Genomic DNA, 72089 nt, shown 5'->3' with positions numbered 1-72089 from the left:
CTTGGCAACCATGTATTTAATATTTTAGATCAGTTTTGACAAACACATGTAATGAAATTAATATCTCTCTTCAAACTGCACTTAATTTAAATGTAGAAAGAAACAAATGAACTCAGGGGGGTCAAATTCCCAGCTCAAGTACCCCATAATTGAGCTGAAATTTCTATATGTTTCTTTAAGTAAATCCTGTATTTCCAGAGCTTAGCTTTTTGAAAACTTCATGCAGAGTCTCATCTATGCCCCTGAATAAAATACAACACACATTGAATTCCCATCACATATCAGTGAATGAAATTACATTGCCTTAGATGGGATGGGGATCAGAAAATCAGTATGGGGACATGAGGACAGCTTTTGATTGAGCTGGTATATTCAGCTCCACAATTGTGCAGAGTCTGCTCTGTCAGTAGAGGAATCCCTCCAACCCCTGTCTGAGGAGGTTAACTCTGATTTCCTGAGGATCCTGTAATGGTCTCCCCTGAGATAGCTGCCTTGCAAGACACTGCTGATCTTGATCGGACAAGTACCCACCAGCCTTGTTGGCTTCTATACCAAAACTCACCTGAGGCAGACTCAACTACCAGCAAGTCCAAAACCATGAGATAATCAGTGTAACCCATGAAGAATTGTGCTACACGCCAAAATAACTGCATTCTTTTTCCAGTTCATAAAGAGAAGTCTAGAAAAACTCTGAAGAAATGGACATTAAGGGTTTGGGATGACTGTGGAAGTAACATGCAGCTGAATTAGGTGGAATGTATTGAGTTGGACCTATTTAACAGAAATTCTCTACTCAGTGATGCATCTCCAGAGGGTACAAAGAGACCCTTGGATCAGTTGGACTAGTTGCATCAGTTGGTTGTCTCTAAGGTGGACCAAAAGGTGGAGTACACAAAATGAAACTGAACTGCTCTGGTACTCTTTAAAAGGAGCAAAATAATCATTCAGAAGCAGCTCACAAAACTACAAATGAACACAGGTTAACAATTTAAGAAAACGGGGAAGAAAGTGAAAAAATAAAATGAAAAGTTCAACAATGAGCAAACAAAAAAACATAACTGAAACTTTTGGAGTAGAAGAATGCCAAAACAGAACAAAACAGTTTGAGTGATATGTGACCCTTGCTGCAAACATGGGTCTTTTCTGGGTGACTCTCACTGTAATTTTGCCCAGGGGATGCCCAAACATGCAATAAAGTGTTCCTTCTCTGCCATATAAGAAGTTAAGGATTTGTTAAATGTTACTACACATTTGATCAGGTCTCAGGAGCCTCACAGTCCTGCAGGAGTATGCCTTGAGACACCAGTGCCTTCCTCTTGGCCTTCTAGTAGCCCTGAGATCTGGCACTTCTCTTTCTCTTTGAAGGAGACATACTGGCTTACTAACTTTCCTTCATCAGTCACTTTTGTGAATGATTTTGCTATATCAGGAAGGACCTGTGCTGCTAAGAACCAGGATTTATACTCAGTTGCTGGCTATTCTGAAAAAGTCTCCTTCACAAAATCTAGCCTTCTGTGAGTCTTGATGACACTTGCAGCCATTACAAAGGAAAGGATAAATCATAAATTCCAAACAATTTACCTGTCACTTGCTCTCGCAGTGTGTTTCTCGGAGGATGATGTTCAAAATGCCAGCTGGTAATTCTTTAGCTTCTAATCATGGGTTGAGTACTGAGGGTGAGCTCAGAGCAGTGTTGTTTACCATCCACAATGAAGAGTACTGTCAGTTACTCCCCAAGCACAGACCACATACCATTCCACTGTGTCTTGTGGAGACATTAGGTCATCTTTCTAAGTTGAAAGAGCAGTCCCTTTTTAGTTGGTCCTATGTTTCGTCATCCCAGTTTGAAGATGGGAAGATGCACTCATATCTAGAGAGGGCCGTGGAGGCATCACATCTAATACACGATGGTCATGACTGCCTATGATGTATATTGTGGCTGACTTTCAGACTAGAATTGGACTGACTTTCAGACTAGAAATGGAGTCTGCTCCATTTATTGAATTGTTTGAATGTCTGTGGAAGTGCCTGCATGTAGTAGCTGTTTTATATATATTATGTAAAAAATGAGCCCAAACCACAACATTCCTAGATATCTCAGTGGGCTGGCATTCCTTTTCCTATTCCCAGAGATGCCTAATCTGACCACACAAGGTCAAGATCCAGTACTAGCTGGATGGAATCTAAAAACTTCTTTGCAAATGGGAAAACAGGTGTCTCTCCATGTACTTTTCTGATTTCAGAAAAGCCACAGGACACCAAGGGGTGAAACAGAGCTTCTTCATTGGGGAGAAATAAATAATAAACATGAAGAAGACCCTTCCGCATATCCAGGAGCCAGGTAAGGACCCCTTATGACTTATCCCATGATTTCCTACACTAACCCTATGATGTTCATTCTCTTCCCACCTCACTTTTCAAAAGAAGGAAGTGAAACTCAGAGAGGTGCAGTGACATTTCCCAGAACCACAGTAAGCAGAAGACTCACTGTAATTCTATCTCAGAACCACACACTCACCTGTTAAATAGATGGTCCAGGATATGTTAGATGGTGTTGGAGTAATGACAGGGGTCCAGGAATGTGGTGATGTAGGAGATGTTTCTGCATGGTTAAACTGGAACCAGGTATTCAAACACCACTGTGCCTGCCTGTAATGTCCACATCATGCCTCATTTAGGCACAGGGTTGACTCCTTTTCACAACAGGTAGACATGAGGAAAATATGGTCAGTGGTTTCACCAAGAGCCACTGGAAAGATCTTTGGAGCTCAGACCATAAACTCCCATCACCTCATGAACTTGTGCAAGAGGAGGGATCTGAGTGCCTATGCCAGGAAAGGTTCTAGGCTCTGAAACTACATTTTTATTTTGGGGGAATGATAAAAAATTGGTACCTTCAAGGCATTTTTTGCTGAAAACCATAGCACCTCCCTGTATTAAGTGAAGTATTCCAGTGAGTTATCAACAAACTTCACCTTAGAAATTGAGAAACAGAGGCGTAGGGATTTCAAATGGCTGCTCAAGATAATGCAGGTCAGAACTGAGACATTTCCAAAGAATAAGCTGCATGATATTCCTACTAAGTGACTGCATCTTTATCAACTCCTGAAATGGATTGGAATGATACACAGAATCCACATTCCTCGAAGGCCCTACAATTTCTTAGTTTTGAGTTTTCATTCTGGGTCCATCTCAGTAATCTTGGGGCCCTGGGTGTGGGGACCACTCTGTGTTGAGTTACCCATACCACTGTTGGCCATTGTTGGTGTCCTGATGCAAGTGCCTCTTGTCTAGGGAGATGGAGTAGTTAAACACATTGTCTAGCTCCTTGACAGTGTCCTGAGTGGAGCTCTGCAAAAAACATAGCCTAGAATCTAGCCAGCAGGCATCAGAGGCCTTCCACTCAATCTGTGGTTTTAAGTTAGCAAACTAATACAGTCTGTTAGGACACTGTGAAGATGGACCCTGCAGCACTGCTGAAATGGCAGCAGAACTGAATTGTGTCAAGGTCCAAGAACACTGAAATGCTGAATCACTGGCAAATGAACTCCCTTGAAGGATATTATGAAAATGAGTAAGACCATAGCTCCTGACCTGGTGGGCCGACAATGATTTGATTTGTTCTGTGAGATGATGAGTTGTAGAGAAATGTATAAAATACAATTATCCTAATCTTCTATTTTATATAAAATATCATATCATGTGTGAGAATTTGTAAGACTTGGACAAAGCCTGCAAGGACATTTGATGGCCTGGATACTTTGGTGGGCAATTAAAACAATGGAAACAGTAACAAAACACAAAGATAACATATTTTTTTCCTACTTTTGCAATAAATATGTGAAGAATGTATTTCTACTCTACCACACAGCTGGTGGTTTACTTGGGGAGGTCCAGATTGCTTTGGCAGTGGGCGTGTGAGATGCTCAGTGGGAAAGCCCTGGGAGAGTCCCAGGAAAGTCTCCAGATTTGAATCTGAGCTCTGATCCTGCCCCAATCATCTTGGAATCCTGTGTGTCAAAGCCATTCTGCTTTTTTTTTCACCACAGACCAGCTCTGATAGTGTTGTTGACCTATCTCTAAGGAGATATACTAGTGGAACCTATCAGGTAGCACCTCAGTGCTCTCCTAGTGAAGTCTGCAAAGACGGTGCATGGTAGCTGGGCCAGGAATCAAAGACATGTCTGGACTATACCACTGTGGGGATACCCCCAAGAGAAAATCTGTTCCCCAGTTCAGGCACAATCATGCATCCACAAAAATCTCTAGTCAGGGAGGGAACAAGATGAAACCTCTAGGGTTCACGATTAATGTATGGGTAGAGGAACTCACCTTCTCATGCACCAGCTATGACTATGAATGACAAATGCAGCAGGTTTCCAATACCTAACCGCTTCCTCCTGTCCAGGAAGTTCCCTCCTCTCATCGCCTGCCTTCTCTCTCCTCAACAGACATATGTGATGTGGGGAAAGGGGTGTGGGGAAGCTCAGATGAGATCACAATTCTGTTCTGGCCTGAGATCACAATTCTGTCTTGGGCTAATATTCTGTGTTACCTTTTGGCGCTTCCTTCCAAATGCCTAGAGGCATCAGCGATGATGGCTGAACCAAGGTCTACAGTGAAAAAAAGATTCTCCCTCAGGGCTTCCCTGAGCCCAGATCCTCTGAAACTAGGGATAAGACATTGCAGTGTCTTGCTTTTCTCAGTGTTTCCACTCAAGTAAGGTGGATAGGGGGTTGTCTGTAGATTGTGGGTGTTTGGTTACCACAATTCTAACTTCTGTTCAGGTCTATGGAAGGTAGTAGGGTCACTTTTTAAAGATGCCATTACCAATGCCCCTTCCTTCAATCACCTTCCTTCAAATTCACCTGTGGGCTGTTGATGACTCACCCTCCTCCCTCATGTTAACACCTTGACCATTCAAAATTATCCTAATCATCCCTTTCACAGCTTTCTGAAAATGTAATCAGGATCCTAGCTTTGAGGAGACAGAGCTGCATTCAGACCTTTTTCTTACCAGTTCTGTTTCCTGGGAAAATCTCTGTGTTTCTTAGGTCCTTTCTAAGTGTCCAAGCTTGCACAGTGGCGATCAGGCTAGAGTTTACTTTCTAGGGACCTCATCAGGTGTATCTGAAGTAATATCTAGAACACCTATGGGATGGTGCCACGTGTCTTAAGGCACAAACTGAGCCATTGAAGAATTACAAGAAAGGTTTGTACTATTACTCAAAACAGTCCTTGGTTATAGCAATGTGACATTGGAATAAATTCCCACCTGCCTCATTTTTCAAATGAGCACCATGAGGGGTTTTAAATAATGCAAATTCAGATATTGTCATCCTCTGGCATAAACCTGTTGAATTGTTTCCTGTTATACTTAGGATGAGACCCACGCATATCATCTTAGCCTATGAGGTGAGCTGCCTCCACAATGGCTTTCAGTGATCCCCACCCATGGTATACACATCCCTTGAGTGTTTAGAAATAGGCTTCTGATTAACAAAATACAGCCAGAGTGATGGGAGGTCATTCTAAATTTTAATTACAAAAAATTATCTCACTTCCTTCTTACTCCCTCCCATGTGTTCTTCCTCTTCATCTCTATCTATGTTTTTATCACTATCTCTCTGTCATTTCCCTCAAGTTGGGGAATCAAACCCAATGTTTGGAGCTGCTCTGTGTAGAGACCCACATAGGAGGGAACCAACAGAGTGCCAAGGCCAACAGACAGAAAGGAACTTGGACTGTCTGTCCAAACTGCATCCTATATCCTTTGAGTGATACTGAGAACAAATCCTCCACCAGTGGAGCCTCAGCTGAGGCTGAAGCACCAGCCTGTGAGCTACATCGAGGCAGAGACACTGAGCTAAGCCATACCGAGATCACTGGTCCACACAAATTGTGAGTTATTAAAATATATGTAGTCTTAAAATGCAATGTTTTGGGGCAATGTAGTCAGAAAGGAGACTATAACAGCCTACTAGGCCCAGAATGAGGTCCTGCCATGCTTTCCTTTCCCTCCTCTCTCCTGCCAGGTTCTCTCCAGCCTCTCTGGCCAACTTTCTACACTCCTTTGGTCAAACCAACTTCTGGCTCTGAGCTTCAGCACCCATTGTGGCTTCTCTCTGACACACTGCTCCTAGACTTCTTCAGGGTGGCTCCCTCTTGTCATTCTGGTTCTAGCAGGATTCTCCTAGTGACACTTTAAGACTGCCCTCCCCAACCCTCCTTCATTGCACCCTGCAGTGTTTGCACTACACCACTTTCTCTTTTCCTTCACATATCTTTGCTTTTGTGCTCTTATCTATCTCCACTTCAGACTGTGACCTCCTGGCAAGCAGGGACAACTGGGTTACTTTCAACCCCTCACTTAGGCCCACTAGGATTCCTGGCACAGGGTGAGGGTTTGGCACAGAGTTGTTGAATGAACATATGGGAAGATCTTGTGCCCCTCTTTCTACTTTTAACAAACTCAAATAGTGGAGGTGAACACTGCTGATAAAGGGAGATGCAAGTTGTTTCTGAGGCAGGGGGTGGGGAGAGACAGCCAAAAAGACCTCTGCCTAAAGGCACAGTGGGCTCTAGAAGTTTAAGGTGTATAACATAATGACTTGGCATATACATATTGTGTAATGGCTACCACAATAACTTTAGTTAACATTCACCACCAAAAATAAATATATACATTTTCCTTTGTTATATTTTAGGGTTTACTACCTTAGCACCTTTGAAATATATCACATAGCATTAATAACTTATAGAATGTTGTATGTTATATATCTCCACAAAACTGAACAAAAAAAAAAAAACCCAGAAAACAATAAAGGAAAAAACTGCCCCAAAACTCAGTGGACATAAAAGACATGAGCCTGCCTTTCTCCTGGAGGTCAGCACCAGCACTGCATCCCAGGCAGAAACACAACCAAAAACAGGCCTCTTTATTTGAGTGTCTGCATAACAGAGACTCTTCAGACCCCTAGGGTAAAGGAGCAGGACCTGAAAACTTCCAAGGCTGTGAGAGGGACATCAAGAACCTCCCTTGCTCTCTGATTCCTATCCACCCCCACAATGCCCTCTTTACTTGTGAGACATCCTAACTTACTTCCAGATGAGAACTCTCAGGGTACAACAAGCACTGATCTTGTCCTTAGACAGTGGTATGAGTGCACAGTACTCTGGCATATTCTTCTTTATCCCAAGCTCTTATCCACACAATCCCTGAAGCCTCTGTCAGTTCTAAAGGATCTCCAGGGAGTGTAAATCATTTTCTCAGGTTCTCAGTGCACAGTGGGTCATCACTGGAGATCCAAGGCCATTAGGAACTTTATGAGCATATGAAATTCTTACAGTCACCAACAGGAAGGAAGTTACTTTATATAGGAGGACACTGAACTTTTTATCATATACCCAGTCTACCCAAGGCAAGATGGTCTTATCTTAGCTCCAGGTATCCACAGATGTGGAAGACAAGACCCCAGTCCTGACTTCTTCAGGCTGGGCCAGGGATAGCCCTGAACTAGGTAGAAATCTAGAAGTGTAGGGATCCCCTCCCCATTTTTGAGCTCCCAAGCATGAAGCCAGGAGAATGGATACCCCTGTTCCATGGAAGAGCTGCTTTCATGCTCTTTATCCTCTGCCTCATGTCACTTACCTGGTTTCTACTCTTCCTTGATTGTACCTTCATGGTCCTCACTTGAGAAGTCAATATGAGCTCTTGTGCCTGTGTACATGTGAGGATGCAGGGATGAAAATAACCCCATATGGGGAGGAAGTGGGCAGGGTTCCTAGGATCTTAGGGTCTCTCATTTCTAAAATAAACCTGAAGGGAAGGGTTGAGACTTGACCAAGGAAGCTGGAGCTTGGCCTAATCTTCAGATAACCTCCTGTGGGATGAGTCAGTACCTACTTCTTTCTGGGCCACAATTTCCCAATTGTACATCAGGATTTAAGATGTGGAACAGCATAAGCAAGTGATCAGCCAGGGTAAGTTTTCATGCTCAATTAGTACTGAATGGGGTGTCAGTGTGGGACGCTGCTCAGGTAAGCATAGGTACAGAATGCTTATTATCACAGGGGTGCATTAGGGGACAAGCCACTAGTCAACAAGGCCTCATTTCAAGACTGGTAGACAACAAAAGCCAGATGCCCTACTGAGGAGAGATTAGGCATGTTGTGCATGCATAGACAGCATATCCATCCCTTTGGTCATGAAGTAAGTCTCAGTGCCCTTGCCCCCTCCTCGTCCAATGACATTCCTTCTCTTTCTATTAGAAAATAACATAGATGTTGGCCATGTAAAAGCATCAGATATGAGAATTATCCAATCTGCCTTCACTCTTATCTCTGCCACTATGCACAGGGGAATATGTCCCAGAGAAGTGACCTCTCTTGTCCAAGGTCACACAGGAGAGAGATACTCCTTTTTCATTAGGAAACAACAACAACAACAAAATCCTAAAGGAAGGTTATGCAACTTAATCTTGAAATTCCCACTATGGCAGTTCTTACATTATCTGTCTTTTTGCTCCAACATCTTAGCATGTGGTCCCTATCATCAGGGCTGTCCATGGACCAGGATGGCAGTTGGAGCTTCAGGCTAGACCAACCACCCTGTCTTCATTTCAGACATCAGGCAGGAGAGCAGAAGGAGAGCAAAGCAGGCCCTCCCAGCTGTGTCATTTCTGTTTGAGCAGCCTCCCCAAAGTCCCACAGCATGCTTCTGACCACAAAAAATTGACCTGAATTTCATCTTGTCACTCCTGGCTTCAGTAGACATTGGGAACATTGCCTTGTAATTTTCTGAATGGCTGCCTGAAAAGAAATCTTTCTCTGTATAGATTAAGAGATAATGGAAAGGTGGAAACTACCAGAAGTTGAAGAGGAGAAGAGGATGTTATTGTCACACAAACTGGGCTTTTGTTCACTTTCCATAGCCTCTCTTTTCTATTTCTTTATTCAGCCACAGAAATAACAAAAGTCTTGCTTTGAAAGCAGAAATTTGAGTGGAATCCCTGATTTCTGTTCCCACCTGAATGACCAGAGGCACTAGATGGCTTCCATCTGACTGTTACTTGTAAGTAGTTCTAAGCAAATCCTTTCTATTTCATACAAGGAGTGGGATGATTCTAAGGTTGTAGCGCCTGTTAGGTAGACACCGTGTTCCTAAAGAGCTGAATCAAATTAGGTTTCTATAATTCAAAATAATACAATGTTTTGACACTTTTTATTTTCCAATAATATATACTTAGAACCTACCTGGTGCATATTATTAGTTATGATAATCTTCACAAAACAGAATAATCAAATGGTAAATAGTCAAATGTTATAATTAACTAAACATTGATGGAATTAAAAATGTATCTGGATGTGTTTTAATAGGAATTATAAAAGTCAGAGAGGTTGACTTGGTAGAAATAACAACACCTAAACAAAACTTAAAATAGGAGAATCTGTAGACCTGTAGTCAGTACATGATCATGTGTATTAAAAAATCAATCCAGTGGTGCCTGGATGGCTCAGTTGAGCATACAACTTTAGCTCAGGTCATGATCTCATGGTTCATGAGTTAGAGCCCTGCATTGGGCTTGTTGCTGTCAGTGAGGAAACCACTTTAGAACCTCTGTACGCCCCGTCCAACTCTCTCTGCCCTTATCCCACTCATGTTCTCTCACTCAAAAATAAATTTAAAAAAATCAATCCATTTGCGTAACCTATATTAACAGGGCGGTAAAAGATTCAATCAATTAAAAATAATGAGTAAACTAAGATTGTTTTAGTGTGATATTCACTATACATTGTGGTATAATGAGCATACAGGTTTCAGGTTCAACAAGTCTGTATAATTATATACTTGGTGATCACCACGATAAGTGTAGTCACCATCTGTCACCAAACAACGTTACAACTATCTTATTGACTATCTTGCCTGTGCTATACTTTTCATGTCTGTGATTTAATTATTTTGTAACTGGAAATCTGGACCTCTTGATCCCTTTATCAACTTCACCCATCCTCCCACCAACCTCCCCTCTGTTGTTTTTTGTATTTAAAAATCTGTTTTTTGTGGGTTTCTTTCTGCTTTGCTCGTTTTGTTTATTTTTTAATATAATTTATTGTCAAATTGGTTTCCATACAACACCCAGTGCTCATCCCAAGAAGTGCTCTCTTCAATGCCATCACCCACTTTCCCCTACCCCCCACCCACCATCAACCCTCAGTTTGTTCTCAGTATTTAAGAGTTTCTTATGGTTTTCCTCCCTCCCTCTCTGTAACGTTTTCCCCTTTCCCCTCCCCCATGGTTTTCTGATAAGTTTCTCAATACCCACATATGAGTGAAATTATATGGTATCCGTCTTAGACTGACTTATTTCACTTAGTATAATACCCTCCAGTTCCATCTATGTTGCTGCAAGTGGCCAGATTTCATTCTTTTTCATTGTCAAGTAGTATTCCACTGTATACAAAAACTACATCTTCTTTATCCATTCATCAGTTGATGGGCATTTAGGCTCTTCCCATAATTTAGTTATTGTTGAAAGTTCTGTTATAAACATTGAGGCACATGTGTCCCTATGCACCAGCACTCCTGTATCCCTTGGGTAAATTCCTAGCAGTGCTATTGCTGGGTCATAGGGTAAGTCTATTTTTAATTTTTTGAGGAACCTCCACGCTGTTTTCCAGGGCAGCTGCACCAGTTGGCATTCCAATCAACAGTGCAAGAGGGTTCCCGTTTCTCTACATCTTCACCAGCATCTATAGCCTCCTGATTTGGTCATTTTAGCCACTCTGACCAGCATGAGGTGGTATCTCAGTGTGGTTTTTAATTTGTATTTCCCTGATGAGGAGTGATGTCGAGCATCATTTCATGTGTCTATTGGACATTGGGATGCTTTCTTTGGAAAAATGTCTATCCATGTCTTCTGTTCATTTCTTCACTGGATTATTTGTTTTTCAGGTGTGGAGTTTGGTGAGTTGTTTATAGATTTTGGACACTAGCCCTTTATCCGATATGTCATTTGCAAATATCTTCTCCCACTCCATCAGTTGCCCTTTAGTTTTGTTGATTGTTTCCTTTGTAATGCAGAAGCTTTTTATCTTCATGAAGTCCCAATAGTTCATTTTTGCTTTTAGTTCCTTTGCTTCTGGAGATGTGCCTAGTAAGAAATTGCTGCGGCTGAGGTCAGAGAGGTTTTTTCCTGCTTTCTCCTCTAGGGTTTTGATGGTTTCCTGTCTCACATTCAGGTCCTTTATCTATTTTGAGTTTATTTTTGTGAATGGTGTAAGAAAGTGGTCTAGTTTCATGTTTCTGCATGTTGCTGTCCAGTTCTCCCAGCACCATTTGTTAAAGAGACTGTCTTTTTTCAATTGGATATTCTTTCTTGCTTTGTCAAAGATTAGTTGGCCATACTTTTGTGGGTCCAGTTCTGGAGTCTCCATTCTATTCCATTGGTCTATGTGTCTGTTTTTGTGCCAATACCATGCTGTCTTGATGATTACAGCTTTGTAGTAAAGGCTAAAGTCTGGGATTGTGATGCCTCCCATTTTGGTTTTCTTCTTCAATATTACTTTGGCTATTTGGAGTCTTTGGTGGTTCCATACAAATTTTGGGATTGTTTGTTCTAGCTTCGAGAAGAATGCTGGTGCAATTTTGATTGGGATTGCATTGAATGTGTAGATCGCTTTGGGTAGTATTGACATTTTAACAATATTTATTCTTCCAGTTCATGAGCACGGGATGTTTTTCTGTTTGTGTCTTCTTCACTTTCCTTCATAAGCTTTCTATAGTTTTCAGCATACATCTGAAAACATCTTTTACATCTTTGGTTAGGTTTATTCCTAGGTATTTTATGCTTCCTGGTGCAGTTGTGAATGGGATCAGTTTCTTTATTTGTCTTTCTGTTGCTTCATTATTAGTGTATAAGAATGCAACTGATTTCTGTACATTAATTTTGTATCCTGCGACTTTGCTGAATTCATATATCAATTTTGCAGAGTTTTGGTGGAGCCTATCAGGTTTTCCGTGTAAAATATCATGTCATCTGCAAAAAGTGAAAGTTTGACTTCATCTTTGCCAATTTTGATGCCTTTGATTTCCTTTTGTTGTCTGAATGCTGATGCTAGGACTTCCAACACTATGTTAAACAACAGTGGTGAGAGTGAATATCCCTGGCGTGTTCCTGGTCTCAGGGGGAATACTCTATTTCCCCATTGAAGATGATATTAGCCGTGGGCTTTTTATAAATGGCTTTTATGATGTCGAAGTATGTTCCTCCTATCCCGACTTTCTTGAGGGTTTTAATCAAGAAAGGATGCTGTATTTTGTCAAATGCTTTTTCTTCATCTATTGACAGGATCATATGGTTCTTATCTTTTCTTGTATTAATGTGATGTATCACATTGATTGATTTGCGAATATTGAACCAGCCCTGCATCCCAGGAATGAATCCCACTTGATCATGTTGAATAATTCTTTTTATGTGATATTGAATTCGATTTGCTAGTATCTTATTGAGAATAAAGAAGGAGGTGTGGAAAAAGAAACAAAGATAAAGTTACCCAGACAGAGAAACTAAAAGGCTTGATTATTCCAGAGAGAGAAAGGAAAGAAGTAGGTGTAGAACATATATCAAGAGAATGGATTAAATATGTCTGCTTAAACAAACCAACAAACAGAGTAACCAGACTAGAGGAGGGAAGAGATTTGAAGGAGAAAAGGAAGGAAGAATATAAATAGCAAGAATTGTCTGAGAATTAATCCAGGCAATGCAGCAGTGCTGGTCTGGAGAAGGGGGCTGTCTGGTTCCTCAGTGTCTATCCCACTCCAGTAGATACAGTTACCTGGCACAGAGGAGTGTGGTTTGGTGTAGATGGGTCCCACTTCCACTGTGGACTCTGTGAACTGATCTCTGAGGCCCCACGTTGCTGGTGGTGGGAAGAAAAATGACGACCACCCCGCAGTCTCTTCTCCACAGACTTGGTGTCCCAAATCACTCTGTTCAAGCTGTTCTCACTGTGCTATGGGTGCAGAGGACGCAGTCTGCCTCACTCCACCAACTCCCGTGCCCCAGTGCTTGGCTAGGATTCAAACCCCCCTCTCTGTGCACCCTGATACTGGGGAAGTGTCTCTCCATGCCACCCAATATGTGGTCCCAGCTGGTTTTGTCTTATCCTGCAGCCCTTCAGGAAGGGGACCGCTTTCTCCTACTGCAGACAGCGTCCTGACCTAGCCACTAAGCCTGGGGTTGGCTCCCCTCCTCCCCAGGTGTGTGAACAGGGCAGCCGGCTCCAGTCTGGAGAAAGTCCCACAGTTAGAGATGGGATCCCTCTCTGTCCCAATCGGAGGTTTATCTCTTGTCCACATACAGCCTTAAGCTTCCCCAGACTCTCTTTCTCTTCCCCTTGTCTCTCCACAGAAGGGGATCCCTTCCCTCTGTGCCAGCGTGGCCCATTGTATCTCTCCCAGTCCACAATCACCCACCTATGGCCCCTCAGGTTGTCCCGGTGTCTCCCTGGTAGCAGCTTAGTCTCTTTTCCTCCCAGACTCAAAGTCATTTGGCTTCAAATTTCAAAAACGTTTCTGTGTCTTGACTGTTGAAAATAATGCCTCCTGAACATGGAGATGCAGAGATTTCTTGGACATATTGTTTTGTTTGCTATGGATATGTTCCCAGAAGTGGAATTGCTAGATTATGTTCTATTTTTAATTTCTTGAGAAATCTCCATACTATTTTCCATAGTGAGTGTACCAACTTTCTATTCCCCCAATAGTGGACAAAGGTTCCCTTTTCCCCACATCTTCACTAGCATTTATCTCTTGTCTTTTTTATGATAGCTATTCAAATTGATGTGATGTGATATATCAATGTGACCTTGGTTTGCATCTTTCTGATGGTTAGCTACATCAGGCACCTTTTTATGCACCTGTTTGTCTTTGTTTATATTCTCTGGGAAAATGCCAGAGCACTGTACACTGCATCTGGGGTCCATGGACAAGACCAGTCTGCACTGAACCTTCAGGGTCCTAATTGGATATACAATGGTGGGTGCAGAATCACTCTTCTGGCTGAGGTGAGGGTGATGTATTAGTAAAGAGGACACCATGGGAGTGGACAGAAAAAAGAGTAGAAGGAGGCATCTGAAATCCTTTGCTTTGGAAGCTGAAGGTCCTGTTCTTTTGCCCACGTGACTCTGGAAAGCCACTGCCTTGAGGATACCCAAATAAAGATATCCCTTTTTTTGGTGGTATGCCTGCTTGGGGCTATAATGCTAGAGCTGGAGAACAGAATTCAAGAAGTCTTCTTCCATGATACCTAGGGTGTTCTGCTGGAGGAACTGGAGCATGAAAAGTCATGTACAGGCCATTGTGGTTGTCCTCCTGCCCAGAAACAACTTGAAACTGTTAGCAGTATTTCTCTCTTCAGTGTAGGTGGTTAAAAGGGGAGATGGGCTCCAAGACCTTGTCATTTATTTATTAACTATTCACTAAGCTTTTAACCTGATGCCAGGTACCTTGTTGGGCCCATGTGTGGAGCTGAAAATACCAAGAGCTACCTGCCTTCCAGGAACTCAAGTCTAGAGATAGGCAATAGCACAAAAGCAAAGGCATGTGAAAGAAAAAAAGCAAATGATGTGTGCTATGAATGAAGGCTGGAGAGTCATTGGGTAGGAAGGTATGAAAGGCCTCACTGGGGATGACATTGCTGAGAACAGAATGACAAAAGGGAGCTAGACTTGAACAAGTCATCGTGCAGTGTGTCAGGAAGAAGCTACCACTGCTTCAGACACTCACTAACAGAAGCCAGTTTGTCCAGAGGAGGTGAAAAAGGCAGCCAGAGTGGCTGGAGGGAAACTAGGAGGAGAGCAAAGGGGAGGGAGGAGGGGCAGGGAGAAGTGCTGAGGCCTGGTAGAAAGTTATCTGTTGCTCTTCTGTTACTGCATTGTCCCAATACCTTGCACTGTAAAACACATATATTTAATACCTCACAATTTTTTGTGGATGAGGAAACCAGGCACATATTAACTTGGTTCCCCAGCCTCAGGGTATGTCAGAAGCTGCAGCTGTGGCCTCAACTGAGGCTAGATTGGAAGAATATTTTCTCCCAAGTTGACTCATATGATTCAGGATGCCATTTGGACTCAGAGCCTGGGTTCCTATGTGTCTTTCAGCCTGGACACTGCCTCAGTTCTCTGCCATGTGAGCCTCTATATAATGGCAGCTCAAAACACTACTTGATTTTTGGTTAAAGAAAGATAAAGAAAAAAGGGATAAAGAAAAAGGTAAAGGGAAAGAGGAGAGAAATGGTACATGAGAGGAAGTAACTAGGAAGTGAAAGACTATTTGAAATTGAAACTTAGACATGACTTTCCATCACATTGGCTGTATCCTATTCGTCAGAAACCAGTCGCTAGCCACTTAGGAGTTACAAAACAATATACCACAAGTCAGCATGGGGAGCCATTGTGAAGGCTGCCCCCTCATAGATTGAAATGAGACAACTGAGTCTCATTCTAAATACAACAGGAAACAACTGGTTTTACTACCATTCTACCCCATCATGGGACCCGTATTAAAATAAGGCCAAGAGGAAGAGTGACTGTTCCATTACTACACTGATGTCTCTTTTGAATAGTACTCCATGCCACATCCCGCCCCTTTTTTTAATTCTTCCATACTTGATTTTGGGCCTCAGATACACTGGATAACAGCCCACACATATTAAATTTTTTTTTAAGTTTATTTATTTTTGAGACAGAGAGAGACAGAGCATGAACGGGGGAGGGTCAGAGAGAGAGGGAGACACAGAATCGGAAGCAGGCTCCAGGCTCTGAGCCATCAGCCCAGAGCCCGACGCGGGGCTCGAACCCACAGACCGCGAGATTGTGACCTGAGCCGAAGTCGGACGCTTAACCGACTGAGCCACCCAGGTGCCCCAGCCCACACATATTATAAATATTATCCATTTACACCCGATGAGGCTCCTAGGAAGTATATTCTAGCCTGATCCCAACATGCACATTAGGAAACTATGGAATACTTGAGAGACACATTGAGTTAGGACATATAACTGGTAAAACAAAGAAAAAAAGCTGAATTCAGTTCTGTATCCTCAAAATTAGAACCCTACTTGCATTTCCAGGGAGTTGTGGCTATGGCATTTTTGACTCATTGTTTACAGTTAAGGAGATGACATTGGAGGAGAAAGATAAGCAGTCAACTATCAATAAGGGGTTCTAGATAGGTCTCATTTAAAGAAGGGCCCCAGGTACTGGAATCTTGAAAAAGTGACTTCACTTCCTTGGTGATAGGCTTCAACAGAACTTAGAACTCTGGTAACCAGGTGCCCACATTCTAGAGATGGCCTGCTTTCCAGCTCACTTGCCCAGAGTCACTCTAGAGAACAAAATGTTCTGTTGCTGTATCCCCATTTTCAGGATATGTGGGCTTAAGAAAGCCCAGAGTGAGAAACCTTTATGTCACTGTAGACATCAGCTCAGCCCTCATCTCCGAAGCTGTTGGTCATTTGGCAGGAGGCGCTCACAGGTAACACAAGGTAGCTCAGGGCAGCCCACTGGAGAGCATGCCACAACTCTGATCCTGCCCAGAGCAGGCCTACACCTCTTGCCCCTCATTGTGTGTGTCTGTGTGTGTGTGTGTGTGAGAGAGAGAGAGAGAGAGAGAGAGATCAGGGGAGGGGACAGAGGACGAGGGCTATGCCCTTCATGAGCAGAAGCAAGATGTCAGGTGTTGAAAGCCTAGCACATCTCTCATGTTCATACCCCAGGTCTTGGCAGGCAGGAGAAGATAATTGCTGGGGACCAAGTTCAACTACCTATATGTTAATTACGAGCCCTAGAGTTTCTTCTGGTTTCCTCCTTGCTGGATGTCTTTACAGCTTCCCCTCTTAGCTTGTACTGTAGAGAACACAATTTCTAATGGGGATGTCCCCTTGTGGCAATGTCCAGGGAGGACCCTAAGGTCTCTTGGCCCGACTACGGGGCACTGTACTTGCAGAACTTCACCCAAGATATCTTTGAGGAGATGGTCCATGGCTTCAACTACTGCAGCGCCCTAGATAAGTGTCAGGTGCAGAAGGATACCAAGAATCAGCGCTGCTCTGAGGTAAGAATGGGAAGAGGGTTTTTCACACCCTGCACATAAATATGCACAGGCCTGCACATAAATATGGGGCCAAACCTGAGGCCCTCACATTGTATTTCCACATGAGCGTCCCACAGGCCCAACCACAAAATAATCTGAATATCCAAACCTCTGCCACCAGCTATGTGGTAAGGTAGGAGGATACTCTTTACATATGTTGGAATGGTAGAGAATGCATGTATTGTGTATGTATTTTATTTTTTATATTTTGATAGAGAACATATTTAATGTTTTTAATTAATCATTTTTATTTATTTATTTATTTTTTACTTTTCATGAGGCCATGAGTATCTTTGCATTTTACTGCTGTTTTATTATTTTACCTACTTGCCCCAGATATCCTGGGTAGCACTCAGCTCCACTGTCCTTGCAGAACTTCTCCAAGCCCTTACATATCATCACACAAAACAGGGTGATTTAACACAAAATTAAGGGTGGGATGAAGCCATTCTATATGTTTCTGTAATGTCTTGTCTCTCAGAACACATTAAATTATTGTAGGCCCACCAAGTCATGAGCTGTGTTCTTATATGTCTTCATAATATTCCATAAAGGAGGTTGTGTGCCACTGTTTCAGCCTTTCAAGTCTGTTGGAACTTGACAGGATTCAATTCTGTTTTCATGTCAACAGTGATGCAGGGAAAATCTTAAGTGTCCTAAAAGAATGTTTTAGGTTGCTAGATCTGCCATAACATGGAAGCACTAATTGGGTGGAAGGACTTTGATGCCTCCTGGCTGAGATACCTGCCTCTGTCTTTTAAGAGTTTCACCCAGGAAATCTTTGATGAGCTGCTCTAAGGATTAAATTCCATCTCCCTTGACAAGCAGCAGGTGCATCAGTCCAGCAACAACATCAAGTGCTGGTATAGGGTGAGAACAGGTCCAGATTCATGTCCTTTCTCGGGACCCAGAGATGATCAGGGTAAGCCTGGAACCCAGACTACAATTGACTGGCTCCCTGGGGCCTGCTGAAGAAGGTGGTTTCCCCCAGAAACTTTCTCCCTATCAGGAACAGACCAAGCCTCATTAGCTTAGAGGAAATGCAGCCCATGCTTTTGACAATTCTCAGGACTAACCTATATGATCTTGAGCAGCATTCGAAATTCTAACCCTCTGTTTTCTCATATCTACAGTAGGGATGTTTACTGATGACTCACTGGCATAATGCTCTTAATATAGGCTATTAAAAGAAGTGCTATTGTTGCTCAGCTAAGAGAATGCTTGGGAGTTACCAATGGTTTATCATTTCCCCCATAAAACCAATTGCAATTTTAAGCCTAGAACCTTATTCTGTGTGGGCACCCGAGTCCCTTCTCTTTCACAAGTTCCCAAAGGGATGGGGGTCTTTGGTCTGAGAACCAGACCCTGATCTTCCTGGTAGTTCATGGCATTGAAGCTGACTACATGCCCCTCCTTGTCTACCCGGTGTTAAAAGGAATCAACCCTGTCCCTGGATGAGGCCTGTACAATGCTGAAGCTCAAGGAAGGCACAATGGAAAATTTTTTACAGTCCCTGCTACAATCACCTTTCCAGGATAGAAACATCTCAAACATCACAACCATTTTCTGCATATACCAGGTGTTCCCCATGGCCCAATTAGTCCTGGGACAGCAGTTCAAAAGGTGAGTGCTTGCCTCATACACAGCACAGGGGGGAGCCTCCCATTTACTACTTGTGTATCTTGGGAATGTCACTGCACCTCTATGAGCTTCACTTTCCTCTTCTGGAAGTGCGGTGGTAAGAGGATGAACCTCACAGTGTCAACTGTAGTAAACTATGGGAGAAAACATGGCATGGGCTTATCTGGTGCCTGACTCTGTAGAAAGGGCTGCTGGACATGCTGAGTATCTTTAGGTTTAATAGTTCTCTCTCTCTCCAGTGAAGAAGCTCTCAACCTCAACCCTCGCAGGCCTGTGGCACTTCTGAATTTAGAAAAGGACATGGAAAGCAGAAGTTGTCCTGTTTGCAAAGGACTTCTGAGATTCTATCTAGCTGGGCTTGGTATTTTTCCTTTATATGGCCAGACTAGGGCTTGCTGGGGGACAGGCAGAGGCACCCATGGCCCACACAGTTATCTGAAAAGTACTGGTTGGGTTAATTCAATCAACAATATATGTTAATCACCTAGTAATGCAGGCACTTTTCTAGTCACTAAGATAATTCAGTGAATAAAGTAGACACAATGCCTTGGTGTCAATTCTAGTCAGAGAGTAGGCAATCACTCTACACTCATGTCCTTGGTTCATTATATGTGACATTTTCATGGCGTCCTCTGGGTATGAAAGGATTGTCCCTTATTTGACCATTATGACAGACTACAAGACCAAGTAAACATGAGTGGGTCTTCAGGTTCAGTAGGAGGGCCTCCTGCATCCACAGAGCAGCATAAGAGACTATAGGGGTTGTGGCTGGAGGAGGACTTTCAGAACCATGGAACTCACAGATCTCTTGATTTCCATAGGAGGGCTTATGTTTGGGGGCTTCCTGTGAAGAAGCAAATGAGTCAAAGAGAGCTGTGGATGGGGCCCCAAAACTTCTGGGAAGCAGAGCACAGTCTGGGTTCAGTTGGTGCCTAAGAGACCCATCCCTTCTACTGTTCTATCTGGCTCTGCCTGCTTCTCTCCATATCTACCTCTGCTTACCACAGCAACTAGGGCCAAGAACAGAAGGTGTAGTGAGAAGACTGCTCATAAATCGGCCTCAAACGTAAGCCCTATTACTGGTCTTTACTGAGGATGGCATTGACTATGCCCAAGGCCGTGGTGAGAAGAGTATCAGTGAAAAAACCAGACTCACACAGGTTTTCTGGATGACTAGGCCTTCCACTGCAAAGGCGGGGTTGGAAGTGGGCTGGGCCATCCTCTGGGATCCATAGAGAAATAATGATGCTGTGGGAGTACAGTGTGGAATAAAAGGCCAGGCCTCTGATGCTTCTCCACACATGACTCTACCCAGCACCCTCTCTCCCATCTTGAGTACATGGCCTGACCAGAAATTTCAGGATACCTGGCAGTCTCTGAATTTTACCAGTTTCAAAGTAAAGACAGCCTATGTGGATATGAAGCTGCATGACTGGGACCTGAAGAACCACACCGCCCTTATCCTGGTGCATCAGGAAACTCTGGAGCCCACTGAGGCAGAGTCAGATGGTAAAGGGGATTAAAATCTGGGAAGACTAACTGGGGTGGGGTTCATGGGCTGAATATTGTTTTGAAAGCAATGGTACCTGTCCTGTTTTTGGGAAGGCACCTGGAAAGTCAGTTATGTGGATGAACCTTTCTCTTTATCCTGATCCAGTGCCAGCCCCAGGGCTCCTTCCAGTTGCAGAGCCAGAAAAGGGGTCTACTATGGAACTAGAGACAGCGCCAGTTATGTTTCAACCATCACCTCAAGCGTCAGAGCCAGCATCACCTCCATCAGCTGTTCCAGAACTGGAACAAGTGTTAACATCTTCTTCAGCATATGTGCCAGGTCCACAGCTACAATCAGCTCAATCATCAGCTTTACTTAGAATTTTAACTCCAGCTCTAAAAATAGAGACAGAGCCAACTCCAGCGCCAGAGCCTTCCTGCCACGGGCATGTGACCCCAAAGAACCAGCTGAATGAGGAGAAACCCAGCCTCATGGACTTCCCTCCCAAGCTGGTGGCAGAGCAGCTAACCTACATAGATGCGGTAAGAAGCTGGGCTCTCAGGGCAGGACAGGGCAGGGCACTTTCTACATTTTTGCCGTCAGCTAACCCAGACCTGCCTTTCCCTGATGTGGACTACTATAGTCCGGGTCCAAATTTCAGCTCGACCACTTATCAACCATGTTACCCTGCCAAGGTCCTTAAATCGAGCTTTCACTGTCCAGCTGCAAACTGTAGAGAGAGGCACTGATAAGAATTGATGCAGAGTTACTGTGTAGATTAAATGAGCTAGAACAGCTAGAAAAATGGGTAGGCCCTGGTCCTTCAGGTGGAGGAAGACAGCTCACTGGGTGCAGTCAAGTCCATGGGTCACCCACCCATCTTCCTTGGAGTCTTAACACCCTGTGCACTTATTAGGCATCTGACATGTACATAACTTCAAGGGGAAACAGAGAAACTTACGGTTGTAACTGTCATGGGGGAATGTGCATCGAAAGGAGAGTAGGACCAAAGGGAAAAACAGGTCGAGTGGAAAATGCCCCCTTGTGAGGAGTCACATTGAACTGTCATCTAGAGGCTGGGGTTAGCAAGGATGACCAGGGTACAAATTCTCTCCTTCTTTCCCTGCCAGCATTCACTCCTAGGTCTTCCTGTACTTGACTCCCTCAGTGAAAATAGAATGGAATGAAATCCAGGGATTCCAATCAGGCTCAGGCCACATTCTCAGCTTCAGGAACTAAAGCTCTGACCTGGTAACCTCCTACCTAGGACATTAATCCTGAATGTGAAATGGCTGGCTGAACACCCCTACCCTCCCCACCCCATTCTCTAGGAGCTGTTCAAGAAGGTGCTGCCTCATCAGTGCCTGGGCTCCATCTGGTCCAAGCGGAATAAGCCTGGTAATGAGCACCTGGCACCCACAGTCTGTGCTACCGTCACCCAATTTAACAGTGTGGTCAACTGTGTCATCACCACCTGCCTTGGAAACCCAAGAATGATAGCCCAGGACAGGGCCATGGTGGTGGAGCACTGGATAAAGGTGGCCAAGGTATTTTATGGGAGGCCAAGATGAGTCACTCTTCTGAGCCTTGGAAACTGATATTTCCTTTATCAATTCTCAGGGTCGGAGTCCCTAGTCTAAGCCCTAGGGTCTGCACAGTCCCTAGGCTCTTCCCTCCAGGGACATGCTGACCTTTACTTGCATGTCCCAATGGTGGAACGCTCAGTTCCTACCTGGCTCCTTCCTTGGAATGAGCTAAAATCTTCCCTCTCCCCAGCAGTGTTACTCTTTGGGTCTTATATGTGCCCTTCTGCAGGCACCTGGATATCTGTCATCTTGGAGGGAAAATTTAAACTGAGGGAGACTGATACTTTAGAGCAAATAGGACTCCTGCTACCCACATGACCACTCATTCTCTTCCCTCCCCAGGCCTGTCAAATCATGCGGAACTACTCTTCACTGCATGCCATCCTCTCTGCTCTGCAGAGTGCCTCAATTTACCGTCTGAAGAAGACATGGGAGAAAGTTTCCAGGTGAGTATGCCTCTCTCCATAGAAGGATCAGGGTGGATGAGGGATTTCCCATATGCACATCTTTTCCCCCTCAGTAACTGGGACCCTCCTGGGAGGCAGCAAACCCTGGCAATAGAACCTGGGCTGGTGTACAGGTCTATAACCCACCCTGGAGAATAGTCCACCCTGACTCCAGCTACAGAAATATTTTTTCTTAAATATCACGCACTGAGTTGACCCAAATTAAATATTATCAAGTGCTTACTTTACAGCAACAAAACTCTCTGCCCAATTGAAACCACAACTGACTGAAACAGAGTTGCTCAATTAATATGGAAATGGTGGCACTGGATGACTCACATGAGAGCTCCCTCCATGTCCTACAAACACCTTAGTTCTCAGAGGAATCCAGAGAAAACCCTAATACTGGCAGTTTGACTTTTTGGAGTACTCAAATAAGAGGAACTTACATTCAAGCCACATTATTCCTATAATTTTTTCTGCCATTTTTTCCTCTATTCAGGAAGAGCTTTCAAAAATTTAAAAAGCTGTGCACTGAAGATAACCCACAGAGAAGGGAACTGTTCCTGAAGGTATCATGGGAGGAGGAGGTTTGGGAAGAGAGAGGGTGGGGCCTGAGGGAACAGGGTCCTGAGTGGATGAAGAAAGACTGCTGTGTAGGGGAATGACCTGAAGCATTCCTTGGGGAGGTGAAGCCTTTGGTATGAATATGGTTACACTTTGGGGTGAAGATTCCATTGGGGGTGGAGCAAGAAGGTGCTGTTCAACCAGATGCTATAGACACCCTGTCTCTCCATATTAACAGCTAGTCCAGATGGGGACCTGTATACAGCTTGAGAGCCCAGAGGACAGCCTTCTGCTCAGTAGTGGGGTTGGGATGGGTGGAGGGAAACAATAATGATAGTAATAGCACACTGAGTCCTCAGAAGACCATGTGATGTAGGTGGTGTTCTCACTTTTCTCAATGAGAAAAGAAGCTCAGGAAGGCCAGGCTGCAAGTTCAAGGTCACACATGGAGTGAATGTTGGAGCTGAGATTGTGCTAGAATCACTCACAGCATGCTTAAGGATAATGTAGCATTGGTACCAGCTGACTTGGGTCAGATGTCCAGGGTCTCAAGTCAAAGATGGTGGGGGGGGAGTGGACTGAGGATATTATGGTCTCAATGAACTTGTCCTTGACCCTGCAGGAGTGGCCATCTAAATGGGCCACCCTGATGATGAGCCTCCAGAGAGCCCAGAAAAGGCTGCAGAAGAAGGTGAGTGTTCCTGGGGAATGGAGCCTCCAGAGTGAGAGGAGAAGGGCTCCTCTCTGACAGCTGGAGGCCTCCAGATCAAGACAGGTGGACCTTTCTACTCCAGCTCCTCCTCTTGTTGCCACAGCTTCCAAAACTCTTATTTTAAAGTGACTGGGAGGAGGGTCTATCCAGCTGGATGCAGAATGGATTTGTGGGTGGAGAGGGGCCTAGGACTACATACAATTTGATTTTCTAAAAGCAGGCCCTGGTGGTGATTAGGAGAAGTCTGATGTCCTTGGAGGGTGAGGGTAAGGGGGAATTGAGAGGCGGCTGCTAGGGATCCTAGGCTGCTCCATGTGAGAACCTGGGGTGGACCAGGAGGCTGAAGCATTTTCAAGGGAGGGTCCCTGTGTGCACCTGAGAGCAGGGACTCATCCCACCCCTACTCTAATGACACAGGGTGTTGTCCCCTTCCTTGGCACTTTCCTCACTGACATGGTGATGCTGGACACTGCAATGGAGGACTATCTGAAGGTGAGTGAACCTCTAGATTGTGTAGGAGGGCCCAGAATCCTGAGGTTTGGGAGTGGAGAACCCCTGTAATGAGTCCTGAGACCTCAGTACTTGGCAAACCTCCCCTCATGAGAGCTTCACAGCTACCCCTGTGAGCTAGAGTTCCTCATCTCAGTGATGAGTGAAGGGAGTTTGCACTTATGACACTGGTCCTGGTGCCCAAGACTGTCTGAATGCAAAGCTGCATGAAGTTTGTCTGAGTTGACCTCAGCCTCTCCCTCTCAGGCTGCTTATGGGGGGAGAGCAAAGTCAGGCACCTCCACATCGGCAAGCACTTACATAGCCTAACAGCCCCCTCCCCCCAGAGGTTTCAGCCTCCCCTTCTGTCATCAGAGAGGGTTGTGCTATAAGGTGCTTGACTGTCCACCCCATGTCCTCCTTTCTCTGGACCCCAGAGCCTGGCTTATATCCCAGTCCTGTTATCTGTGTATGGACAGTCTTCTAGTGTGTCCTGGCACGAGAACAGCATGAGAAAGGATGTGTATAAGGAACAAGCAATAACAAGGGGCTCTTTCTGATGGACTTTGGCTATTTGCTTTCTAGGGCGATGAGATCAACCATAAGAAAAAAACTAAGGTGAGCATTTGTGGCACTTCCTATTAGGGAAGTGTAGGGGAGTGGATACCAGAGATGCCCCTGGGAAGAATATTTCTTGGCTGCATCCCCTCCATCACACATTTACTGGAATAGTTTGATAATGAAAAAGTGTAAGACCCATCCATCTGGTAAGTGAAGTCAGGGGAGTGGCATCAGGGATAACTTCCTGCAGGAGGAGGGGCTATTTATACTCACCTCTGCGAACAGGTTGAGACTGGATGAATTTTCAGGGAAGGAAGGCTGCCACATGTGCAAAGACCTAGGACTGGTCCCCTATCCCACTGCTCAACCCACCCAGGCTCTGTGTGCATCCTGTTCTTCTCTTGGCCTAGGAATACAAAGTAATGAAAGAGATCATGCTCCTCCAGGTGGCTGCAGATAACTACACTCTAGAACCGAAGGAGCAGTTTAGAGCCTGGTTCCAGGCTGTGGAGCGACTCAGTGAGGATGAGAGGTGAGGCCCATCAGGAGCTGGACAAAGGCGTGGACTCTTTCTGGTGGCCACTCTAGGGATCCTGCATCCATGGCTCCCTGGGCAGCCTCAAGCCTTGTTTCCTGGTGATCACTGGAACACCAGATTCCAGCTACTGGGAAAACACTGGGAGAGACACCTGAATTGTAGCTCCTGGTCGACTCACAGGTGTCATTCTCTCTTTAGCTACATCCTGTCCTGCCAGCTGGAGCCCCAATCCTAACTGACCAGTGGAACTCAAGAACAAGAAGAATTGGCCACAATCAAGCTCAGGACTGAGTGAATGTCCAGTGATAGTGCAACCTTTCCTCAGCAGCTTGGACACTTGCTGTGATGAATCCCATCTCCTTGACACTTTTTCCTCCCATCTATTTACCTACTTGGAGTGGCAATATTTATCTTAAATAGTAAAAGCTAGATTTGAATATTATTATATTAAAGCCTTCTTTCTTTTATAGCCCAGGAGTTTGGTTTGGTTCTATTACTTCCTACAGCAACTTAAATGGTGTACAGACTCTCATATTCTTTCTTGAACTAAGAAATCTTACAGAGTCATCAGCTATTGTATGTGGAAGGAAGGAGAAGAGCCAGCCCTCCTCCCAAATTCCTCTTAGAGAACAGGTTAATTTCAGTATAATGAATTTGGGTAAAAAAGAAGAGACAGCCCCTCAGAATTACTGAGATTTAGAGGTTGAAGTTACTTTCACATGAATGGCAGCAACCATTGAAATTAGATGTCCTTAAGTGTAACAATTTCCAGGACTACTACCTGCCCCAGGACAGTGGCTGCTTTCTACACTTTAAAGGAAAAGGTTTGTTTCCTGCTTCTTTTATTGAGGTGTTGTTTTTTCTTTTGGAGTTTTTTTTTTTTTTTTACCAAATATTTGAAACTTTAAGTTTTCTAGTTCAAACTCTGGAATTTCATTAGCCAAAAACATGTAAAGAGGTCAAACCCTACATGTGGAAAGGATAAGGACAGGAGAAGGTAATTTGCAAATTGACTAAGGGCAGGCAGGACTTTCCATTTTCATTCTTCCTCTAGGGGCTCCATGTTAACACTTTACCTAGATTTAAATCCTCCAGGGATCCCTTTCAATGACCTCTGAATCCCCTCCTCTGCTTGTTTTGTATTTGGGGGAAAGATGTGTGATGTACTTTTATGGCCACAGCTGCTGAACATGGTCCCATAAACATCTATGCTAAGAGCTAGGATGTCTAGCATTCCTGCATTTCCTTATGCAGCTTTTTTTTTTACATTAGTTAACATACAGTGTAGTCTTGGTTTCAGGAGTAAAACCCAGTGAATCATCTCTTACATTTGATACCCAGTGCTCATCCTGAAAAGTGCCTGCCTTAATGCCCATCACTGATTTAACTCACCTTCAAACCTACTGTCACCCTTAACCCTCAGTTTGTTCTTTGTATTTAAGAGTCTCTTATGGTTTGCCTACCTCTCTGTTTTTATCTTATTTTTCCTTCCCTTCCCCTATGTTCATCTGTTAAGTTTCTCAAATTCCACATATGAGTGAAATCATATAATATCTGTCTTTCTCTGACTGACTTATTTTGCTTAACATAATACCCTCCATTTCCATCTATATTGTTGCAAATGACAATACTTCATTCTTTTTTATTGCCAAGTAGAATTCTATTGTGTGTGTCTGTATGTGTGTGTGTCCCACATCTTTTTGTTTTAATGTTTATTTTTGAGAGACAGAGTGTGAGTGGGGGAAGGGCAGAGAGAGAGGGAGACACAGAACATGAAGCAGACCCCAGGCTCTGAATTGTCAGGACAGAGCCCGATGTGGAGCTCCAACTTACAAACCGTGAGATCATGATCTGAGCCAAAAGTGGGAGTTTAACCAACTGAGCCACCCAGGCGCCCATTTTACATTAGTACATCTTCTTAATCCATTCATCAGTTGATGAGTTCATGGACATTTGGATTTTTTCCATAATTTGAATATTGTTCATGGCTCTGCTATAAACATCAGGGTGCCTGTGCCCTTTCAAATCAGCACTCCTGTATCCTTTGGATAACTTCCTAATAGTGAAATTGCTGAGTTGGAGGGTAGTTCTATTTTTAATTTTTTAAAGAATCTTCATACTGTTTTACAGAGTGACTGCACCAGTTTTCATTACCACCAACAGTGCAATAGGGTTCCCCATTCTCCACATCTTTGCCAAATCTGTTGTTTCCTGAGTTGTCAATTTTTGCCATTATGACACGTGTGAGGTTGTATCTCATTGTGGTTTTGATTTGTATTTCCCTGATGAGGAATGATGTTGAGCATCTATTCATGTGTCTGTTTGCCATCTGGATGCCTTTTGGAAAAGTGTCTATTCATGTTTTCTGCCCATTTCTTCACCGGATTATTTGTTTTTTGGGTGTTGTGTTTGGTAGGTGTTTTATAGATTTTGGATACTAATCATTTATCTTATATGTCATTTGAAAATATCTTCTCCCATCCCTCAATTGCCTTTTAGTTTTATTGATTATTTACTTTGCTGTGCAGAAGCTTTCTTTCTTGCTTGATGAGGTCCCAATAGTTACTTTTTGTTTTGTTTCTCTTGCCTTTGGAGACATGTCAAGTAAGAAGTTGCTGCAACTGAAGTCAAAGAGGTTGCTGCCTGTTTTCTCCTGTACAATTGTGATGGTTTAATGTCTCACATGCACTTTGAATTTATTTTTGTGTAAATTGGAAGTGGTTCGGGTTCATTCTTCTGCATTTTGATGTCCAGTTCTCCCAGCACCACTTTATAAAGATATCATCTTTTTTCCATTGGATGCTCTTTCCTGCTTTGTTGCAAATTAGTTGGCCATATAATGTGGGTCCATTTATGGGTTCTCTATTCTATTCTATTGATCTATGTGCCTGTTTTTGGGTCAGTATGATACTGTCTTATGATTACAGCTTTGTAATACAAGTTAAAGTCCAGGATTTTGATGCCTCCAGCTTTTGTTTTCTTTTTTAACATTACTTCAGCTATTCAGGGGGCATTTGTGGTTCCACACAAATTTTAGGATTTTTCTAGCTTGTGAGGATTGCTGATGCTATTTTGATAGGGATTGTGTTGAATGTGTAAATTGTTTTGGGTAGTTGTGACATTTTAACAATATTTGTTCTTACAATCCATGAGCATGGAATTTTTTTTTTCATTTCTTCTGTCTTCAATTTCTTACATAAGCCTTCTATAGTTTTCAGCATACAGATCTTTTACCTCTTCCATTATGTTGATTCCTAGATATCTTGTGGTTTTTTTGAAATTGTAAATGGGATTGATTCCTTAATATACCTTTGGGCTATTGTTTCATTATTGGTATATACAAATGTAACCCATTTCTGTACATTGATTTCATACACTGTGTCTTTGCTGAATTCATGTACCAGCTCTAACAGGTTTTGTGTGTGTGTGTGTGTGTGTGTGTGGCATATTTTGGGTCATCCATGTACAGTATCATATCATCCATGAAGAGCGAAAGTTTGACTTATTCTTTGTCAGTTGGATGCCTTTTATTTCATTATGTTGCCTGATTGCTTAGGCTAGAACTTCCAACACTATGTTGAACAACAATAATGAGAGTGGACATCTCTGTCATGTTCCTGATCTCAGGGGGAAAGCTCTCAGTTTTTCCCCATTGACGATGATATTAGTTGTGGGCCTTTCATATATGGCCTTTACTATCTTGAGGTGTATTCCTTCTATCCCTACTTTGCAGATTTTTATGAATGAAGAATGCCATATTTTGTCAAGTGCTTTTTCTGCATCTATTGTCAGGATCATATGACTTATCCTTCCTTCTATTAGTGTGGTGTATCACGTTGATTGATTTGCAAATATTGAACCAGCCCTGCAGCCCAATGAATCCTACTTGATCATGGTGAATAATTCATTTAATATACTGTTGAAATCAACTTTCTAGTATCTTGTTGATAATTTTTGCATCCAGGTTCATCATGGATATTGGGCCATAATTTCCCCTTTTTAGTGGGGTCTTTGTTTTTGGAATCAAGGTAATGCTAGCTTTATAGAATGCATTTGGAAGCTTTCATTCCATTTCTATTTTTTGGAACAGTTTGAAAACAATAGGATTAATTTTTTAAATGCCTGGGAGAATTCCCCTGGGAATCCATTTGGCCCAGGATTCTTATTTGTTTGGAGATTTTTGATAACTGATTCAACATCTTCATTGGTTATGGGTCTGTTCAAATGTTCTTTTCTTCCCATTTGGGTTTTTGTAGTATGTGGTTGTCTAGGAATTTTTCCATTTCCTCCAAATTGTCAGTTTGCTGGCATATAATTTTTCATGGTATTGTCTAATAATTGTTTGCATTTCTGTGGTGTTAGTTGTGATCTCTCCTCTTTCATTCATGATTTTATCTATTGGGGTTTTTTTTGTTTTTTTTTTTTTTTATCCTGGCTAGGGATTTATCAATTTTGTTTCTTCTTTAAAAAAACCACAACAGATCTTAGTTTCATTGATCTGTTCTACTGTTTTTTTTTTTATTCTATACTGTTTATTTCTGCTCTAATCTTTACTATTTCCCCTTATCTGCTGGTGTTGGGTTCTATTTGCTGCTGTTTTTCTAGCTCCTTTATGTGTAAGGTTAGGTTGTATATTTGGGACCTTTCTTCCTTCTTGAGATAGGCCTGAATTGCAATGTATTTTCCTTTTAGGACTACCTTTGCTGCATCCCAAAGGATTTGGACTGTCCTGTTTTCGTTTTCATTTGCTTACATTTTTAAAAATATCTTCTTTAATTTCCTGGTTGATCCATTCATTCTTTAGTAGGATGTTCTTTAACTTCCATGTATTTTCGGTTTTCCAAATTTTTTCTTGTGTTTGGTTTCAAGTTTCATAGTGTTGTGATCTGAAAATATGCATGGTATTATCTCAATCTTTTTGTACCTGTTGAGGGCTGTTTTGTGACTCAGTATGTGATCTATTTTGGAGAATGTTCCATGTACAATCAAGAATAATGTGTGTTCTGCTACTTTAGGATGTAAAGTTCTGAGTATATCTTTTAAGTCCATCTTGTCCAACGTGTCATTTTTTCCTTATTGATTTTCTGCCTAGATGATCTGTCCATTGTTGTAACTGGAGTACTGAAGTCACAATAACAGTCTTATTATCAATAAGTTTGCTTATGTCTGTGATTGAATTATATATTTGGGTGCTCCACTTTGGAGGCATAAATATTTACAACTGTTAGCTCTTTGTGATGGATAGACCCCTTAATTATAATATGATGCCTTCATTAATGTCTTGTTACAAGCTTTGTCTTAAAATCTAGTTTGTCTGATATAAGTATGGGTACTCCAGCTTTCTTTTGATGTCTGTTACCATGATATATGTTCTCTATCCTCTCACTTTCAATCTGCACCTGTCCTCTGATCTGAAATAAGTCTTTGGGCCAACATGGCAGAGAAGTAGGGGGATCCATACTTCCCACCTCTCTCAAACAAAGAGGTGCTGAAGCCAAAGGACTTTGAACTCCAGAGTCTGGTATGAAGAGACTGAATCTACCAAGAAGAAAATGGGAAAACCGGAGAAAAGATAGGTGGGTGATTGCAAACTGTGGGAAATAAAAAAAGTCCATGTGAGTATGGAAGGTAGGGACCCCCTTCTGCGGAGAGACAAAGGGAAGAGAAAGAGTAGCTAGGGAAGTGTAGGACCATATCTGGGCAGGAGAAAGACCTCAGACTTAGACTGAGAGGGATCCTATCTCTAACTGCAGGGCTTTCTTCAGACTGGGGCCGGCTCCCTGTTCTTGCACCTGGGGAGTAGGGGAGCCAGCCCTGGGTGTGGTGGTAGGTCAGGGTGCATGCAGTCCACAGTGGGAGAAAGTGGTCATCTCCCTAGAGGGCTGTGTGATAGTACAAAGCCTGTGTCTGCCACCCCTGGGCTCAGTGGCTTGGCCTAAGGTGCAGTACACAGTGGGACAAAGCATCCCCCTCCCTGGAGTGCTGTGGGAAAAGACAAAGCCCGCCTGCTGCCTGCATCTGCCACCCGCAGGTCTCAGCAGCGAGGTTGGCAGTGCAGTCTGCAGTAGGAGAAGGCAGTCCTCCCTGAAGTGTGCCAGCACAGACAAAGACAGCCGGGACCACATATCGGGCCACACTAAGAGGTGCTTCCCCAGTGCCAGAGTGTACAGAGTGGGACTTTGAATCCTAGCCAAGCACAGAGTCAGGGGAGTTGGCAGAGTGAGAAGGACCATCCCGTCTGCACCCACGGCACAGAGAGAATGACACAGTCCACTGGGTCTAACTCCGTGAAGAAGACACTGGGGGATCGCCATTCCCCCTCCACCACCACCACCAAGGTGGGGCCTCAGGGATCAGTCCCAGGGCCCATAGTGCAGGTGGGTCCAGACTACAAGGGATGACACCCCTTCACACTGGGTAACTGAGTATCTAATGGAGCTGGACAGACACTGTGGACAGCTCCCCCAGACCAGTGCTGCAGCACTGCCTGGATTAACTCTAGGTCACCTCTGGATATATAGATATATTCTACCCCCATCTCTCCTCCTTATCTCTTCCCTCCTCTAGGCTGATTAGTCTTGTTTATGGTTTGTCTAAATGGATATATTTAATACATGCTCTTGATACGTGTTCTACACCTCCTTCTTTACATTCCTTCCTCTCTCTCTGGAATAATCAAGCCATATAGTTTCTCTGTCTAGGTAACTTTATTTTGGTTTTTCTTCCCTGCATCCTTCTTTATTTTCCTTTCTCTCCCTCTAGATTAAGCCTTTTAGTTTCTCTGACTAGTCAATGTTTATGTTTTCTTCATCCCTGCTCCTGTCATTTCTCTTTGTCTGTGCTCTCCCATCAGGACTGCCTCCACCATGTTCTTTACTTGCAGTTGGTGTTTGTGGGATTTTTGTTTTAGTTTTCAGTTTTTTAGCTTTCTTTGTTTCTCTTATTTGTTTGCTTGCGTGTTTTTGTCTCCTGTTTGTCTATCTGTTTTCCTTTACAGGGCTACTCCAAGTAACAAATCAAAGCGCACCAGGTGGAGGGTGAAAATACCACTAGAGTAGGGAAATAAAATAACCAACATCACAACAGAGAGCAAGTAAAAATCTCCAAAAAAAAAAAAAAAACCTCCTGAAGGGCCAGGCACTGGACAGTGTGTGACCTTCCATTCAATATTGCAGTGCTCACAGGTGCAGAGAAGACACAAGCTTTTAAAATGCATAAGGAACAACAACAACAAAAAAAAACTAGCCAAAATGACAAAACGAAAGAATTATCCTCAAAAGAAACTCCAGGAAGTAGCGACAGCTAACGAATTGATCAAAACCAATTTAAGCAATATAACTGAATATGAATTTAGAATAATACTCATAAAATTAATAGCTGGGCTTGAAGAAAGAATACAGGGCAGCAGAGAATCTATTGCTACAGAGATCAAGAGAATAAGAAACAGGCATGAGGAGTTAAAAAATGCTGTAAATAAGGTGCAAAATAAAACAGAGGTGACCACAGCTCAGATTGAAGAGACAGAGGAGAGAATAGGTGAATTAGAAGATAAAATTATGAAAAAAGAGGAAGCTGAGAAAAAGAGATAAAAAAAAATCCAGGAGTACGAGGGGAGAATTAGAAAACTAAGTGATGCAATCAAAGAGAACAATATCGGTATCATAGGAATTCCACAAGAAGAGAGAGAGAAAGGGGCTGAAGGTGTACTTGAACAAATCATAGCTGAGAGCTTCCCTGATCAGGGGAAGGAAAAAGGCAGTGAAATCCAAGAGGAACAGAGACCTCCCTTCAGACGTAACATGAATCGATCTTCTACAAGACATATCATAATGAAACTGGCAAAATACAAAGATAAAGAGAATTCTGAAAGCAGCTAGGGATAAATGGGTCCTAACATACAAAGATAGACACATAACTGTAGTAGCAGACCTATCTACTGACACTTGGCAGGCCAGAAAGGAATGGCAGGAAATCTTCAATGTGATGAACAGAAAAATTATGCAGCCAAGAATCCTTTATCCAGCAATCCTTTATCCTAGTCTGGCATTTAGAATAGAAGGAGAGATGAAGGTTTTCCCAAACAAACAAAAACGGAATGAATTCATCACCACTAAACCAGCCCTACAAAAGATCCTAAGGGAGATTCTGTGAGTGAAATGTTGCAAGGACCACAAAGTACCAGAGACATCACTACAAGCATGAAACCCTACAGATATCACAATGATTCTAAACCCATACCTTTCTCTTTTTTTAAAATAATTATCATTGATTTGTATTTTTTTAATATGAAATTTATTGTCAAATTGGTTTCCATACAACACCTAGTGGTTATCCCAACAGGTGCCCTCCTCAATACCCATCCATATCTTTCAATAATAACACTGAATGTAAATGGACTAAATGCTCGAATCAAAAGATATAGGGTATGAGAATAGATGAAAAACTAGACCCATCTATATGCTGTCTACAAGAGACTCATTTTAGACCTGAGGACAGCTTCAGATTGAAATTGAAGGGATGGAGAACTATCTATCATGCTACTGGAAGTCAAAAGATAGCTGGAGTAGCCATACTTATAGCAGACAAACTAGACTTTAAATTAAAGGCTGTAAGAAGAGATGAAGAAGGATATTTCATAAAAATTATAGGTTCTATCCATCAGGAAGTGCTAACAATTATAAATGTCTATGCACTGAATTTGGTAGCATGCAAATGTATAAAACAATCACAAACATAAGCAACCTTATTGATAAGAATGTGGTAATTGCAGGGGACTTTAATAATCCACTTAACGTAATGGATATATCATCTAGACAGAGAATCAGTCAAGAAACAATGGCCCTGAATGATACATTGGACCAGATGGACTTGACAGATATATTTAGATCTCAGCATCCCAAAGCAACACAATATACTTTCTTCTTGAGTGCACATGGAATATTCTCCAAGATAGATCATATACTGGGTCACAAAACAGCCCTTAATAAATATAAAAGAATTGAGAACATATCAAACACACTTTCAGATAATAATGCTATAAAAGTTGAAATCAACCACAGGAAAAAGTCTGGAAAACCTCCAAAAGCATGGAGTTGAAAGAACATCTTACTAAAGAATGAATGGTAAACCAAGTAATTACAGAAGGAATTTAAAAATATATGGAAACAAAAGAAAATGAAAATACAACAATCCAAATGCTTTGGGATGCAGCAAAGGCAGTCCTGAGGAAAACACATTGCAATCCAAGCCTATCTCAAGAAACAAGAAAAATCCCAACAAGAAAAATATAAAATCTAACAGCACACCTAAAGGAAATAGAAGCAGAACATCAAATATATCACAAAACCCAACAGAAGAAGAGAAATAATAAAGATCAGGGCAGAAATAAACAATACACAATAAAAAAAAAAAAACACAGTAGAGCAGATCAAGGAAAGAGTTGGTTTTTTGAAAAAAAAATTAAACAAAATTAAAAAACCTCTAGCCAGGCTTCTCAAAAAGAAAAGAGAGATGAACCAAATAGATAAAATCATGAATGAAAATGGAATGATTACAACCAGTCCCTCAGAAATACAAGCAATTGTCAAGGAATACTATGAAAAATTATATGTCAACAAACTGGACAACTTGGAAGTAATGGACAAATTCCTAAACACCCACACACTACCAAAACTCAAACAGGCAGAAATAGAAAACTTGAACAGACCCATAACCAGTGAAGAAATTGAATCAGTTATCAAAAATCTCCCAACAAATGAGTCCAGGACCAGATGGCTTCTTTGGGGAATCCTACCAGACATTTGAAGGCAGAGATAATACCTAGCCTTCTCAAGCTGTTCCAAAAAATAGAAAGGGAAGGAAAACTTCCAGACTCATTCTATGAAGCCAGCATTACTTTGATTCCCAAACCAGACGGAGACCCAGCAAAAAAAGAGAGCAGCAGGCCAATATCCCTGATGAATATGGATGCAAGAATTCTCAATAAGATAATAGCAAATCGAACGCAAGAGCACATAAAAAGAATCATTCACCACGATCAAGTGGGATTCATTCCTGGACTGCAGGGCTAGTTCAACATTCACAAATCAATCAATGTGATACATCACATTAATACAAGAAAAGATAAGAACCAATGATCCTGTCAATAGATGCAGAAAAAGCATTTGACAAAATACAGCATCCTTTCTTGATTAAAACCCTCAAGAAAGTCGGGATAGGAGGAACATACTTCCACATCATAAAAACCATTTATAAAAAGCCCACAGCTAATATCCTCAATGGGGAAACACTGAGAGTATTCCCTCTGAGATCAGGAACATGCCAGGGATATTCACTCTCACCACTGTTGTTTAACATAGTGTTGGAAATCCTAGCATCAGCAATCAGACAACAAAAGGAAATCAAAGGCATCAAAATTGGCAAATTTGAAGTCAAACTTTCACTTTTTGCAGACTTTCACTTTTCATAAGTGGCTTTTATGATGTTTAGGTATGTTTCTTCGATACCGACTTTCTCGATGGTTTTTATTAAGAAAGGATGCTGAATTTTGTCAAATGCTTTTTCTGCATCTATTGACAGGATCATTGGTTCTTATCTTTTCTTGTATTAATGTGATGTATCACATTGATTGATTTGTGAATGTTGAACTAGCCCTGCAGCCCAGGAATGAATCCCACTTGGTCGTGGTGAATGATTCTTTTTATGTGCTCTTGCGTTCGATTTGCTAGTATCTTATTGAGAATTCTTGCATCCATATTCGTCAAGGATATTGGCCTGCTGTTCTCTTTTTTTGCTGGGTCTCCATCTGGTTTGGGAATCAAAGTAATGCTGGTTTCATAGAATGAGTCTGGAAGTTTTCCTTCCCTTTCTATTTTTTGGAACAGCTTGAAAAGGATAGGTATTATCTCTGTTTTAAATGTCTTGGTAGAATTCCCCAGGGAAGCCATCTGGTCCTGGACTCTTATTTGTTGGGAGATTTTTGATAACTGATTCAATTTCTTCACTGGTTATGGGTCTGTTCAAAATTTCTATCTCTTCCTGTTTGAGTTTTGGAAGCGTGTGGGTGTTTAGGAATTTGTCCATTTCTTCCAGGTTGTCCAGTTTGTTGGCATATAATTTTTCATAGTATTCCCTGACAATTGCTTGTATTTCTGAGGAACTGGTTGTAATCATTCCATTTTCATTCATGATTTTATCTATTTCAGTCATCTCCCTTTTCTTTTTGAGAAGCCTGGCTAGAGGTTCATCAATTTTGTTTATTTTTTCAAAAAACCAACGCTTGGTTTCATTGATCTGTTCTACTGTTTTTTGGATTCTGTATTATTTCTGCCCTGATCTTTATTATTTCTCTTCTTCTGCTAGGTTTGATGTGTCTTTGCTCCTCTGCTTGTATTTCCTTTAGGTATGCTATTAGATTGTGTATTCCAGATTTTTCTTGTTTCTTGAGATAGGCCTGGATTGCAATGTATTTTCCTCTCAGGACTGCCTTTGCTGCATCCCAAAGCATTTGGATTGTTGTATTTTTATTTTCATTGGTTCCCATATATTTTTTAATTTCTTCTCTAATTGCCTGGTTGACCCATTCATTCTTTAGTAGGGTGTTCCTTAACCTCCATGCTTTTGGAGGTTTTCCAGACTTTTTCCTGTGGTTGATTTCAAGCTTCATAGCATTATGGTCTGAAAGTATGCATGGTATGATCTCAATTCTTTTATACTTATGAAGGGCTATTTTGTGACCCAGTATGTGATCTATCTTGGAGAATGTTCCATGTGCACTCAAGAAAAAAGTATATTCTGTTGCTTTGGGATGCAGAGTTCTAAATATATCTGTCAAGTCCATCTGATCCAATGTATCATTCAGGGCCCTTGTTTCTTTATTGATCCTGTGTCTAGATGATCTATCCATTGTTGTAAGTGGAGTATTAAAGTCCCCTGCAATTACCACATTCTTATCAATAAGGTTGCTTATGTTTGTGATTGTTTTATAGATTTGTGGGCTCCCATATTCGACACATAGACATTTATAATTGCTAGCTCTTCCTGATGGATAGATCCTGTAATTATTATAAAATATCCTTCTTCATCTCTTGTTACAGCCTTTAATTTAAAGTCTAGTTTGTCTGATATAAGTATGGCTACTCCAGCTTTCTTTTGGCTTCCAGTAGCATGATAGATGGTTCTCCATCCCCTCACTTTCTATCTGAAGGTGTCCTCAGATCTAAAATGAGTCTCTTGTAGACAGCAAATAGATGGGTCTTTTTTTTTTTAATCTATTCTGATACCCTATGTCTTTTGGTTGGCGCATTTAGTCCATTTACATTCAGTGTTATTATAGAAAGATATGGGTTTAGAGTCATTGTGATGTCTGTAGGTTTCATGCTTGTAGTGGTGTCTCTGGTACTTTGTGGTCCTTTCAACATTTCACTCACAGAATCTCCCTTAGGATCTCTTGTAGGGCTGGTTTAGTGGTGATGAATTCCTGCAGTTTTTGTTCGGGAAAACCTTTATTTCTCCTTGTATTCTGAATGACAGACTTGCTGGATAAAGGATTGTTGGCTGCATAATTTTTTCTGTTCATCACATTGAGGATTTCCTGCCATTCCTTTCTGGCCTGCCAAGTTTCAGTAGAAAAGTCTGCTACTATTCTTATGTGTCTACCTTTGTAAGTTAAAGCCTGTTTATCCCTAGCTGCTTTCAGAATTTTCTCTTTGTCCTTGTAATTTGCCAGTTTCACTATGATATGCCATGCAGAAGATCAATTCAAGTTACTTCTGAAGGGAGTTCTCTGTTCCTCTTGGATTTCACTGCCTTTTTCCTTCCCCTGATCAGGGAAGCTCTCAGCTATGATTTGTTCAAGTACACCTTCAGCCCCTTTCTCTCTCTCTTCTTGTGGAATTCCTATGATACCGATATTGTTCTCTTTGATTGCATCACTTAGTTTTCTAATTCTCCCCTCGTACTCCTGGATTTTTTTATCTCTTTTTCTCAGCTTCCTCTTTTTTCATAATTTTATCTTCTAATTCACCTATTCTCTCCTCTGTCTCTTCAATCTGAGCTGTGGTCACCTCCGTTTTATTTTGCACCTTATTTACAGCATTTTTTAACTCCTCATGCCTGTTTCTTATTCTCTTGATCTCTGTAGCAATAGATTCTCTGCTGCCCTGTATTCTTTCTTCAAGCCCAGCTATTAATTTTATGACCATTATTTTAAATTCTTGTTCCATTATATTGCTTAAATCGGTTTTGATCAATTCGTTAGCTGTTGCTACTTCCTGGAGTTTCTTTCGAGGAGGATTCTTCCATTTCATCATTTTGGATAGTCCCTGGAGTGCCACAGAACTGCAGGGTACTTCCCCTGTGCTGTCTGGAGTAACTTGTGTTGGTGGGTGGGGCGCAGTCAGACCTGATGTTTGCCCCTAGCCCACCGCTGGGGCCACAGTCAGACTGGTGTGTACCTTATCTTCCCCTCTCCCAGGATAGGACTCACCCTGGCGTGGTGTGGCCCCTGTCTGGGCTACTTGCACACTGCCAGGCTTGTGGCGTAGCCTGGATGCGATCTGGTGTATTACCTGGGGTGGATCTGCAAGGTGCACAGGGGCGGGAGGGGCAGGCTCAGCTCGCTTTGCTGATGGTGGTCCCCTGCAGGAGGGGCCCTGTAGCACTGGGAGGGAGGCAGGCCCATCGGAGGGATGGATCCACAGAAGCACAACATTGGGTGTTTGTGCGGTGGAAGCAATTTTGGTGATGGGAACTGGTTCCCTTTGGGATTTTGACTGGGCGATGGGAGAGGGAGATGCTGCTGGCCAGCGCCTTTGTTCTCCCTCCAAGCTGACCTCTGTCTTCTGGGGCTCAACACCTCTCCCTCCCGGTGTCCACTCTCCCTCCCACTCTCCGAGCAGAGCTGTTGACTTATAACATTCCAGATAAGTCCTGCTGGCTGTCAGAACTCATGCAGTCCTGCCCCTCTGCTTTTGCAAGTCAGTCTTGGGGGCTCTGCCCTGCCGGGCCAGCTGCCCCTCCATCACCCCACCTCCTTCCCACCAATCCATGTAGTGCACGCCACCTCTCCACCCTTCCTACCCTCTTCCATAGACCTCTTGTCTATGCTTGGCTCCAGAGAGTCCATTCTGCTAGCCTTCTGGAAGTTTTCTGGGTTATTTATTTAGGCAGATGTGGGTGGAATCTAAGTGATCAACAGGACGTGGTGAGCCCAGCACCCTCCTACGCTGCCATCTTAAAGCCCACACAGAAATCTTGACAATTAGGTGTATATACATAGTTGGAATACATGCATATACTTGCTTGCACAGTCTATTAAACACATTTAGTTCACACATGTAAGATTTTAATACCATTCTCTAATACAAGGAGCCAGGGTTCTTTGAAGAACTTGTTGACACTAGGACTGAGACAGTAAATAAAAAGCCAGGATGATCTTGAAGTATCAGAAAATAAGGCAGAACCAAGGGGAAAAAAATCCACAGAGATGCAAATATGTCAAAGGAAAATAAGAGTCAATGGATAATGTTTTCAATAGTCAAAGCAGGAAAGAACTGAGCAACCAAATACAGGAGTGTTGGACTATAACCAAAAGATTGAAATAACTATCCAGATATTTACACTGGAAAAAAGTAAATTAATTTTTTTATGAATGGGGTTAAATACCCCTCTCCTATGCAGAAGAATTCCAAATAATTGATGTCAACACTCAGCTACCCATCAAGGAAATGGAGCTAACTCCCCTCTCCTAAAGTGTTGGTCTGCATATGTCTTCATCCTAAAGATACACTGTATGTACATGGGGAAAAAGTAACTTTACTGTGGGGAAACCTGACAAACACTATGATAACCAGGAGACCAAAGTTAACACTAGCAGTGGTAAGGGGTCTCCAGAACATGTTCCCTTGATAAAAAGTGATGAGAGAGCACATTACCTCCATGATTTGCTTCCTCAAACCCCCAAATCCCAATATAAATGAGGAAAACACCAAGAAAAGCCCAACTCAGGACTTTCTACAAATCTGACCAGTCCTCCTGAAAACTACCAAGGTCATTGAAAGGAGGCAAGTCTGATAAACTGTCAAAGCCAAAGCCTAAAGAGACATGACTAAATGTAACATGATGCCCTGCATGGGATACTGGATTTGGAAAAGGTAGAATGAAGTAAACCTGAATAAAATATGGACTTAGTTAAAAATAATGTATCAGGGTGCCTGGGTGATTCAGTAAGTTAAGTGTCCTCCTCCTGGTTTCAGCTCAGATCATAATCTCACGGTTTGGAAGTCCCAGCCCCATGTCTGGCTCTGTGCTGACAGTGCAGAGCCTGCTAAGAATTCTCTCTCTCCTTCTCTGCCTCTCCCCCACTCACGCTTGTGCATGCTCGTTCTCTCTCTCTCCAAATAAACTTTAAAAAATAATGTATCAATATTTGTTCATTAACTGTGACAATTCTGAAGAAAAACAGAGAAGAGAAATTCCAAGTCAAGTAAGAGAAACCCACTGCATCACACTGGAAACCTAAAGGAGTTGGGTGATTTCCTAGTAAAAATACACCTTAACTAAACAGCTCCTAAAATAAGGAAAATATAAAGAGGTTAACTAGCTGCCCAGGGATCTCTTTCCCTGATGCTTCTCCTCTCATTGCGCTGGTGTGTCCCTCTCCAGGGACAGGGAATAGACACGGACAGTGTTGTTCCTCAGCTCCACCAAGACTTTACCATACCTACTGTCTCCCCCAGCTATGTCCCACCCAGTGAGGACACCATGCAAGAAAGTCTCAGGGATTATGGATTCTGTGTCATAAATAAATAAATAAATAAATAAATTCTTAAATAATTTTGAAATGGTAGATGTAAATTAATGCTTCCAAGTGGCAAGTTTAAGAGTGGGTTTGGATCTGACAAGTCCAGGGGCTCACAGTCTCACAATGTGACCTGGATTCTCTCCACCCTCCATCTTGCTAAGTGCTTTTGAGGTGGCCCCATTCTTAGGCATAGTATCTCTCACTGCATCTGGGGTCTCCAACAACTCCAGGCTGAAACCCACTCAATGCAATTCTACTGGGGTTTCTCCTTCACCTAAGTTCCATGAAAAGTCATGGCTTTATATTTCTTTGGCCTGGCTTGGGTCACATTCTCATCCTTGGAACCATTAGAGCATCCTAAGGATGGAGTTGGCAAGACTTGGCTAGATCATACACTCATCTTAAAGGTAGGTAGAATGTGGGGTCTGTCCCCTGGAACTGTTGGGATGGGATGCAAATGAGATATATTTCCCAAAGGAAAGCTGAGGTGCTGGACTTGGGCATGAGAATAGATATCAGGTTGGGAAAGCAGCAGATTCCACATCACTGATGGCTGACCACACAGCTGTGGAATCTGAAACCCAAGGAAGGAAGGGGTTCACATCAGGTCAGGGGATGCAGCCCTCCATCCAGTACTCTTGGTGGCATGGCATCCCTCCATCCAGTACTCTTGCCGTGATGGCAAGAAGCTATTTTTAATTTCTGAAACAGTAACTTTGCTGTTGGTGGTCAAGGCTTCTCCTGTCTTTGGCATCAGGTTCTCGAATCTTAGAGGCTGGGAGGCAAAGAAATCTCATTTATTTCCCTGGGAAAAGGAGCCCAGGAGAAACACCTGGCCTCTGGACACCCATTACTAAAGAACAAATTAATTCATGTTTCAGTCTCTTCTTTCTCCTTTACAAGAAGAGAGATGAAAAGATAATAATGAAAATATTACTCAACGAAACAGTATGAGGCTCAAGGATTATTCCATACCATAGAATCCACAGTTATCTGGTTTCTTAGACCACTACGTCTGGGCTTATGGCTCTCCAAGACCATGAAGTCTCAGTGAGAAACTTCCTATTTGGAGATGTAGTCACTCTAAAAGACTGACTTTTTTAAAATGTTTATTTTTAAGAGACAATACAAGCAGGGGAGGAGCAGAGAAAGACAGGGAGACATAGAATCTGAAGCAGGCTCCAGGCTCTGAGTTGTCAGCACAGAGCTCAACACAGGGCTCAAACCCACAAACTGTGAGATCATGACCTGAGCTGAAGTCAGATGATTAACCAACCGAGCTACCCAGGCACCCCAAAGATGCAGTCACTCTGTATATTTGATTCTTGACAAGCATAAATGCCAAAGGTTTATTACAACTGGAAGGCCACAGGATTAGAGGGCCACAGTATTCTGTATGATTGCCATGGCCAGGGTCAGATTTAATGTTTAGAGGGTTATGACTTCTCTTGGCAGGCTATAAGGCTATGAGAAAAGAAGCACCTATCTCAATCACAGATGTTGGGAATTGAAACATCCCAAGGGACTGTCTATACTTCCCAGGTAGCTGTTAAATTGCCCAGTGGTATGGTCAGCTAAGTAACTGGTCATGGGGCTTGACAGTACCCATGTTAGTCTGAGCTGGAGGACTATGGATACCTGCCAGCATAGTCAGAGGCCAAGGGCTGTACTGTCTAAAACCCTACTGTCTACTGCTGCCCATTAGAATGGGACACAGGATCCAGCCAGTCCAAGAGGACTCCATCAATCCTCCAGATGACTGCGTATGGAAGTTAACAGGTTTATGCAACCAGCCCTGTATAAATCCACATTTGTCTGACTCTGCTTATGTGTCAAGGCTGTGCTGAAACCTCCTCTGCTGAGGCATAGTAGGGCCAAAACTACTCTCCCCTGGTGGCAGGGTGAGAAGTCTTAGGCCTTTGAAGAGAAGAAAAATTTCTCTATTTATTAAGGTCTTCCAGCTGGACTAAGTATTAAACTGACATGAGACAGATTAGCAGGATAAAATATTCAAAGGTTTGTTATGTGCACCCAGATACAAAATAAAGAAATTTTCACTCAAAGAAATGGCCAAGCAAGGCAGTTTTTATACTTTTTGGCAGGGAAACAATAAATTGGTGAGGAATTTACAGAATAAGAAAACTTAACTTGTGAGCCTCAATTAATAAGGGACTCTAAACAGATTTTGGGATGCGGCAGTAAATTTGTAAAAAGTAACAAGGGTTGCTGGGAAGATAGTGGAGAAGGAAAATCCTGATTTCATCTCATCCTATGGACACACTGAGGTAACACCTACATCTGTGAAACTAACTCTGAAAACTACATGGAGACTGATGGAACATGCTTTCTACAGTTAATCACAGAAAGGAGGTCACATCACAAAGAGTAGGAAGGGTAATAACATGGTTGGGAGCCAAACCATTAGCAAAAATATCCACATATGTGGCAGGGGTGGGGAGCAAAACAAGCACAAAGAAGCAAAAGGAGACCCCACACCAGCCACCCCAGGAATGGAGAACTTGCACTGGGAAGATGAGTCTCCATAACATTTGACTTTGAAAATGAGTGGGGCTTACTTCTCAAATTTTTACAATCAATGTAGCTTAATTCCAAGTACTTTAAAAATCAGTGGGATTCACTCTTGGAGAACCAGAGGGCAACAGGAAACTGTGTCACCACCCTTAAAAAGCCAGCCTAACAAACAACCTGGCCTAGACAGACAAGTAGCAGTTTGAAAAGTCCCTGTGGTATATAAGATTTATTTACTAATCTCAGAACATGTACTGGAGGGGAAGAGATCTTAAGGAGACTTCTCCAAGAACAAAGGAGCTGGCTAGCACCATATCTCTTTCCCTCCTAGGCCTAGGTACTAGAACACTGGCAGGAATAAGCTGAAACCACTCTCCACATGTCTTGTTAGCACTGAGCACCCTGACCACATTCTCCTAAAGACTGGCCCCATCAAATCCCTTCCACTCATCAGGAATCCCTTTAATGTTTCTCCTTCCCCAACACACCCTTCACACAGCCCTGGCATGGAGCTGAGCCACTCCACAGGGACTATTGCCACCAAGAAGAAGGGAAGATAACCACACACACCAGAGGACACACAGTTCCAGCACTTGATCTTTAGAGCTGGCAGCAGAGAAATTATACCCTGCCAATTGATGCCAGCAGATGGACTGGGGTCCCTGCAACTACAGCACCAGGAGTCACACTACAGTCAGAGATGCAGTCTGACTGCTGACACCACCCATTGACAAGTCCAGGGCAGCTCGAGACAAGGCCTCTTAATAGTGAAAGAGAACATGTGTGGCTTGTTAACAAACCACATGTGTGGCTCTGGCCCAGCCTCCACACAAACACTTCTCGGCTGGACCCCTTCCAATGCACTAGGGCTCCGGATGTCCATATAGTCATGAAACCAAAATGTCGTGGCCCTTTTGACTCAACCTGTTCTGCACTCACAAGGGCTGTTCCAGATTGGACATGTGCAAGCTGAAGATACTACCCTGAAATACTGAATTTTTATGTATCCCAAGAGGATCCTTGGATAAAAAAGAAATATGTTGAAAATTGATACACAGAGGGCCAAAGTAATTCATTAAGGATGAAAATTGGGTAATATTGAGGATAAGCTGACTAGCATCATATATTAGCAAGCTCACTTGGTGGGGAACCAGAAGAACCTTTTGTCGGCTTTCACAACAGGAGTACTCCAAAGGATGCCACTTGAGAGCAAGAGACCGACATTCTACCTTAAAGGAATAGAGTGAAACTTTGGCTTTTGCAGTGCTGCTGCCCATTGTTTCAGTAACAGGGGCAGCAGTGACTGAGATATGAGGAATGTACTTCCAAGTGATGATCAAGAGATGGAAACGAGGAATTTGTGCACGATTTATTCAAAGGGCTTTTTGTATGCTGCTCAGGTCGTGGAGCATACTGCATATGCACAGACTAGTTGTTCTTCAAAATGAGGGTATGTCCTACAATTAGGGGTGGGATTCCATGTGGCTACCCATTCTCTTGATTACTGCAGCCTTCTAAGCACTGAGGGCTCAAGGACAGGAGGTCTAGCTGTCTTCTGGAATAGCAGACTCTGAGAGCCCTCCATTGGCTCGGGAAATTCCTGGAGACTTACCTTCAATCCTTGGACTAGGTTGTGTACCAGACCCCATGGATTTGGAGTGTACCTGAAACCTTGTTAGAAACACAGCAATGGGAAAGGATTACAAGGTGAGTGAAAGTTCTGCATTCAAATGGGCACGGGTCCAGTCAAGGAAGGAGATATCTATCTTCCTTTCCTCTTCCGCAGACAGGAGGTGAGATCCTACCAAAATTCTGGCTTATCCCACACACAAGCATTCTCCTTGTGTACATTCACACACCCTAAGTTTGGGGATGGCCACAGAATTCTGAAATCAAATTGAGAAGGGCTCAATGCAATACTTATAGCACCATCACAAGGACACTACCAGACTCCCAAGGAAAAAGATGAGGATGGTACTCTATGACATTGGCGCTGAGCAGATTCCATGAAGATCCATTTTTTTAAAAAAATGTCTCATTGGTGGAAATGGAGACACACACTGACAGAGTTCTTCATCACACATGAGATTTGGAGAGTGTTGAGAATGAAGTAGCCAACACAATCTGTCTTTTGTCCTAAGTCCATTTTTCCCCAGACTTCAACTGTGGGCCCCTCTTAGGGCCAGGGCCCAAGGTACGGTTACAGTTAGGTCCCAGGAGGTGACAAGTTTGGAACTCTAGCAGCACAGTGGTCTCCTTGGATGGCTTCAATTTAGCGTGAAGGTCAGGCTTAGTGTTTGGGTTTAAGAGCTGGCCATGCTGTTGGCCAATGTTGGGTTTGGCTTCAGAATCCCCGTAGTACAGCTGTATCCCTGCTTTGGAAATGGCACAGTGACTTTCCAAGTTCCATGCTGAATAATCCTGCCCCAGTTAGGGGCTCCAAATCTGTTCTGTTCTCAGACCTGGGAATTGGGTTTCCACAGGGAAAGAGCCTTGGCTAGCGTGAGGGTTATGTCCCAGATGTCAGCGGCTAAACCAACACCAGTACATTGACATCCCTGGAGGGCTGTGTTGAGGATGCCTGTTAGGGTGCAGAACAGATATAAGGTTTTGGTGCAGTGGATGCCTGATTGTGTGCTCCCAGTTTAGATTTTGGCTTCAGATCCCATTCTGAGGCTCCATGCAGGCCCTGAAAATATCATGGTTAGGTCCTGGGTCCCTGTTAGGTCCTAGGATGTGACAGGTCTGAACCCAGGCAGCATATGGGCTACTGGAAAGCAGAGTTGAGGGCGCAGTTTTGGATGTGGGTCAGGCTTAGTCTTTGGATTCAAGGGCCGGCCTATAGGGGGGGAGCCGAGCTTAGGTTTGGTCTCAGGATCTTCTTTGTGCAGCTCCATTCCTGCTTTAGAAATAGCATGGCCACTTTCCAAGTTCCATGGTGAAGAATCCTGCATCAGTTATGGGCTGCAAATCCGTTCTGTTCTCAGACCTAAGAACTGGCCGCCCAAAGGGAACGAGCCTTGGCTAGGGGTTAGGGTTAGGTTCCAAGATATTTCAGGGGCTGAATGAACATTATTCCGATGACCTCCTTGGAAGGGTGAGTTGAGGGCGACTTTTAGGATGCAAGACAGGCATAGTGTTTGGTTGCAGTCACCCCCGATTTTGTATCCCAGGTTTAGATTTGACACTAGGTCTCCTTCTTAACTTCCATTCAGGCCCTGGAAATATTATGGTAAACTCCTGAGTTTCTTGCTCAACAGTTTGATGCCTTGCATTGATCCTTAGTCTTTTTTTAAATCTCAGACCTAGGAGGTGGGCCCTGTTTGAGCCAGAGCCATGGCTAGGGTTAGTTTTAGCAACCAGGAAGTGCCAAGGACAGAACCACCCACAGTACAGTGATCTCAGTGGAGGGCTGAGTTGAGGGTGCATGGTCGGGTGTGGATCAGGCTTAGAGTTGGATTCAGAAGCCAGAAGATTGGGTCAGCCAGGGTTGGGTTAGGTCCTACAATCCCCTCCTGCAACTCCATCCCAGCCATGGAAATGTTATGGTGACATTCTGGCTTCTACCCTGAAAGAGTCCATATTGGCCATTGGCCCCAAATCCATTCTTTTCTCAGACCTCTATGGTAGGCCCCCTTAGGGCCAAAGGCCTGCCTACGGTTAGGGTTAGGTCCTGGGAAGTGCCAGATGCTAAGACTGCAGCCGTGCAGTGATCTCCCCAGAGGGTTGAGTTGAAGACGTGTGGTAGGGTGTGGGCCAGGCCTCACAGGCCTCCCCTTTGTGCAACTCCATCCCTCCTTGGAAATGTCATGACCATTTTTTGTTCCCTTGGGATTAACCTGCGCTGGTCATGGCCCCAAATGTGTTCTTCCTTCAGATATAAGGGGTGGGACCCCTGAGGAAAAAGTCTGGGTAGGGTTATGGTTAGGTCTTTGGAGCTGCTGGGGCCTGAAATGACACCATTTAAGGGATCTCCCTGGAGGGATGAGTGTCAGGTACTGTTAGCATGTGGGATACCCTTAGCATTTGGTTCCAGGCTTGAGTTTTGTCACTGAATCCCCTTCTGCAACTCTCTTCTGACCCTGGAAATGTCATGGCCATCTCCTGTTTTTCTCGTTGCATAATTCTGTGCTGGTCATGGGACCCAAAGTGTTCTTTTATCTGCTTTAGTAGGTGGGCCCCTTTCGAGCTATTTTCCAATTATCAGAGAAACCACCACACACATACCACAGAAACACACTTCACATATACACTACCCACCCCAAGCTTACACCACATATACAGAAGACACATGCCACTTCCTTTGCACATATACTACCTATACCACACACACTGCATATATAGATACAAACATGACACAATACACACCCCTACACCACACCTATTCTGAACACAGCCCACACTTTGTACAAACACATACATCACATAACACAAGAGTATCACACAACCACTTCATACATAAACCACACACACACCACACAAATATCTTCCACAATTTACTAAACATAATATACATATAACACACACACACAATCCCAAACATGTAACACAAAAACACACTCCACACATATAGCACATACATACCATACACGCACCACACACACCACAGTTATATTACACAAACTACCCATATGCCACACCACCAAACCATACATGCACCAATGACACAACGCATGTGCCATGCAGAAATCTACATTACACGTGGACACGAATACCACAATCACAACATATACACCACACTGACAGAACACATAAAGACACTTACAGCACCTATAAACCACTAACACCCCATACACACACCACACATGGCAAACAAATGCCATACACAGACACAAACCACATATACACAACACATACCATAAATGCAGAAAAGACAAATGTTCTCAACCACAACCATTCCAAACATATACCAAACACACCACACATTTACCCCCTGGCTCATACCAAGACACCGCACACACCTTGTGATTAAGTGTCTGAAACTACACTTTTCAAGTGTCTTTCACATTCATCTCATAGGAAGGTTGTTGAAACATTCTTTATTAGTGTGTGCTGGGAGAGCTAATATGGCAGAAGTGTATCTCATCCCTTGATATGAGATAGCTTGATAGCTAGCACATCATTCTAATACTCCAGAAATCAACCTGAAGACTGACGGAACAAAGTTCACAACTACATGGAGAGAAGAAGCCACATCAACGAAGGTAGGAAGTGCAGAGAGGTGGTTTGGGGGAGAAACAGATAAAGGGTGCTGCAGAGGAGATATAGCCTGCATTGGGGAAAAGGGTGACAGAGAAAGGAGCACACAGGGGAACACACAAGGTGAGTATTTTCTCAAAGTCATGTGAAAATTTGATCATCACTCCTCATCAGGGAAATACATATCCAAACTGCAATGAGATACCACCTCACATCTGTTAGAAGGACTAAAATTAACAACACAAGAAACAACAGGTGTTGACAAGGATGTGGAGAAAGGGAAACCCTCTGACACTGTTGGTGGGAATGCAAACTGGTACAATGACTCTGGAACACAGTAAGAAGTTTCATAAACTGTTAAAAATAGTACTACCCTAGTGCACCTGGGTGTCTCAATCAGTTATGCATCTGACTCTTGCTATCCACTCAAGTCAGGATCTCAGGGTCATGGGATTGAGCCCTCTTTGGGCCCTGCACTGACTTGTGGATCTTGCCTGAAAGTCTCTCTTCCTCTCTCTCTCTGCCCCTCCCCGCTTCTTTCTCAAATAAACGAATTACTTTGAAAATCGCCCTTTAAAAAGAACTATCTTATTATCCAGCAATTGCACTTCTAGATATTTACCCAAAGGATACAAAAATAACAACTTGAAGAGATACAATGTTTTTAGCTGCATGATGAACAATAGCTAAAATGGAACAGATATAGATACAGATACAAATAGATATAAAGAGTGCACTTTGTAATGTGCACTGGGTATTGTATGGAAGGGTGGAATTATTGAAATATACCCCTGAAATTCATATTACACTTTCTGTTAACTAACTGGAATTTAAATAAAAACTTTTTAAAAAATTCTATATTAGCCATAGATAAAGGTCCTGTGCTGAAGTGCCTAAAGAATCACTGTGTTTCAAGTGACACTCTTTTTTTAAAAATATAATGTATTGTCAAACTGACTTCCATACAACACCCAGTGCTCATCCCAACAAGTGCCCTCCCCAATGCCCATCATCCATTTTGCCCCTCTCCCCCGCCCCCCATCAACCCTCAGTTTGTTCTCTGTATTTAAAAGTCTCTTATGGTTTGCCTCCCTCCCTCTCTGTAACTTTTTTCTCCTTCCTCTTCCCCTCCCCATGGTCTTCTGTTAAGTTTCTCAAGATCCACATATGAATGAAAACATATGGTATCTGTCTTTCTCTGACTGACTTATTTCACTTAGAATAATACCCTCCAGTTCCATCCATGCTGCTGCAAATGGCAATATTTCATTTTTTCCCATTGCCAAGTAGTATTCCATTGTTTGTAGCAGCACTTTCAACAATAGCCAAATTATGGAAAGAGCCTAAATGCCCATCAACTGATGAATGGATAAAGAAGATGTGGTTCAAGTGACATTCTTGTCCCTCATAGACATATATAGTAACACTTTCCCCACAACATCTCTGTGTAAACACTTATGCTTTACTGCTGAAAAGTACCCTTTGTTCCCAAAGGGTTTTGAAAGCTTCTTGGGGATATGTAGTCAAAAGTATTCTTAAACCCATGTGTAGAAGTGCTAGGAAATGGCCTAGCTTTAGGTGCCTAAAAGTACAGTGTCAAAATGCATTCTTCACACAGCATTAAGTGTATATATAGTAGGAACTATTGTTTAAACCCTCTGTATTTGCACGAGGGAATGTCCATGTTCTTTGTTCCCAGAAAAAATGCTTTTCTTTTTCTTCTTTTTAAAAATTTTGTTTTAATGTTTATTTCTGAGACAGAGACAGAGCATGAGCAGGGGAGGGGCAGAGAGAGAGGGAGACATGGAATCAGAAGCAGGCTCCAGGCTCTGAGCTGTCAGCACAGAGCCCGACACGGGGCTCGAACTCACAAACTGTGAGATCATGACCTGAGCCGAAGTTGGTCGCTCAGACAACGGAGCCACCCAGGTACCCCAAAAAATGCTTTTCTTAAAGCATTTGTGAATTACTTTCTCATAAATATCCAGTAAGAAGTTTACCTTCATCCATCTATATAAGAATTTTGGAAGGCACATATACTGAACTACCTGAAATAGCTGTATTCTAAATGAGGATTTCAAATTCCTTTTCATTACATATAAGTACAAGTGTTCTTAAACTTGTTTTTATGAATGCTACGGAAGGGACTTATATTTAACTGCCTAACTACAATGTGCTTAATACATCTTTAATTTGGTGTTTAATTTGTATCTAGTTGGGTATTTTGTTTAAAGTTTCTTTATTATCAAATAGCTATGCACTTAATTGCCACAAACACCATTGTGGCTGAGGCAATTTGAGTTAGCTTCTTAGATTCATCCAATAAGAAGTGTGCTTCAATCCTCTGAATAATCACTAGGGACTGTACAGGTGCTTTGCCTGAAACAGCCATGCACTCAGTAAAATCTCTAATATTAAAAAAAAAAAAATGAAATAACAAGTTTCTTTGTATACACTCTTATGCTTAATGGCTTAAAACTACCCTGTTTCAAGACTGGTTAATGACTTTCAATACAGGCAAATACACTCATTGGAACACTCTATACGAGAAAGAGGAAATGGCCAAGGGTTTAAGTGCTTAAAAGTACAGTGTTCTCTGTAAGGCTTTCACGTGGGATTTCACGTATATGTAGTTGGGCCATTTGTTTAAATACTCCATATTTGTGAGAGGCTGATGGCAATGTGTTTAACTTCCTAAAAGTAAAGGCTGTATGTCAAGTGGTTTGCATAGGCCTCTTACACAGAAAAGAAGTGCTTAGAGTAAAGCCCTAGAGAATGGATATGGCCTTAACTCCTTGAATCTGCAGTGTACCTAAACTCAGTTAGCCTTTTTGGTCAATGTAGGATGAAGTTCTAACACCTGTGTATGCAAACTAAGGACTGGTCTGCTTAATTTTCTAAAACTACTTTGCTGAATGTGTCTTACATGTAGCTTTTCACATACATCTCACTGGAACATTTATTGAAACAGTATATATTAGCAATATAAATGGCCATGTGCTTTACCTCCTAAACACATACTGTGCTTCAAGTGGCTGTCAATTCCCTCTTTAAAGTGTTTTTTTTTTCATTTTTTTATTATTTATTTAATTCCATTTAGTAAAAATACAGTGTTATATTAGTTTCAAGTGTATAATCAGAGTGATTCAACACTTCCATATATATCACCCAGTGCTTATCATGAGAAGTGCACTACTTACACCCCAAAACTATTTAACCCATCTCTCCATCCCTTACCTTCTGGTAACTATTAGTTTGTTCTCTACAGTTTAGAGTCTAATTCTGGGCTTGTCTCTTTCTTTCCCCTTCGTGTGTTGCTCATATATGTTTCACTTAGATTGCTGGCCCTGTTCTTTCATGGGGGATAAATTTCTCTGTCTTCTCACTTTCTCTATGTCTCCCTGTCTGTTTCTGTATACAATATATGTTAATAATACAGAAAGGCCATGTGCTTAACTTCCAGAAGAAATACTGGACCCGAAGCATATTTGAGTTGGCATCTTCAATTTTTCCAGTAAGTACTGTGCTTAAGTAATTCTGAATAAGAAGTAGGAATGCCCTTGTGCTTAACTGCCTGAAAGATCTGTGCGTTCCATAGGGATTTCATTAACTTTTAGGTTCGTGTGGTAGCAAGTCCTCCTAAACTTCATATAAATAGAATGGAAGGACTTTATGCTTAACTGCCCCCAAGTACACTGTTTGTAAAGGGTCCGGAGGTTCCACTTAGACATTCGTACGAGAAGTACTTCTTCATCCTTCTGTGTAAGTTCTAGAGCATGGCGGTGAGCCTGAAATTGCAGTGTGCTTAAAGCAGATGTCAATTAGTGTTTCAGATAAATGTAGTAAGAAGTGTCCTTAACCTCTCTCTCTGTAAACTCTAGCAAGGGGCCTTGGGCTTAAGTGTCAGAAACTTCATTGTGCTTATAGCATCATTCCTGTAGCCCTCATACATATCATAGGATCTTTTGTTGAAGCACTGTCTATTAACAGTAGAAAATGACCATGTTCTTAACTGCCTAAAACTACCTGGTGCTTCAGATATTCTTCATGTAGTCTTTGGCATAAGTCTCATAGGAGCTTTCATTGAAACACCATGTTAGCAAATGGAATGGCCATGTACTTCTCTGCCTAACTATGCTGTGCTTCAAGCCTAGTTCAAAAAGATTTTTGGATACACACAGTCATAACTAGCCTGACTCTGGTGTAGAAGCTCTGGAAATGCTTTTGCTCTTACGTATCTAAAAGTACACTCGGGTTAATGCATCTTTCGTGTCACTTATAATGGACATCTTGTATAAACTTTTCTGTAAACCCTGTCTATTTAGCCTTAGGAAATGCTCTTGTTTTTAATTGAGGACAAAAGCCTGTGCTAAAAGCACTTTTGAGTTAGCTTCTTGGATTTATCCAGTAAGAAATGTGGTTCAATCTTGAAGCACTAGGGAATGCCCATGTTTCTTTAGCTACCTGAAATACCTGTGTTCTCAATGAGGCATCCAAATGCCTCCTAAATACAAATGTTCTTAAACTTACTTTGATCAGCAATAGGGAAGGGCCTTATGTTTAAGTGCCTAAAACTACACTGTATTTCATTATTTATTAGCCTTCATAGGAGTCTTTTTGAAACACTATATGTTAGCCATAGACAATGGCCATGTATGTGCCTAAAAGTATACTGTTTTTCATGGCACTTGCATAGACCTCTTATTTAATAAAAAGTGCTCCTTAAATGTACCCCATAAGTATTAGAAAAATGCCGTCTGGTTTTTTTAAGTTTATTTATATTGAGAGAGAGAGAGAGAGACAGAGAGAGAGATTGAAAAGAGGGCAGGGGCAGAAAGACAAAATCTCAATCAGGCTACACTCCATCAACAGAGCCTGATGCCATCAACACAGAGCCAGATGTGGGGATCAAGTGCATGAACTGTGAGATGATGACCTGAATCAGGATCAACAGTTAGACTCTTTCTTTTTTGAAATCTTTATTTTTTGAGAGAGAGACAGCATGTGAGCAGGGGAGGAGCAGGGAGAGAGACAAAGAATGTGAAGCAGGCTCCAGGCTCTGAGCTGTCAGCACAGAGTCCAACACGGGGCTCGAACTCACAAACTGTGAGATCATGACCTGAGCCAAATTCGTACGCTCAACGCACTGAGCCACCCAGGCACCCTAACAGTTAGACTCTTAAACAACTGTGCCACCCAGGCACATGGGAAATACCTTGACTTAACTGCCTTGAACTATACTGGGCTTAAAATAGTTGTCAATTAGTATTTTAGATGAATGTTGTAAAAACATTCTAACTCCCTCTGTAATAACCCTAGGAAAGAGTTTTCCCTTAACTGCCTGAAACTACACTGCACATTAAGCATCTTTCATGGAACGCCTGAGACATCCAGCTTTCTAGGAGAGCCCCTTCATTCTCAAAATTCTCCAATTCTCATCTCCTAAATAATGCTGCTCTTTTATATTTCTGTATTCACCACTTTGCTCAATTTTCCAACAAGTTTACCCCTAGGGCTCATTCAGAGTCGGGTTCTCCAAGGAATATCCTCTGTTTGGAAGTGGGTAGTCTGCTCAAGTCCTTGTAGAGGTAGGTGTTACACAGTACTCCCTTTTAATTCAGTCTCAGAATAATACGGACACCCAGAGGCCTAGGGCATGTGAATGTGCCCAGTGGAGAATGTTTGTGTGCAGAATGAGCCAGAGGTTTTGGAAGGGAGCTGGCCTCTTTTCCGGGGGTGTGGGAATGAAGTTAGACATCTTATTTCCAGATTTATTCCATTCCCATTGGAAATGTAGAACATTGGCCTTCTTTGGAGCCATTCGCTTCCCAACACTGTTTTTTCCAATGAGGTCTTTGTTCACGTGTAGGAGCCATGGAGCTCTCACACATTCAGCCAGCACCCAGGAAGATGCTGGGGCTTCCCACTTTGGTCCTGTGGTCAGTGAGAGCTACCAGTGACAAATATAAAAAGGGAAGATGGCCTTGGTGCTTAGAAAGTTGTGCTCTGGAAGGTGAAGGAGAGCTTCATTCTCCTGGTTGATTTAGATGCCCTCATTTTGACTAGCAGACAGTTCACACATGCAGAGTATGCTCCAGGAGCTGGTGAGTGAAAGAAGAGTTCTTTCCAGGAAGGCAATACCAGGTCCTGGTTCTAGACACCTGAACAACTGCCAAGAGCACCCAACAACTACAGCTCAACCCACTGCTGTTTCTATCCACTGATGGGACAAGTGGGAAATACAGACAAAGCCAGGGATTTCAGGCTACTACTGCAAGAAGAGTACAGGTTTCTTGTGGACAGTCCTCCCAAAGGTAGCTTGTAGAGGGCTCCCTTTGCTTAAGCTCACAGGCTTTTCTTATTCTTGAGACAGACATAAAGCTAGAAAGCTAGTTCTTTCTCAACATTCTCCCATTAACATCTCTAGTGAAGAACTCTTGCCATCCATGGTTTCCCTTTGACATTGTTGTCTTTTTTGGGGAAACAATGTTCTGCATGTAATCCATTCAGAGTCAGGGTCTCAGAGTAACATACTCTGCTTCTTCTTGGGAGTCTCCTTCCGTCTTCCTCCCTCTTGGGAGTCTGATGGTATAAGTTTTGCACTGGGCGATTCTCAGTTTGGTTTCAGAACGATGTGGACATACAGAGGCCTAGAGCATTTAACAGTGCCCAATGGAGAATGTATGCAGGCTAAGTCAGAGGTTTGGGGAGGGAGCCAGCATCCTGCATGGGGTAAAAAGGGGAAAAGTATATATCTCCTTTCTGGATTTAACCCATGCAAAATAGAAATGTAAAACCTTGGCCCTCCATGGACTCCTTCCACTACTGTTGTTATTTTCCTATGTCACCATTCACATTCCAAAATCAAAGGGCTGTCATTTACAGAGCCATGGTACGAGAATCAGTTGCAACTTACCTATCAGTTCTAGAGCCTTTGAGGACGCAGTGTCTGATAGTCCAAAGGAAAGCACGCCCTCCTGGTACTTACCCTGGTACTAGCATAATCTTAGGAAAGGGAAGTCAGTTTGCTTCATCCTGTAGCTGATTATGAAACCTTCACCCTGAAGATCTGAAGGTATATGTATGCAAAGTATGCTATAGGAACTGTTCTGCACACTACCAACCTCTTTAGTGCAGACCACACCAAAGCTACATACCAAAACGTGACCACCAGCAAAGAGCATATATCTGCTACTGCTATATCTCTGCTGTCCTTATCTGCCGATGGGATGGCAGGAAACACATGCAAAGCCAGCACTTTCCCTATCTGCTTGAAGGAATAATAGAGGACTCATGACATCAGTACTTCATATGTAGTGTGGAGACAGGTACTTTTCTAAAACCCATAGGTGTTTCTAATTTCTGAGACAGTCAATTTGCTAAAAGATTGTGCTAGTCACTTTGTTCACAAAAGTCTTCCATTCACATCTCTAATGAAGAACTCTAGTCTGCCAACAATCACTTGAACCTCTTTGCTCTATTTTCAAAGGAGTTTCTCCCTGTGGTTCATTCCGAATGAATCTCTCAGAGTAATATCCTCTGCTTTCAGTAGGAGAGTCTGGTGAGACCTTGTGACTGTAGAATGAATAGTTTCTGTAAAACGACCACCTCTTCACTTCATTTCAGAAGTGGACCAAATTAAGATGGACATCCAGAGGCCTGGGTCATTGGAAGATGCCCAGTAGAGGATGTTTCTATGTATGCTGGGTCAGAAGTTGCTGGAGAGAGTTGGCCTTCTTTATGGGCTGAGAGGAAATAAAGTGAGACATCTCCTTTTGGACTGATCCTATTACCATTTGAAATGTCGAGCTTTGGTTCTTCAGCTCACTATATCCTACCCATGGCTGTGTTTCTAAATAAATTTTTTTTTTACATACAGGAGCCATAGAACTTTCACTCACACAACTGGTGCTCTGAGGTAGGCCACGAACTCCCACCTTGATCCTGCGCTCAGTGAGAGCAATCTGTCTGCTAAACCAAAGGAATGATAGCCTTTAGTCCCTGAATGCATGGTGCTTGGCCTGCTCTAGTATAGAAAGTGAAGGAGAACCAGCTTTCCTCACTCACCTGGTTGACTAAGTAGCTTCCACCTAAGAGACAGATTGTTTGGACATGAGAAGTATGAACCAGGAGGGGTTCGGAACAGGAAAAGCCCTTTTCCAGTATCTGAGAGTAATTTCACCCTGTTTTAAGTTAGGAGTCTGGTATTGCCCATGTGATGGTGATATAGGTTTTGCAATTGGCCCTTCTGAATTTGCTTTCAGAACTGTGTGGCCATCCAAAATCCTAGGGCATTTGAAGGTGCCCAGGGAGAATGTTTGTGGGTAGGTTAAGTCAGAGGTCAGGGGAGGATCCCGCTTCCCCTGTGAGACAAGAGAAAGGAAAGATAGATATGTCCTTCCTAGATTTGACCCATGCCAATTTGAAATGCACAGCTATGACTCACCTCATAGTCTTTCCTATCCCATTTGCATTTCTACCTTGGTGTCAGTTCACACTCCAAGACTATGGGGGCTGTCACATACACAACCAGGGTCCAAGGATTTGTGGAGATATTCCAGTCAGTTCTTGATCCAATGGAGGGCTCTCAGAGTCTGATATCCCAGAGGACAGCTGACCCTACTTTCCCTGACTGCTCATTACTCAGCAGAATACAGTCATCATGGGACTACGTGGCCACATTTACTCCCACACATAACTGATGGAGATACTCTCATTTGGAAGAACAGCCAGTCTTTGTATGTACAGTATGCTCAGGACCCGATCAGTGCACAAATCGCCCTTTGAAGAAAGAGAGAACCCAGGCCTCATCCCCACCACTTGGTCATCAGATGGAAGCAAATACTTCGTGCCCCTCAATCACCCATGCCCTTATCTACTGATCTAATAGGCAGAAACACCCCCAAAGCCAAAGGTTTTCCTCTCTTTCTTAAGGCAGAATATGGGCCTCTTGCTCACAGGGAGCCAAGAGACAGCCTGTAGAGGACTCCCTTAGCCAAAGCCCAGAAAGGTTCTTCTTATTCCTGAGCCAACCACCTTGCTTATACATTCTGCTAGTCACTTTATTATCAACATTATCAAATTCTCACCTGTAATGAAGAACTCTGGCCCTCCATGTATCCATTTTCACTGCATTGCTTTATTATCAATCTAGGTTTTTCTTGGGTGCATACAAATTCAGTCTTTTGGAGTAATATCTTCTGTTTGCAAATGTTGAATCTAGTCAAGCCCTTATGACTATGAGCTAGCTTGAGCCAACGTGCCCCTGGCATTTTGCTTTCACAACTACATAGACATCCAGAGCCCTAAGGCAGTGGAAGAGATTTAGCAGAGAACTGTTTGTGTGGAGGCTGAGCCAGAGGGATTAGGAGCCAGGTGGCCCATATTCTGGTTGAGGGAAAATGAAATTAAACATCTCCTCTCCACATTGACCACATTCCCATTGGATGGAAATGTCAAAGGAATTTTGCCTCCCATGCTGCAGCCATTTCTTTCCCCTTACTGCACTTGTGACTGTGTCTTCCCTTCCTCTTTGGAGCCAAGAAGTTGGAACTCACTCGGCTGGCACCAAGGGATAGGTGGATGTTTCCACTCTGTCCTGCACTCAGTGACAGCCATCGCCATCTGATATCCCAAAGGAGAATAGCTCTCCTACCCCTGAGCTTGGTAGTAGGCTTTCTCTGGAATGGGGATGAGGGTGAGGCAAGGGAGCCTGCTTGCCTCATTCCCCTGGCTGATTCCAGTGATTCCATCCTGAATAGTAAACAGTTCAGAGATTCCATTTTGGGGTGATTCCAGACAAAGGCTGGCTGGGATTTCCTCTGTGATCTCCATATAAATGTATCCCAGAGATATCCCTGGGAGTAAGATACTGCCTCCTCCATGCATGCAGAAGAGAGAGGAAAGAAGAAAATGTTTGTTGAAGGGTGAAATATGTGCAATGCTCTCTGCCCAACTAGCTCTAACCCTTTCCCTGAGCAGAAATGAGGGATGGGGTTGGTGCACAGGGGTTAACAATAGGCCAGCAGTTCCATAGATGGTGGTACAGGGTGGGGTCTGTGGTGTGGTCCTCCCACCCAAAAGTTCTTGCCCTTTTCTTTAGCCCATGCCACCACTGGCTGCCCTCCCTCTCCTTCCCATCCCCACTGCCTTCTCCCATGTGCAGATGTGCTGTATAGTGAGTTCATACCTCTTGCTCATGGTTGGGGGAAAGGTGAGGGGCATCTTCCCACTCTGGAAGCCAGGCCCAGCAGGGGCAGGGCCTGGGGTGAGGGTCCATTCTCCTGCCCCCTCATATATCATGGGAGGAGCAGTCATCAGGAGGAAGTGGCCATGTGGCCATACTCAGTGGCTGCACAGACCTCTGCTTGAGAGGAGCTTGGGGGATATGTGGCTCCAGAGTTCCTGGTACCCTCACAGCTGGCCCAGCCCTGATGTTTGTAGTGATGCCTGCAGGTGGGAGGCCTGCAGCTGCTGGAGTGGGAGAAGGGTGGGACAAGTGAAGTCTACCTACCTCAGGCACAATATCTAATGGAGCACCAAAGACTTAGTCATCAAGATGAATAATAGTTTAATGCGATATTTTAAATGTTGTATTGGCAAACCTCACCCCGGAGGCCTGCTTGTGTGTTTGGAAACAAGTACAATTGGGAGTCCTGGCTATCGTCTCACTACCTGGCCATTTTCTTGGTGGGAGACATGCCAAGTTGACTGAGGTCAGACTGAGTCAAATCTGTGCTCTGTGTCCCCATGGGGGCCACAGCAGGCATGTTTACACCATGGGCATTGGTGAATGCTGTGAACCAGGGCTTTTCCCAGAGAGCTGTGTGTTCCAGAATCTGCATGACCCCGTGGGTCTGGAGCCTAGTCAAGGTGCCTTCTGAAACAAAGCCAGTGGGAGCCTCATTTCTTTCACTCTCCGGGTGGATGTACAGATGGAGTGTGGACTGGGGCATCCTCCACCCAGCCTGGCAAGGGCGGGGCTACAAGCATGGTTTCTTGTATGAAGACTCACTTCTGCTTCTTGTTAAGTGACCATACTCTGCTCATGAGGTAAGTAGACAGAATTCCAACTGGGTATTTAATGCAAGATTTTAGCCTTAATTCTTCAGAAATATTTGATGTAAAGTGAGTTTCGTCTGCCCTTAAAAAGTAAACATAATAATGATAATACCAAATAGCAGCTTCCTAAAGTTCAACCCAGGTGGGAGGGCTTTCTTCAAATGGTGAAACAAAATTTAAAATAGAAAAACTGGGAAGAGTTAATGGTGGAGAAGTAACGGGACTCTGGGTTTTCTCAATCCTCAAACACAGCTGTATTAACGTCAGATAACTTGGAACAGCCAGGAAATAGATCTGTGGAGTGGCAGAAGGATCTCCACAGTTAGAAGGACACAGTTTGGCTAATTCAAGGTGTGTAGATGTGAATTGGGGGAGAGAAAACAGCATAGATGCAGAGGGGAAGGAACCCTTTCTGAGGAAAGACAAAAGGGAGAGAAAGAGAGTGGATGAGAAAGTGCAGCATTGAGTTAGCACAAGAGAAAAACCTGTCTGGACCAAAGACTGGGGAGTGAGAAGTACTGTGTGTCCCAGTTCTTTTTTTGCAAACAGCTTCTGTAGCCCAAACCGAGGTTTTGGAAGTACTTGACTTTCTCCATTGTGGAGGTGTGGCTTGTCTTCCTGGAGAGGAGACAGCTGGCCCTAGAGTGCATAGTGTGGTGTAGAAATCTCTGAGGTGCCCTGCGAGAGAACAGTCCCCTTCCTGGAAAACTTTTGGAACAGGGTTTACTGACTCCCATGGACAAAAGACCCTTCAGTTGACAGCCAAAGGCTTTTATCAACAAGGTGGAGAGTCTTTACTCTGGAGGAGGGGAGTGGATCCAAGCAATGCTGGATTCTTTAAGACTTTGGGTTTTGAATCAGCTGCACAACAAAGAAAAAAAACAGAAGACAGTTTCAATGCAGGGCAAGCTGACTTCCCTTGTATTCAGTGAGGGCTGCCACATTGAATATTCAGTGGGGGATGAGATCCCAAGTCAAAGGACTTCTCTTTCTTCTTCTTCTTCTTCTTCTTCTTCTTCTTCTTCTTCTCCTCCTCCTCCTCCTTCTCCTCCTCCTTCTTCTTCTTCTTCTTCTCCTTCTCCTTCTCCTTCTCCTCCTGCTCCTCCTCCTCCTCCTCCTCTTCCTCCTCCTTCTTGCTTTGGAATCAGGCACATAGTTTCTGGCTTATTTTTTGGCATTTCCTCTTATCTTTTTTAAATCTGTTTTTTTATTCTTTTCCTTTTCCTTCTTTTCCCTTCTGCCTTTTTCCCGTTTTTACTTTCTTTTTCCTTGGAATCAGCCTGTTATTTTTTCTGTTTTTTGTTTGTTTGTTTTGTTTGTTTGTTTCCGTTCCTTTTCCCTTTTTATGGGATCAGTCTTCCCCCCTCCTTTTTTCCCCTAAGGTTACTTCAACAAACAAATCAAAGCAGACCTAGTTAAAGGTGCAAACACTCCACCTCTGCAAACAAGGAGGAACTCTACAGAGGACTCATAAAAGGGTAAGAACCGCTAAATGCAACAGAATGCACACAGCATACACCAGAAACACTTCCTGAAATGCCAGGCCCTAGAAGTGTATGACCCCTTTTAAATATAGTAGTATTCTCAGGTGCAGGAAAGATAATAAGCTTTTAAAACACTTAAAACACAGAAACGTAGCCAAAGTAACAAGGACAAAGGCATTCTTCCTTCCCGCCCCTGCCATATGTCAAGCAGAAATCACAGCCAAGGATTTACTCAAAGCGGATAAAAGCAATATATGTGAGCCATAATTTAGAAAAACAGTCAAAAGATTACTAGCTTGGCTTGAAGAAAAGCATAGAAGACACCAGAGAAATCCTTGCTGCAGAGATCAAAGACCTAAGAACTAGTTAGGATGATTTCAAAAATACTATAAGTGAGATGGAAAATAAACTAGATACAGTGACAGTGAAGACTGAAGAAGTAGAGGATAGAGTAGGTGCAATAGAAGTTAAAATGATGGAAAATAATAGAGCTGAAAACAAAATAGGAAAAGGAAATAGCTAAATAATGAAGGAAGACTTAGAAGGTTTATTTGAACAAATTATACCTGAGAACTTCCCTAATGTAGGGAAGGAAACAGGCATCAAAGTCCAAGAGGCACAGAGAACTCCCTGTAAAATCAACAAAAACAACTTAACACCAAGACATATCATAGTGAAACTAGCAAAATACAAGGACAGAGAGAAAATTCTGAAAGCAGCTAGGGACAAACAGTCCTTAACTTGCAAGGATAGACACATAAAGGTTAGTAGCAGACCTGCCCACTGAAACTTGGCAGGCCAGAAGGGAGTGGCAGGAAATATTCAATGTAATGAATAGGAAAAATATGCAGCCAAGAATTCTTTACCCAATAAGGCTGTTATTCAGAACAGAAGAATAGATAAAGACCTTCCCAGACAAACAAAAGCTAAAGGAGTTAGTGATCACTACACCAGCCCTGCAAGAAATTCTAAGGGGGAACTCTATGAGTGGAAAGCAGCAAACATACAAAGGACCAGAAACAATACCACACAAATGAAAGCTACAGCTTACACAGTAATTCATATCTTCCAATACATATCTGAATGTAAATGGACTAACTGCCCCAGTCAAAAGACACAGGATATGAGAATGGGTAAAAGACAAGATCCATCTATACGCTACCTACCAGAGACTCTATTTAGACCCGAGGACACTTGCAGATTTAGAACGAGGGGATGGGGAATAATCTGTAATGCTAATGGACATCAGAAGAAAGCCAGAGTTGTAATTTCCTTATTTGACACCATGAGGTCTTTTATTCATGTGAAAATTCATCACCATTTTATAAAGTGTACTAAACTTAAGCTTAACTACTACTAAAAAAAGCCAGAGTAGCCATACTTATAACAGAAAAATTAGATATTAAAACAGACTGTAACAAGAGATGAATAAGGGCATTATATCATAATTAAGGGGTCTATCCATCAAGAAGAGATAACAATTGTAGGTATTTATGCCCCCAACATATATATGAACCAAAATATATAGATCAATTAATCAAAAACAAGCAAACTTGATGATAATACCATAATTATAGGAGACTTTAATACTCCATTTGCAACAATGGACAGATCATCTAAGAGATAATCAATAAAAAAACAATGAATCTGAAGAAGGGACACAGGGACAGAGGGACATTGGGACAGAGGGACTTGACAGATATATTCAGACCACTTCATCCTAAAGCAACAGAATACACATTCTTTTTATCCCATGTTGCGTCACAAATCAGCCCTCAACTGGAACAAAAAAACTGAGATCATATCATGCATATTTTCAGATCACAACACTATAAAACTTGAAATCAACCCCAAGAAAAAAATTGGAAATCCCTCAAATACATCGAGTTTAAAGAAAATCCTATTAAAGAATGAATGGGTCAGCCAGGAAATTAAAGGAAAATTTTTAAAAAAAATACATGGAAGCAAATGAAAATGAAAATGACAGTCCAAACCCCTTGGATGCAGCAAAGGCAGTCGTCAAGAGGAAAATACATTGCAACTCAGGCCTATCTCAAGAAGCAAGATAGGTACACAATATTAGATTAGGTTTCTAGAAAAGAAGCAGCTAATAAAGCCCAAAGCCAGAAGCAGAAGAAAAATAAATGATTAGAGCAGAAATAATGACATAGAATAAAGAAACAGAATAGATCAATAAATCTAAGATATGATTTTTTGAAATAATGAACAAAATTGATAATCCCTAGCCAGACTTCTCAAAAAGAAAAGAGAGAAGACTCAAATAGATAAAATCAGGAATGAAAGAGGAGAGATCACAACTAACACCAAAGAAATACAAACAATTACAAGAGAATATTATGATCAATTAAATGCCAACCAATTGGGCTATCAGGAGGATATTGATAAATTCATAGAAACCTATGAATTACTGAAAACTGAAACAAGAAGAAATAGAAAATTTGAAGAGACCGTAAGCAGTAAGGAAAGTGAATCAGTTTTCAAAAATCTCCCAACAAACAAGAGTTCAGGACCAGATGACTTCCCAGGGGAATTATACCAAAATTTTAAAGAAGAATTAATACCAATTATTTTGAAACCGTTAAAAAAAATAGAAATGGAAGGTAAACTTACAAACTCATTCTATGAAGCCAGCATTACCTTGATTCCAAAACCAGACAAAGACCCCTCTAAAATAGAGAATTATAGACCAAAATCCCTGATGAACATGTATGCAAAAATTCTCAACAAGATACTAGCAAATGCTACGGCTGAGAAACGTAACAGAAACCCATGGGGGAGGGGAAGGGAAAAAAAAAAAAGAGGTTAGAGTGGGAGAGAGCCAAAGCATAAGAGACTGTTAAAAACTGAGAACAAACTGAGGGTTGATGGGGGGTGGGAGGGAGGGCAGGGTGGGTGATGGGTATTGAGGAGGGCACCTTTTGGGATGAGCACTGGGTGTTGTATGAAACCAATTTGACAGTAAATTTCATATATTAAAAAATAAAAAATTAAAAACTAAAAAAAACAAACAACAAAAAAAAGATACTAGCAAACGGAAATCAACAATACATTGAAAGAATTATTCACCATAATCAAGTAATATTTATTCCTGGGCTGCAGGTTTGGTTCAATATCCACAAACCAATTAATGTGATACACCACATGAATAAAAGAAAGGATAAGAACCATACGATTGCATCAATAGATGCAGAAAAGAACATTTGACAAAATACAGCATACTTTCTTCATAAAAACCCTTAAGAAAGTAGGGATAGAAGGAACTTACATCCACATCACAGAGGCCTTATATGAAAGACCTCAGCTAATATCCTTGATGGGGGAAAGCTGAGAGTTTTCCCCCTAAGGTCAGGAACATGACAGGGCTGTCCACTCTCACCACTGTTGTTCAACATAGTACTGGGATCCCTAGCCTCAGCAATCAGACAAAATTAAGAAAGAAAAGGCATGCAAACTGGCAAGGAAGAGGTCAAACATTCACTCTTCACAGATGACATGATACTCTATAGGAAAATCCAAAAGACTCTACCAAAAACCTGCAAGAACTGATATGTGAATTCACCAATGCTACACGATATAAAATCAAGGTACAGAAATTAGCTCCATTTCTTTACACCAATAATGAAGCAGCAGAAAGAGATATGAAAAAATTAATCACATTTACAATTTCACCAAAAACCATAACATGCCTAGGAATAAACCTAGCCAAAAAGGTAAAATACCCGTACACTGAAAACTATAGAAAGCTTATGAAGGAAATGGAAGAATTATTCCATGGAATAATGGAAATGGAAAAATTATCCCATGTCCATGGGTTGGAAGAACAAATATTGTTAAAATGTAGATACTACCCAAAGCCATCCTCACATTAAATGCAATCCCATCAAAATAACACGAGCATTCTTCACAGAGCTAGAGCAAGCAATCATAAAATTTGCATGGAAACGCAAAAGAATCGAAATAGCCAAAGAAATGTTGAAAAAGGAAACCAATGTGACAATAAATTTCATATTAAGAAAAACTACAACGATAAAACCTCCAAACAAAATAAATAAAAGCCATGACAAATGTTTTAACTCTAGGTTATAAAAACATTTTTAAAGATATGACACCAAAATAAATGTCCATGAAAGAATAATAAATTGGACTTTATTAAAATTAAGTCCTCTGAGAAACACTTTAAAAAAGAATCAACAAAGTTTTTGACTGGGAGACAATTTTACAAACATAAAAGAAAGAAAGAAAGAAAGAAAGAAAACCAAAGCTGGAGGCTCCACAACCCCAGACTTTAAGCTGTATTACAAAGCTATAATAATCAACACAGTATGGTAGTACACAAAAACAGAAACATAGATAAAGGGAATAAAATAGAGAATTCAGAAATGGACCCACAAATATATAGAAAATTAAACTTTGTCAAGCAGGACAGTATCCAATGGAAAAAAGACGGTCTCTTTAGCAAATGATGCTAGGAGAACTGGAGAGCAACATGCAACATGAAGAATGAAACTGGACCAATTTCTAACACCACACACAAAAATAAATTCAAAATGGATGAGAGACCTAAATGTGAGACAGAAACCTACAAGTAGGTTTCAAGACAGGAAATTCTACAGTAAAAACAGACAGCAACCTCTTTGACCTGGGCTTCCACAACTTGTTACTTTACATGTCTCCAGAGACAAGGGAAATAAAAGCTAAAATGAACTATTGAGATCTCATCAAGACAAAAAGCTGCTGCACAGTGAAGGCAACAATCAACAAAACTAAAAGTCAACCAACGCAGTGGGAGAAAATATTTGCACATGACATCAGATAAAGGGTGAGTATCCAAAATCTCTAAAGAATTACCAAACTCAACACTCACAAAGCAAATAATCCAGTGAAGGAATGGGCAGAAGACATGAATAGACACTTTTCCAAAGAAGACATCCAGAAGGCTACCAGACACATTAGAAGATGCTCAACATCACTCACAGAAAAAAAAAAACAAATGAAAACCACAATGAGATACCACCTCACTCCTGTCAGAATGGCTAAAATTAAGAACTCAGGCCACAACAGATGACGATGAGGATGCAGACAAAGGTGAACACTTTTGCACTCTTGGTGGGAATGCAAACTGGTGCAACCATGCTGGAAAACAGTATAGAGGTTCCTTGAAACATTAACATTGGAACTACTCTATATTTTCCAATAGCACTTGAAGCTTTGATACTTGATGGTTGTAAATGACCAAGTGTTGCTTAATCCATGAAAGACATGTTGCAATTTTTTTCAAAGAACTTTTAAGTGCAGTCCTGAATCCACATCACGTGTTTAACATAATTATTGTGAGGAGACCCCGTGTTGTATGAAAGTATGTAATCACAATATTGTACACTTGAAATGAATATTAGACTGTGTGTTAGCTAACGGGAATTTAAATAAAAAAATTAAAAATAAATAAATAAATAACTTTTAAGACACTTAACCTAAAAGAATTGAAAAACCAAGGGGCATAGCTCTCCTTTTAATTATTTCAGAAAAATTATCTTACAAATGTAAATTTCATGGGGAGTTGCCTTTTATTTGACTACAGGGGTATGATCTGCTTTTTCCATATTACCATACTTATTTTTGCCTTGTACATTTTCACTCATCTTCAGTGTAGATTTATATTCACCTTGAGGAGACCAAGTAAGCATATTCTAGTCTTTAATCTCAATGGCACTCATTAATTCTAAGTCACATTTTAGTGCTTTCCTCTAGACGAATTGTGTGAGTGTATCACCATATCCTCTCCACTATGACTTGCAGTTTTCTTCTCCACAAGTATACACATCCCTGGGTAAGCATGAAGCAGTTAGTAACTGGCTTCTTATCAATAGAGCACAAAGTGATGAGATATCATGTCTACGTTTAAAAAACATCAAAGCTATTATGTCCCTGTTTCTCTCTCTTCATTGATTTCTCTCTCTCCCTTCCCCTTTCTCTACCTCTCTCTCCCCTCCCCTTTCCCTAACTCTCCCTCCACTTCTCTTTCTTCCTCTCCCTCTCCTTTTCTCTCCCTCTCCTTCTTCCCATGTCCCTCTCCCCTTCCTTCTCCCTCTCCATCCCTCTCTCTTTCTCTCTCTCTCCATGCCAATGTCCCCCCCTCCCCGTTTCCCTCATTTTTCATTGCCTTGTAATGGGAAAAAGCACTGATGTTAACATTGATTCCATGGACAGGCACATATAGGACAGAAGAGAGAGAAACCACATGCTAACAGGCAGAATGGAAGTCATGCTCTGAGAGCAAACTGAATCCTGACAATAGTCACATGAATGAGCTTGAGAGGAAATATTCAGTTGAGCCTCAGTTGAGACCACTGCTCCAACTTCACTGAGACCTAGAAATAGAGCGCCCAGCCTTGTTTTGCCAGGATTACTAGTTTCCAGTTTATGAGCTATTCAATATTCATGGTTTGGAGGTGCTGAGTTTTGTAGACTGTTGCAGGGAGGAATTGATTGTTAAAAGTCTATCAGACCCAAGGATGAGACCCAACTATCCATCCCCATCTCCTTTCTCATTTCCCAGGTCCCCTCCAGCCAAACTGACTGCCTTCCTTACCTCCTTTGGTCAAATTCACTTCTCTCAGTGAGCCTCTCACCCACGTGACTTGTCCTTGACTCACTGCTCCCAGATGTGTGCAGGGCTGGCTCCCTCTTCCTATTCTGGTTCCAGTAAGAATCTCAAGTGAGGCCTTTCAAACCCTCCTACACAGTGGCTCGCCAGACCTCCCTCACTGCACCCTGCTTTGTTTTTGTCTTAATTGCTATTTTTTTTTGTCATGTTTTTGCTTTTGTAACTTTCACCCTTGGACTACGAGTTCTTGACAGGCCGAGAACACTTGTTCAATTACAACACCACACTTAGGTGAACCAAGGTACTTGGCACTGGGTGGGTGCTCAGGGCATAGTGGCTGAATAAACTGAAAGATTGTCGAGTCCCCCTTTGCTCATTCTGACCAGCTCAGTCTGTGGAGATGGTCACTCATAATAATAGGTGCCTGATGTTTCTGAGGCAGGGGAAAGGTCAGAATGACCTCTGTATGATTCTTCCCTCCAGCTGCTGTAACAAATCTGAGCACAAACACATTCAGGAGGCTGCCTCCCCTTTGGTGGCCAGCACTAGCACTTAATCCCCACAGAGGAAACTTTATTTGGGTATCCTCAACGCAGAGTGTCTCCTGAACACCAGTGATAAAAGAGAAGACACTCAGTTTATGGACAAGGAAACTGAGTCCTTTCAAACTATGGTCCCCATTTTACTGTGGCCTAGCGTGTGTGCTCATCCTAGTCCTAAGAGCTGAGAATGGTGGGCGATAGGACCTCAGACTCTTCTCCAGAGACTACTATGGAGATGGCCTATTCCCCTGCGAGACTATGGGAACTTTAAGAATCCCCTTCATGCTATGGAATTTTGTACATGTTGCCAGGAGAATAAATGTCCCTGCTCCATGTCAGATCTGTCTCCAAGTCTTTCCTCCTTTTTCCCTAACACTTACAGGCTATAAGCCCTTCCTTAACCACCATTCCATTATCTCCAGTGATGAATCCGTTTCTGTGTATGCATGTCTGTGTGCTCAGTTTAATGTGGAGAGGAGAATGATCTAAATTGGGAGGAGTTAGGTAGGGCTCACCAGGATCCTAAAGGCTCTCTTTCCAAAGCAAACTGGATAGACAGTGTTGAGCTTTGGCCTAGAAAGCCATATTCCTCATTTTTCTTCTGGACTCTGCTCACATACTGTGCCCTAAGCCAGTCTCAGCCTATTCCTTGGCCTCAGTTTTGCAAATATACAAAGGGTTGAATGTGGACTGCATAAATGCATGTGTAGGGGGATATGTTCTCAGACTCCATCAACACTAGATTCATCTGAGCAAACTGAGGCAGACACAGATGCACAGGCCTTTCTAACATGGGTAAATGACAAAGGACATACAGCAGGAGTGGAAAGGACTCATGCCTGGGACCTGTGTTTAGTTTCTATGTAAAGTAAGAATAAATTTGTGCAATGTTGAAAAATATTATTTTTATGCACATTGTTACAGCAGCCAACCTTAAATGATAGAAGTCTGGGGAGAAGTTAAGATGGCAGTGAAGTAGGTGGAACCTGGGCTAGTCTCATCCCTCGAACACAGATCAACACTATATCTCTTTTGAATACCTGGAAATTGATCTAAAGGTTAAGAGAACAATATGCATAATTTGAGGGAGAGAACATGGCAGGTACAAGGTGTGGAGTGGACATTTGGGGGAGAGTAAAGCTTCAGTGCCACAGATGGGTGGGAGCCCTTTGCACAGGGAGGAGAAAGAAAGAGGGGGAGAGAACAGTGTATTGGGTTCACACAAGAAAAACACCCCCCCCCCAAACCATTGATCAGGGAATTGTGAAGAAGTGAATATTGCAAGTTTTTGCAAACAGTGTAGCTGAAGTTCTGAGTTTTTGGAAGTCTGCATCATTTACTAGAGTAGGCCTTGGTAGGCAGTGGTACTCAATCTCCTGGGTTGCACTGGGATAGAAAGGTCCCCTTCCCTCAGTGCATTTACAGGAGGGTATATTGGCTCTTCAAGGACAAAAGACATGGCCGGCACCTTTGAGAGGGTATTGAATAGCAGGGGACAGAGACACATGCAGAGGGAAAATAAAGTGGTTACAGCTTTTTGCTGTGCTTCAACATAAACTTTAGACACGTTTGCAGCCCAAGGACTGCTTTTCTTGGACAGAAAAGTGCCAGTGCAACACTGCAAAGCTCTCCTCTGGAAAGGGGGAAGCAGGTTTACACCTTGCCCGTCCTTTCAAATTTGGAATTTTGAATCCCAGTCACACACCAGAGATAAACACAGAAGAGCTACGGCACTGGCATGTCCATGGTCTGGGCACAGAAGGGTTAAGGGCAGGGATCTGAGAGAAGCCTGGGACAGAGAAGGGAAGATCCTTTATCTGTGAGGGCTACCTAAACAGTGGCAGGCATCAGGTCCCCTACCCAGGAAAAATAGAGCAGGGTAATGCCATCTTCTCCCACCCACCAGCATGGTAAGCCTTCAGTGAGTAGCACAGCACCTCCAGTTGAGGCTGGAGCTGCTTACACCAAACCCCGCCCTCTGACAGGGTCATCTTTACAAGAGCAGGTATGATGGGCAGCAGGCCTCTCCCCCAGAGGACCAACACAGCTATACAAGGCCTTCCTCATGCACTTAATCTACTGATCATAGACTGCTCTAAAGCCTTGTGGTGACTGGGTGGCTCAGTTGGTTGAGCGTCCAACTTCAGCTCAGGTCATGATCTCATGGCTCATAAGTTTGAGCCCCATGTTGGGCTCTGTGCTGACAACTCAGAGCCTGGAGCCTGATTTGGATTTGGTGTCTTCCATTCTCTCTGCCCCTAACTGCTCATGCTCTATCTCCCTCACTCCCTCAAAACAAAGTAAACATTAAAAAACAAACAAAAAACAACAAAAAAATAATGCTCCAAAGCCTCAATTTCAGTGTTTTGGTTCTGGTGGAAATAGGACCAGGCATTTTTTTTTTCTTGAAAAAAAAATTGCAGTTCTTTTGTTTTTTTATTAGTTTTAATTTCCTATATCTCATTTTTTTTTGGAAAGGCTACTTTTTCTTTCTTTCTTTCTTTCTTTCTTTCTTCCTTTTTTTTCTTCTTCTCCTTTTTGGCTTTCTTATCCTTTGGAATTAGGCTTATAGTTTTTTGTTTGTGTGTTTGTTTTTCTATTTTTGTTCCTTTACCTTTTTTCTTTTTTTTTTTCTTTTTGGATGAGGCTTTTATTTTTTTAAATCGGGCTTATTATCTATTTTAAATTGGGCTTAATGTTTACTTTTGAGCAAGTGAGTGAGAGCGAGAGAGAGAGACGGGGGGAGGGGCAGAGAGAGAGAGAGAGAGAAAGAGAGAGATACACAACACAGAATCCAAAAGAGTCTCCAGGCTCTGAAATATCAGCACAGGGCTGACCCAGGGCTCAAACCTAAGAACCAGGAGATCATGACCTGAGCTGAAGTTGAACACTTAACTGACTGAGCCACCAAGGAGCTCCAAATCAGGCTTATTTAAAAAGAACAAATCAAAGCACATCTAGTCAAAGTTCCAAACACTTCCCACTGCAAGCAAGGAGGAACTCTGCAGAGGACTGAGCTGGAGGAAAGAGCAGCCAAATCACAACAGCAGAGTGCACACAGCATATACCATAAACACGTCCCGAAGTGCCAGGCCCTTGACAGTGTATAATCCCTTCTTAATATAGTGTTACACCAAGAATAGAAAACATAACAAGCTTTCACAACACGACAAAGACTGAAACCTAGACAAAATGACAAGACAGAGGAATTCTCCCCTCAAGATCAAGAAGAAACCACACCCAGGATTTTGCTCAAAACAGATAGAAGTAAAATATCTGAAGAATAATTTAGAAGAGCAGACATAAGAATGCCTGATGGACTTGAAAAAAAAAAACCATAGAAGACTTCAGAGAAACCTGTGCTGCAGAAATAAAACACCTAAAAAGTAGTCAGGCTGAAATAAAACATGCTATAACTGAGATGCAAAATTGACTCATTGTAATTATAATGAAGATGGAAGAAGCAGAGGATAAAATAGGTGCTATAGAGGATAAAATTTTGGAAAATAATGAAGTTGAGAAGGAGAGGGAAAGAAAACTATTGGGTCACAAATATAGACTAAGAGAAATAAGCAATTCTATAAAGTGTAATAATACCCTTATCATAGGAGTGTCAGAAGAATGGGGAAAAGGGACAGCAAGTTTATTTGAACAAAT

At 42.4% G+C, this 72089-nt stretch overlaps 1 protein-coding gene across 2 annotated transcripts; it reads left to right on the top strand.

Annotated features, from left to right (window-relative positions):
• The first annotated feature begins 16312 nt into the window (after window positions 1-16312).
• Window positions 16313-25659, top strand: LOC122215896 (ral guanine nucleotide dissociation stimulator-like). Of its 2 annotated transcripts, none has more exons than XM_042931814.1 (13): window positions 16313-16540; window positions 17012-17119; window positions 18594-18781; window positions 20115-20308; window positions 20457-20833; window positions 21623-21838; window positions 22220-22323; window positions 22826-22895; window positions 23513-23581; window positions 24020-24094; window positions 24677-24709; window positions 25063-25184; window positions 25389-25659. In XM_042931814.1, exons 1-13 carry the CDS (start codon window positions 16355-16357, stop codon window positions 25423-25425), a joined length of 1779 nt encoding a protein of 592 aa, XP_042787748.1. In that variant the 5' UTR covers window positions 16313-16354; the 3' UTR covers window positions 25426-25659. The 2 variants fall into 2 exon arrangements, with proteins under 2 accessions (XP_042787748.1, XP_042787749.1); XM_042931815.1 differs by having other exon boundaries at window positions 16462-16550.
• Window positions 25660-72089: the final 46430 nt, after the last annotated feature.

Source organism: Panthera leo, chromosome A3 (assembly GCF_018350215.1).
Source record: "Panthera leo isolate Ple1 chromosome A3, P.leo_Ple1_pat1.1, whole genome shotgun sequence".
In the NCBI taxonomy this organism is placed as follows: Eukaryota; Metazoa; Chordata; class Mammalia; order Carnivora; family Felidae; genus Panthera; species Panthera leo.
This window is presented reverse-complemented; position numbering and strand designations above follow the sequence as displayed.

What these genes read in the sequence shown, in the direction of transcription:
- LOC122215896 (XM_042931814.1), top strand. Translation starts at nt 16,355, where the DNA reads ATGGCCTGCTTTCCAGCTCACTTGCCCAGAGTCACTCTAGAGAACAAA. An exon ending in ACCATAAGAAAAAAACTAAG is followed by an intron (nt 24,710 to 25,062) that starts GTGAGCATTTGT and finishes CTCTTGGCCTAG; the next exon opens with GAATACAAAGTAATGAAAGA. An exon ending in CGACTCAGTGAGGATGAGAG is followed by an intron (nt 25,185 to 25,388) that starts GTGAGGCCCATC and finishes TTCTCTCTTTAG; the next exon opens with CTACATCCTGTCCTGCCAGC.